Source organism: Salmo salar, chromosome ssa11 (assembly GCF_905237065.1).
Source record: "Salmo salar chromosome ssa11, Ssal_v3.1, whole genome shotgun sequence".
NCBI lineage: Eukaryota > Metazoa > Chordata > Actinopteri > Salmoniformes > Salmonidae > Salmo > Salmo salar.
Genome location: NC_059452.1, coordinates 65,396,702 through 65,468,790, shown reverse-complemented (window position 1 = coordinate 65,468,790; position 72,089 = coordinate 65,396,702). Strand labels below are relative to the sequence as shown.

The window sequence follows — 72,089 nt, the reverse complement described above, 5'->3', positions numbered from 1 at the left end:
TGAGAGAAATACACTTTTTGTGCATATGGAACATTTCTGGGATCTTTTATTTCAGCTCATGAAAAATGGGACCAACACTTTACATGTTGCGTTTATATTTTTGTTCAGTAATATATATTTTTGATATATATTTTCCTTCTTTATTATTTTCCCCTAACTCTACAATCCCTTCCTTAATTGGAGTAAACTAATGGACAACAATACATAGGCTTCTATTTCCAGCTTATACATACTATATACATTTTATGGACACAGTATATTTGACATTAGATATTTCGTTTTTTTTGTCATTTTTGTTATTTTTAGTCCCACCATTCAGCATCCCTCAACCCCTCCCATCTATCTCTGAACACCATCCAGTTTTGATATCTACTACCCATATATTTTTCAACTGTGCTGTGATGTTTCACAAAAGTCCTGAGCCTTTGTATTCTCATAGTTTCTACAGATTGTAAAGGATCGGTGTCCCGCTAACATTCAAATAAATGTTTAAAATCCATAATATTTATGATTATTTATGTACATATACGTGTCTTATATCGGCTGAAAGCTTAAATTAATCTAACTGCCCTGTCTGATTTACAGTAGCTATTATAGCGAAAACATGCCATGTGATTGTTTGAGGACGGCGCCGCACATCAAAATATTTTTCCACTGGCACAGGTTTCATACATTCACAAATAACGATTAAATATTCACTTACTTTTTGAAAATCTTCCTCTGATTTGTCATCCAAAGGGTCCCAGCTATAACATGTAGTGTCGTTTTGTTAAAGATAAAATCCTTCTTTATATCCCAAATAGTTGACGCCATCGATTTGAGTAATCCACTCGTTCAACATGCAGAGAAAGGAATCCAAAAATCTACCCCTAAACTTTGTTTCAACAAGTTAAAATATGTTTCTATTTACTCCTCGGATACCCTAAAATGTAATCAAACTATAATATTTAGTTCGGAAAGAAGTATGTTCAATAGGAAAGCGATTTTAGCAGTTGTGTAATGTCTTCATGCCGCGTGCAAACATGAATTTCAAAGACTGTGTCCCTCTACTAAAACAGATATTTCTTATTAGTTTTTGAAGTAATAAGCCTGAAATCTTGAACATATACTGCTGACACCCTGTGGAAGCCACAGGAATTGCATCCAGGGAGCTAATTGTTCGTTCTCTTGCAATTCTAAGAGGATGGTCCCTCAAAAGAAAAACAATTCTGGTTGGTTTTCTTTGGATTTTCTCCTACCATATCTATTGTGTTATATTCTCCTACATTTTTAAACATTTATACAAACTTCAAAGTGTTTTCTTTCCAATGGTACCAATTATATGCATATTCTGGCTTCAGGGCCTGAGCTACAGGCAGTTTACTTTGGGCACGTCATTCAGACAGGAAGTGGAGAAAAAAGGGGCCTAGCCCTAAGAAGTTAAAGATAAATGTTTTGCAAAGAGTATTATTATATTATTGATCGATTGACTATGACTTTTCAAATCACCTAGCAGTGCTATTTACAGAGTTAGCTCCAGGTAAATGTTATAATTCTTCAACCTGCGACCAAAAACAATCTACGTATATGCAGTACCAAAACAAGTGATCTAATACTTCTTTCCCTCCGCAGCAAAATACGCAGAGCTGGGATGGTTGTGTCCCCTTATATATATATAAAACATTCTATTGGTTGCAAGAATTTTGTATAATAATTTAAATTGAAAAACTCAAAGTTTTGATTCCGGCGTCGTTTTGTGCATCAGTTCATAAACCATGTGCCATGGAATCGGTACATCAAAAATATCTTCCCAACTATTTTACAACCTGTATGGCACAGCTGTCATTTTTTTTGTCCTTAAATTAAACTGGTATACTTAAGCAATAAGGCATGAGGGGGTGTGGTATATGGCCAATATACCACGGCTAAGGGCTGTTCTTATGCACGACACATCACTGAGTGCCTGGACACAGCCCTTAGCCATGGTATATTGGCCATACACCACAAATTCCTGAGGTGCCTTATTGCTATTATAAACTGGTTACCAGAGCAGTAAAAATAAATGTTTTGATGTACCCGTGGTATACCTACCCAGCTCTGATATACCACGGCTGTCAGCCAATCAGCATTCAGGGCTCGAACCACCCAGTTTATAATTTTGTGTTTATTACAATTTTCTTTAACCAATTTTGGTCTTTAATGCAAGGCTGACAGACAAGTTCTCCTTACCTTCAACTTGCCTCTTCCATTTTTGCGGTAATGCTGTAATTAGTTGTTTATAATTTTGAATAGAGCAGACATTTCTATATATTTTTGTTAGCTGCATGTGTAACATAACTCCACCAGTCCTACTTATGATATCATTTACAAAGATTATACCGTAATCAATTAATATATTTGCGTTTAACCATAATATTTGTTGTAATATTTGTTCTGTCTTTTCTGGTCGATTAAACTGAAATAGCAACCAACTTTCTATGGCTTGTTTTAAAAATAACGATATTTTGGAGATGATTTCATTTTCAAATAACCAAAAGTGAGAGGTTGTAATCTGAATAAAGGGGAAAAGGCCATTCTTGAACACGGGGTGAGCCATTCTTACTAATCTGATTGCGAACCAGTTTGGATTTAACTATAGTTTTGAATTTTTTATCATTTCTGCCCTCCGAATTCATATTCATTATATTAATAGGCCCGTTTCATTTTGTCTGGCTTAACGTTCCAAATAAAATGGCATATATTTTGCTCATATAATTTAAAAAAACACGTCATTAGGTGTAGGCAGGGCCATAAGCAAATAGGTAAACTGGGAAATGCGTAAAGAGTTAATCAGTGTGATTTTTCACAAATAGACGGGTATTTTCCTTTCCATGTTAGCAAGATCTTAACTGCTTTTGCTAACTTACTATTCAAATGTATTGTAGTGAGAATTTCTTTCTGTCAGAATATCTAGTATGTCCACTTCACTGTCAGATAATTTTATTGGTAAACTACACGATAATATAAAAGTTGTATTTTTTAACAATCCAATTTGTAATATGGTAGGTGCACTTATCATAATTCGATTGTATTCCAGAGAGGTTAGAAAAGTTATCTAGATCCTCTGAGGCTGTGAAGGGATCCAAATTGTTAAGTCATTTGTTTATACACATATTTCTATTGATAAGTAGCTGTCCCAAACCCTGACTCCTAAACTTCATGTTTGAAAATAAAGCAATTCATGATTTTTGTCATTTTTGTAACACTATTATTTCAATAGAACATCTTGAGTTGTTCTATTATTACATTCAAAGATACTGATATAATTAGTAGTTTTGTTTATTTTTAAACATCTTTCTCTAAAAAATGCTGTACAACCTTTTGATGTTACTACCAAAACACACACATTAAAGTCACATCCTTACAAATATCACCAGGTGATGGGATTGGACACCTCTCCGCATGGCCACATGGTGAGTAGTCTGTCTGCATGCACCATGATCTACCAACTAAAATACAGAGGACCACAGTGTGGGTAGTGGACAGGAACAAGTGTAGAGTATTGAGATTCATAGCCAGCAAGGGGGCTCCAACCCTCCAAGAGCCCAAACATTGAAATCTATTTGTCTAAAACATAGACGTCTTTAATGTGCTATACTGTATTGTAACGTGCCCTACTCTAATGTACTCTACTGTACTGTGCTCTACTCTAATGTACTCTACTGTACTGTACTTTACTCTAATGTACTCTACTGTACTGTACTTTACTCTACTGCTCTGTACTATGCGCTACTGTACTTTACTGTACCCTACTCTACTGTACTCTATTGTACTGTACTGTAGTTTACTCTACTTGAGTTTCTTACCATTGAAGAAAGGAAGCCCTCAATGGCAGTGTCTATACTAAAACCATTGATTAATCTATGCTACACAAAGATAAATAACAAAGAAAATCCAAACTAATCCAGTCAAATATTTAGATTTATTGCACCTGTTGCTGAAATGGTTGTTCCAGTCTCTGGGCTAGGCGGGACGAATTCGTCCCACCTACGTAACAGCCACTTTAAGCCTGTGGCGCGATTTTCAAAACCTTAAAAATCCTATTACTTCAATTTCTCAAACATATGACTATTTTACAGCTATTTAAAGACAAGACTCTCGTTAATCTAACCACACTGTCCGATTTCAAAAAGGCTTTACAACGAAAGCAAAACATTAGATTATGTCAGCAGAGTACCATGCCAGAAATAATCAGACACCCATTTTTCAAGCCAGCATATAATGTCACCAAAACCCAGAAGACAGCTAAATGCAGCACTCACCTTTGATGATCTTCATCAGATGACAACCCTAGGACATTATGTTATACAATACATGCATGTTATGTTCAATCAAGTTCATATTTTTATCAAAAACCAGCTTTTTACATTAGCATGTGACGTTCAGAACTAGCATACTTCCGGGGAATTCGCTAACATTTTACTAAATTACTCACGATAAACGTTCACAAAAAGCATAACAATTATTTTAAGAATTATAGATACAGACCTCCTCTATGCACTCGATATGTCCGATTTTAAAATAGCTTTTTGGTGAAAGCACATTTTGCAATATTCTAAGTACATAGCCCAGGCATCACGGGCTAGCTATTTAGACACCCGGCAAGTTTAGCACTCACCATAATCATATTTACTATTATAAAAGTTTGATTACCTTTTGTTGTCTTCGTCAGAATGCACTCCCAGGACTGCTACTTCAATAACAAATGTTGGTTTGGTCCAAAATAATCCATCGTTATATCCGAATAGCGGCGTTTTGTTCGTGCGTTCCAGACACTATCCGAAATGGTAAAGAAGGGTCGCGCAATTCGTGACAAAAAAAAATCTAAATATTCCATTACCGTACTTCAAAGCATGTCAACCGCTGTTTAAAATCAATTTTTACGCCATTTTTCTCGTAGAAAAGCGATAATATTCCGACAGGGAATCTCCTTTTCGGCAAACAGAGGAAAAAATCACAAAGGTGGGGGCGGTCGGGTCACGCGCCTAAGCCCAGTGTCCCTTGATCGGCCACTTGAGAAAGGCGATAATGTGTTTCAGCCTGGGGCTGGGATGACGACATTCTGTTTTTTCCCGGGCTCTGAGCGCCTATGGACGACGTAGGAAGTGTCACGTTAGAGCAGAGATCCTTAGTAAAAGATAGAGATGGAAAAGAAGTTCAAGAAATGGTCAGACAGGCCACTTCCTGTAAATGAATCTCTCAGGTTTTGACCTGCCATTTGAGTTCTGTTATACTCACAGACACCATTCAAACAGTTTTAGAAACTTTAGGGTGTTTTCTATCCATATGTAATAAGTATATGCATATTCTAGTTACTGGGTAGGAGTGGTAACCAGATTAAATCGGGTATGTTTTTTATCCAGCCGTGTCAATACTGCCCCCTAGCCCTAACAGGTTAAATGGTTTAGGCAGTCTTGTTGTCAATTTACCTGACCCTGACAGTCATTCTGAATGCAGATTAATAAAAATTCCAACTGTTGGATATCCTAACTTTGTCTGGATTCCAATAGCAATTACACATCACTTTGCAAGCCAGCACAATGTGACTTGCAAGCCTGATGTGGCCTGTAAACCAGGAGGGTAGGGTAAACCTAGGCCAACAAAGTAAGGCCTTACGATATACCGGTATATATTGTTTTTTCATAGAGTTTAATTTTAATGATGGCAATCACCTAGATACTCACTTGGTGAAAGTCACAGGCTTTACAAAATAAAGAATTTAAAATACTTTTGTCTGTCACTAACAAATACAATCATGGGTTGTAACGCTACAATTCCCTCGAAAAGAAAAGGCACCTTGGGAAATATGCAAATTAAGCTTTACAAACTACAGCGTTAAAACAAAAAACACCCCAATATTATTAACTGTAACAATACGGGCGTTCATTTCTTACACTGAGAAAGAGTAACAGTATCAGCACTAAGCAAAGTAGGCTTTAAGTCATTCATTATTAATGCATTTACATGCAAAGGAAAACCCTGACCTTTGACCCAGTTGGTGATTACGTTACATAAAGGCCAGAATAATAATATGAATTTTTGCCCTCTGTGATTCTGTGACTGCGTAAAGCCAGAATAGAAGAGACCTTCTGTTATCTTTCCTTAAACAGCTGATAGCGTTAAACAAGGCCAGTGCAGTGGTGATAGTAAAAGGCAAGGAGAATAATGTCTTTGCTCCAAATGGCACCCCGTTCCCTATTTAGCCCCGGGTCAAATGTACTGCAATATATGTAGGCAATAGGGTGCTATTTGGGATGTAGCCTATGGTTTGGTCTGAAAGTCTGGTATGAAAACTGTGAGCTAATGAGTATCAAGGTTGTTAGAGCATAGATATTATACACTGCTCAAAAAAATAAAGGGAACACTAAAATAACACATCCTAGATCTGAATGAATGAAATAATCTTATTAAATACTTTTTTCTTTACATAGTTGAATGTGCTGACAACAAAATCACACAAAAATAATCAATGGAAATCCAATTTATCAACCCATGGAGCTCTGGATTTGGAGTCACACTCAAAATTAAAGTGGAAAACCACACTACAGGCTGATCCAACTTTGATGTAATGTCCTTAAAACAAGTAAAAATGAGGCTCAGTAGTGTGTGTGGCCTCCACGTGCCTGTATGACCTCCCTACAACGCCTGGGCATGCTCCTGATGAGGTGGCGGATGGTCTCCTGAGGGACCTCCTCCCAGACCTGGACTAAAGCATCCGCCAACTCCTGGACAGTCTGTGGTGCAACGTGGCGTTGGTGGATGGAGCGAGACATGATGTCCCAGATGTGCTCAATTGGATTCAGGTCTGGGGAACAGGCGGGCCAGTCCATAGCATCAATGCCTTCCTCTTGCAGGAACTGCTGACACACTCCAGCCACATGAGGTCTAGCATTGTCTTGCATTAGGAGGAACCCAGGGCCAACCGCACCAGCATATGGTCTCACAAGGGGTCTGAGGATCTCATCTCGGTACCTAATGGCAGCCAGGCTACCTCTGGCGAGCACATGGAGGGCTGTGTGGCCCCCCAAAGAAATGCCACCCCACACCATGACTGACCCACCGCCAAACCGGTCATGCTGGAGGATGTTGCAGGCAGCAGAACGTTCTCCACGGGGTCTCCAGACTCTGTCACGTCTGTCACATGTGCTCAGTGTGAACCTGCTTTCATCTGTGAAGAGCACAGGGCGCCAGTGGCGAATTTGCCAATCTTGATGTTCTCTGGCAAATGCCAAACGTCTTGCACGGTGTTGGGCTGTAAGCACAACCCCCACCTGTGGACGTCGGGCCCTCATACCACCCTCATGGAGTCTGTTTCTGACCGTTTGAGCAGACACATGCACATTTGTGGCCTGCTGGAGGTCATTTTGCAGGGCTCTGGCAGTGCTCCTCCTGCTCCTCCTTGCACAAAGGCGGAGGTAGCGGTCCTGCTGCTGGGTTGTTGCCCTCCTACGGCCTCCTCCACATCTCCTGATGTACTGGCCTGTCTCCTGGTAGCGCCTCCATGCTCTGGACACTACGCTGACAGACACAGCAAACCTTCTTGCCACAGCTCGCATTGATGTGCCATCCTGGATGAGCTGCACTACCTGAGCCACTTGTGTGGGTTGTAGACTCCGTCTCATGCTACCACTAGAGTGAAAGCACCGCCAGCATTCAAAAGTGACCAAAACATCAGCCAGGAAGCATAGGAACTGAGAAGTGGTCTGTGGTCCCCACCTGCAGAACCACTCCTTTATTGGGGGTGTCTTGCTAATTGCATATAATTTCCACGTGTTGTCTATTCCATTTGCACAACAGCATGTGAAATGTATTGTCAATCAGTGTTGCTTCCTAAGTGGACAGTTTGATTTCACAGAAGTGTGAATGACTTGGAGTTACATTGTGTTGTTTAAGTGTTCCCTTTATTTTTTTGAGCAGTGTGTATATGTGCTATACCCACACATGCACGCACTTGCATACACACACACACACACACACACACACACACACACACACACACACACACACACACACACACACACACACACACACACACACACACACACACACACACACAGCACAAATACTACATAATCACATCTTTAATGTCTCATCTAATCCTCTGCAACCAGGCTTTACAGTAAAGAACACTGTAGTAATTGTAGAGACATACTGGTAGAGACATACTGTATGCTCAGGGTGACAGCATCAATAATATTTACTTCTTTAGTCAATGATGCAGGTAATTGAAACCTTGTCTGTATCATAGCCTAAGAGTCTATTGACACACCCGTTTGTCAATCTAAGTAATATAATAAAATAATCTACCAGTTTAAGATAGAGATATCAGGTTTTTTGCTCTACGACCCCCACAAGTGTCACGAGACTCATCTGAAGGTAACCCATACAAACTATTGGAAGTGTGGAGGTAGTTTTGTGCCAACAAGAATAAGGGGTTACATATGTGTCTAAAGAAGGACAAATATTTAGTGTTCTCATATCACCTAGAGATAGGACAGACACTTTAAAACCTTATTCCTTATGATTTATTTTTTGACTGTCTTTTTTGCCACTTATGAATGTGTTAGTATAGGCCAAATTCAATATTCTGTCAGTTCATTTCTAAATGTAAAATGTAAAATCAAATAGCTAAATGATCCATTGTATGACCATCTTAAAACAATTCCATATGTTAGCTTAGTACCCCCCACAACGGCTTTGACTTTTAGAGGCTAGAGCACATCACACCCTGCACACAGTGTTGGAGTGGTGCCTGGAGAAGTGGGTATACTCTAATACTGCCCAAAATTTTCCAAACGGCCCGCCCAACGAAAGAAAGGGACCCTGTCTGAAAAATGATATGAAAAAAAGTGACATGTCCCCACTACACCACTGACTGTCAGTGACTGGCATAACAAGAGAAAAACAGCTGATGCACAACCAAATTTCGAAATTGCACCTCATGTATTCTAATGTTCTAACTCTCAACAGTAACAGAGAGAGAGAAAGACAGCAGTGCAAATGAATATTATTTGAATTTATTTAACTTTTATTTAACTAACAAGTCAGTTAAGAACAAATTCTTATTTACAATCACGGCCTACATACTTAGACTTCAGTATTTCAACAACTCTTCTCTTCCAACTTGTTAGGCAATCATATGTACCTACGTGGGAAGGATGGCCAGCCACACAGGAGGGTGATTTTTACTAAGGAGGAGAAGGATGCTGGCCCTTTCATGGTGATGCGCATGATTGCCAAAATCAACCTACGCTTCTTCTGACAGGGAATTGTCTAGGAGGTGGACAGCTGGGCAAGTGAATTTTGTTTATCAATCACATTCTATTATATCTGAAATTATTATGGTTTCAGTGAATGTCATATCAGAGAGCACACAATGTTTCAATTTGTCACCTTTTGCTTTAAGGTCAGGAACCTGTCTAGCCTGCCAGAAGTTTGAGAGGGCGAAGACCGTGGCGCCGGAGTTGAAGCCCATCAAAGTTGTTTCACCATGGCACATGATCAGTAAGTGTCCCAATTCAAATTTTGCACTGATAAATTGTTTTGTAATGGTTACTTTATTTGACCACAGCAGAGTTCAAGGAGGTATGTGTGTGTTTCAGTATCCTTACAAATATGAAAATATGCATACTGTATGACACAGATATAGGTAAGAATAAAGTAATCTTCTCCCTAACACTTTAAATGTTAGGGATGGACCTCATCGGACCCTTCACGAAATCCAGAAATGTCAACAGCTGGTGTCTGACGGAGACCGATCACTGGGTGGAGGCAATACCCATTAAGGTCAGTAAAGAAAGAGTACGTGTTTAACTCTAAATTCCCTTCTTTAACCCATTAAAAAGCGTGCTAGGAACCAAAAAATGATTTTTGTTTTTGTATGATACCCATCAAGGACGAGACTGGCGAGGCCACTTCCAAGGCGATGGTGGACATCTTCAACACCCACAGTTCTCCTGAGGTCATCTTGAGTGACCGAAGTCATGAACGCTGGAACAATGTACTGATGTTATAGGTTATATTCTGTTACCAATGGTTTGTTTTATTTATTTTTTACAATTTGTTTTTGTTTTTCCATGGTACATAATCAGACAGATTTTAATATCTTACATTGTCAATAGATATCGCTTTCCTACCCCCTCCTCCAGGTTTGGTGAATGGACCAACAAGACTGCCATGGGCAAGTCCCTTGACTAGTACCAGGAATGGTGGGAGAACAAATTGAAAGGTAATTCTCTTTGCACACAACAGCAGCAAATCAGCTAATGTTCTCCCAATGCTAAAGGGTGGAGATCCCTCAGATGCTAATAACTATCGTCCTATCTCCAAACTCACTATCCTGGCCAAAGTCTATGAATCCCTAGTGAACTCACAGTTAAAACACTTCTTAATTGAAAAGAACATACTGAGCGGGGTTCAGTCTGGCTTTAGATCGGGGCACAGCACCACAACTGCAGCTATGGTAGTGGCAAATTACATCATAAATGCACTTGAATTGACCATGTTGCTAGCTAGACTAAGTAACATTGGTCTCAGTGAAGGGGCAGTAAATTGGTTTAGGAACTATTTTCCTGAAAGAATACAATGTGTATATACTGATAATCACAAGTCTAGCTTTGTTGAGGTTAATAGAGGTGTGCCCCAGGGTTCTATTTTAGCTCCTGTGTTGTTCTCCATTTGTATGGAAGATCTGGGAAATGGGATGCAGCCAGCAAAATTGCATCTATATGCAGATGATACAGTTATATATGAATGTGCTCCATCTCTGGTTCAGGCTGTTGAAGAGCTCCATACTGCTTTTCAGTCACTGCAGGCCTCCCTTTATGGCCTCAAACTGGTCTTGAATGTACAAAAATCATGACCTTTAGCAGAGCTTGCACTCAGCCAAGAAGGTTAGCATTGTCACATCTGGTGGCTTATCCATTGAAAAAGTGTCATGCAACAAATACCTACAGTTGAAGTCGGAGGTTTACAAACACCTTAGCCAAATAAATTTAAACTCAGTTTTTCACAATTCCTGATATTTAATCCAAGTACAAATTCCCTGTTTTACATCAGTTAGGATCACCACTTTATATTAAGAACGTGACATGTCAGAATAATAGTAGAGAGAATGATTTATTTCAGCTTATATTTATTTCATCACAGTCCCAGTGGGTCAGAAATGAACATACACTCAATTAGTATTTGGTAGCATTGCCTTTAAATTGTTTAACTTGGGTCAAATGTTTTGGGTAGCCTTCCACAAACTTCCCACAATAAGTTGGGTGAATTTTGGTCCATTCCTCCTGACAGAGCTAGTGTAACTGAGTCAGATTTGTAGGCCTCCTTGCTCGCACGCACCTTTTCAGTTCTGCCCACAAATTTTCTATGGGATTGAGGACAGGGCTTGGCCACTCCAATACCTTGACTTTGTTGTCCTTAAGCCATTTTGCCACAACTTTGGAAGTGTGCTTGGGGTCATTGTCCATTTGGAAGACCCATTTGCGACCAAGCTTTAACTTCCTGACTGATGTCTTGAGATGTTTTTTTAATATATCCACCTCATTTTCCTACCTCATGATGCCATCTATTTCGTGAAGTGCACCAGTCCCTCCTGCAGCAAAGCAACGCCACAACATGATGCTGCCACCCCTGTGCTTCACGGTTGGGATGGTGTTCTTCGGCTTGCAAGCATCCCCCTTTTTCCTCTAAACATAACGATGGTCATTATGGCCAAACAGTTCTATTTTTGTTTCGTCAAACCAGAGGACATTTCTCTAAAAAGTACGATTTTTGTCCCCATGTGCAGTTGAAAACCGTAGTCTGGATTTTTTAGGACGGTTTTAGAGCAGTGGCTTCTTCCTTGCTGAGCGGCCTTTCAGGTTTTGTCGATATAGGACTCGTTTTGTTGTGGATATAGATACTTTTGTACCCGTTTCCTCCAGCATCTTGACAAGGTCCTTTGCTGTTGTTCTTGGATTGATTTGCACTTTTTGCACCAAAGTACGTTCATCTCTAGGAGACAGAACGCGTCTTCTTGCTAAGCGGTATGATGGCTGTGTGGTCCCATGGTGTTTATACTTGCGTATTATTGTTTGTACAGATGAACGCGGTACCTTCAGGCGTTTGGAAATTTCTCCCAAGGATGAACCAGACTTGTGGAGGTCTACAATTGTTTTTCTGAAGTCTTGGCTGATTCCTTTTGATTTTCCCATGATGTCAAGCAATGAGGCACTGAGTTTGAAGGTAGGCCTTGACATACATCGGCAGGTACACCTCCAATTGACTCAAATGATGTCAATTAGACTATCAGAATCTTGTAAAGCCATGACATAATTTTCGGGAATTTTCCAAGCTGTTTAAAGGCACAGTCAACTTAGTGTATGTAAACTTCTGACCCACTGGAATTGTGATACAGTGAATTATAAGTGAAATAATCTGTCTGTAAACAATTGTTGGAAAAATGACTTGTGTCATGCATTAAGTAGATGTCCTAACCGACTTGCTAAAACTATAGTTTGTTAACAAGAAATTTGTGGACTGGTTGAAAAATGAGTTTAAATGACTCTAACCTAAGTGTATGTAAACTTCCGACTACAACTGTTCATGTATATTCAACCAAAAGAGCAATGAGAGATAGCATTTTTTTATCATAATAGAGTGAAAATAAGGGAAGGGCAGGTTAAAATGACAGCCAGACAAGCCAGTATATGAATCAAACGGATTTACATATGAATGGGGTGGAAATTAGCTGGCTGATTTGTAAGGTAAGTAACTTTAATGTGTCAAGCAGATTACACGTTTTATTTGCCATTTCCGAAAAGTAGTAACGTTTAAGACATGGATTTTGTGTTGTAATGTTAACAAGGTACCCAAAAGTAGTTTGAAGTAATGTTTTCATTTTATTAACTAAAAAGAACTTGTTTAAACAGCGAAACTGTCACGGAAATCAGGCTTGTTTGCATAGCGATGATGAAAATAACATAATTTAGGCTGTAATGATCTCAAAATTTCGAATCATTAGGTCATCACACCATTGATATAGCAACGGATGCTAATAGTTCATTGAATCCCATTGTAACGCAGGTGGACACTTTTTGGTCGGGGGACATTATTTGGGATGACAGGCCCCCTAATGGCTGGGGCGGTAAGTGACCACTTATGTCGCTTATGCTTGGAGCCGGCCTTGTCATACACGTTCAGTATGTTTGAGCTTGCCTTTCCTCCTCTCTCAATCATCAAACACACAGCAGGGCACAAATTGACTGTAGTTAATTATGGTAGTCTATTAAGCCATGGTTAGGGACCAAGGATGAAGCATTTGACATGGATTTATGTTCCAAGAACCACATGGTGCCATCTTCCTCTGTAATGTTCAGTAAAGACCTCCTGAATTAATGTACTGACCATGTAATGGCTTGCACTTCCATGTGCAGTCATCTTGGCTAGAGAACACAGCATACACCTGGGTTCAAATATTATTAACATCTTTGAAATACTTTGAGCGTTTGCTTTGTCAAAAGATTAGTATTTCGGCCCATAATCCTAGCACACAATGACTACATCGAGCTTGTGACTCTACAAACTTATTGGATGCATTTGCAGTTCGTTTTGGTTGTGTTTCAGATGATTTGGGGCCCAAAAGAAATGAATGGTAAATAATGTATTGTGTAATTTTGGAGACACGTTTATTGTGAATAAGAATAGAATATGTATCTAAACACTTCTACATTAATGCGGATGCTATAGGAGTGTGCCGATCTAGTAATCATATCCGTTTTATTACACTTGATACTCATAATCGGATTTACTGGTGAACGGCAAACCCGGAAGTGTGCTTTAAATGCCGGAAAGCCTAAACCTTAAATCTGCATTACTACGCTCAGAGTGCATCATTATGTTCCATCACTCATTCACAAACATTGTTCAAAGTTTAACGACCCCGACAGATGAAAATGCAAATTAGGGCCATTTACTTACTTAGTCCTATTCAATTATCAAAGAAATAGGCTAATAAATACCCTAATGCATGGCTGGTTACTACGGACTGAATTTATTACAGACATTAGATGAAGGTAGGCTAATTGGCTTGCCCCATATATTATTTCGCTTTTGAGAGGAGCAAAGCTTTTTCCTCCAGACTCGAATGTCACAACATTTGTACAATCAAAATAAACTATCTGCATTTATAATTAGATGTTCTAATGATGTGTTGCTCGTTAAACATGCTTGGGCTAGAATAAATAATACTAGCAAGATGCATGGGCTTGGATCACGACATAACGATAGACGTCATCAGCAATGGAGTATTTATAGGGACAGACATAGTAGGCCTACTAAACAATGCCAAGTAGACAGACAAAAACAACCATACGGCATCAGCAAGGTCTACTGAAAATAACTACATTGAACAACGACTAGCTACGGATTCATACATGATGTTTGGAGAAGGCGAGATTTATGCCCCGATTGACTCTGAGTGAGTGAAACAAAATGACCCAATACATTATTTACCATTCACAAAATAATCTGAAACACAACCAAAACGAACTGCAAATGCATCCAACAAATTTGGAGATTCACAAGCTTGATGTAGTCATTGCGTGCTAGGAATGTGGGACCAAGTACTAAACTTTTGACTACCTTATTTATAAGAATCTTTAGGGGTGTAAATGCTTTTGACACCTTCCTTCTTGAGAAAAAACAACATCTCTTTCTCTGAGCAATTGTAAAATAATATCATTCACCCCCCCCCAAAAAAAATGTGTATACAATATCGCTCAGTATTTTAATGATTTATTTTATACAGTCATTATTTCTCATCTTTAAGTCAATCTCGACAAACAGAAAATACATCCCTTCCTACCTTCTAGGCTTACCAAGTGTCAAAGGCCTGACTTGACAATCTCAGAATGTCATTAAACTTTTTGTTGTTTTGTAACAGATGTCTCTTTCCATTTATAAAATGGCCGCTGTACAGTTTGGATTGATTGATTTTATTTTACATTTTTGACACCCAACATTTTTGACACCCTGTTTATTGTGGTGTTGGAAAAGGCAAACCATGATATTGAAACACCCGAAGTCGGTATGCTTTGATTATTGGTTTTGTGGAGAGTTGGCACAGAAACCTGTTGGTGGAAAATTTGTTGCATATATATTATATAATTATAAATATGGCATCAAAATGTTGAAAATCTGATTTCCCCCTAGCTGATCATTGTCTGCAGCTGGCTTTGATCGTAGTTTAGGCATAATAAAACAATCAGGTAGACTTGTTTGTGGTGGTCAGCGAACCCTTAACCTTCTGGCCCGTAGCCTTGTGCGGCATTTACTGTGCCAGAAAAGCATGAATGTGCCAACGTCGACATCCATGTTTATTAACAGGGTCCTACAGTTATTGTTATTTGTGATCATAAACATTATTTTGAGTTAATTCTTTGAGGGGGGCATTTCATATTTTACAGTACAAAGAGCAGTGCTGCTAGCCACAACCGTATTAAGTCCCGTGTGGCTAGAGCATGGTGTTTGCAACACCAGGGTTGTGGGTTCGATTCCCACGGGGGACCAGTACGGAGAAAAAATGTATGAAATGTATGCATTCACTACTGTAAGTCGCTCTGGATAAGAGCGTCTGCTAAATGACTAATATGTAAAAAGTAAACAAACCATCAATCTCGACAAACCATCAGTATCATAACAGCGGCACGCACTTTACCTACCTGCCCTGCAATTCTGCGCTTCTTGTTATTGGATTTATTTGTGCCAAAGCGTGCGGAGCGACAACAGTCAGTCCGTGTCTCTCTTCTCGGTCGTTGCTATGTACAGATCTTCTTCATAGCAGTGCTCTCGTTCAGAAGTGAGCACATCTATCTCTTTGGACTTTTGACTCTTCCTCTTCTAGTTTTCTACATCACCTTTTGGAAGGAAATACTATCAGTTGGACATTTTATGAAGTTCTTAAGGTAAGGTAAGATCTTTATTTCATTTTTTTGGTAACACTTTAGTTGACACCTAGCGTTATAACACGTTATGACACGGTCATAACCATGTCATAATATGGTCATGACACATTTTTAGACCGGTTGTGACATATATTGCGTTATTTTATGGCTGATTATGACACCTACATAAGAGTGTCCAAACCCACAAAACCTACCACAGTAGTTATTGTAGGGCTGGTTATGAAACCTACATAAGAGGTTCAAGACCCACAAAACCTACCACACAAGGCAAGACATTCCATCACACCATAGCATACTTGTCAACAGTATTTTTATGTTATATCAAATTTTCTGAAATTGACGATATTAAATGGTAATTGTGTACACATTGATGTCAAACATGCACCTACAACAAAGCTCTGTTGCTGATGAATGCAAGAGCAGATTTCAGGAGCAGGGCAAGACATCCTCTTTTAACTGATGACTGACTGACATAAGGACATGTACTTTGGTAGGCCTATCTGGCTTACATGATTCTGATGTTTATAATGCTTATTGACAGTGTCCTAAAGTGCATTTTCTACAAGTTCTTTAAAATCTGATGAAAAAAACATGACCGTAAAAAATGTATACAAGTTACAATAAAGGATTTAAGGAACACACCTTCAAACAAAAGGAAACTTCTTGGCAGGGAAAAAATGTGAATAAATGTGGGTTTTGACACTTATGTAGTTGTCATAATTAGCCATAAAATAATGCAATATACAACATGTGTAAATATATGGGTCATGACGGTAATGACCATATTATGACAGGTTATGACCATGTCATAATGTGTTATGATGCTAGGTGTCAAGTATAGTGTTACCATTTTTTTTCTCTTCTTCTAAATGTTAGAAAGTAATGATGAATCATCAAAGCATTATGCCTATCCATTGAAAAATAATTTTGCCTTTATTACATTTCAAAACGCATACAAATGGTCACTTTTCAAAGCGAGATGACGACTGCCATCACATGGTCCATAATCAACCTAATTATATGACTGACCTTCGTTGATACTCTACAACTGCAGATTTAAGTTGTAGTGTCAGAGTTCAGTGGGTAGATGGCCTACAGTGTATACGACTGTCTTTCTGATCAATGGCAGGTGGTATAGCAGTCTACCCACTCCCATCCATCTAATTTCAGCTAGAGATTGGCACAATTAAGTTTATAGTTCAGGAACTGAAAAATAATTTTTGTGAATGTAATTAAAAATAGATATTTCATTACATATTGAATTCTAACATCTACATGAGTTAAATTTGAATTATTTCCATAACTGCCGTTGTCCACTGTCCTGTGGTGCTGAATGCTGGAACCTCGGAACGCCGCGATCGACGTTGTGCGAGGTTCTGAAATCTCTCTTGATTTCTTCACATCGGGCATTCTGTGTTATGTGCAGAGGGTGACTCACTGCTTCTCAGTCATTCTGCTTGCTGATCTTAATATCTTGGTTTTGATCTGGTCTTGGATCTGGTCATGTCCAGTTGTTGACTGGAGGTTGTAGAGGATTACAGATGAGTTTATCTGTGTTTAGCCTGGGTTCAATTAGTATTTGTGATCTTTCAGATAATTTAGCTGTACTTGATTGAGCTTGCCTGGTGCAATGCAACCAATTAAATAAACCCACTAGAGCAAACCCCACTTGGCACTCCAGGCAGTCAAAGTTTTAAAACTTAAAAAAAAAAACCCAGATCTGCCCAGGAGACAGCTCTAGAGAATATGCTGATTGAAATTCAGAATGAGATTGCTACGGTAAATTCCATCAGCGGGTCTGACCTGTGGCTTAAGTAATGAAGTGCTGCAGGTTAACTGACAGCATCTGGAAGTCAGTCTGATCTGATCATTTCTCATGTTGGTGGTGTTTTGTTCAAATCCAATTGAACTTCTTCACTTACCTTTCTTTAGAAGTAAAGAGCAAAGTAAGGATGAAAGTGCACACAGGTGGTATGTGAAGTCTTTTAGCTAGAAAGGAGGACTTCAAAACTATTTGTCAACTCTGTTAAAATTTCACATGTGAAAGTTAACAAAAGCCTAAAGGAGTGTACTATTTCAATCATTGGCAGTTTGGAACTTCAGAGAGAAAAGAGCTTGATATCATGGATAATTCTCTCCAGTCAAATATTTGAGAAATTTGCTAATTATTTGAAGTGATGTGATTGATCGCTTTGATGCCTTGGTGCACAGAGGGGTACCAGCATGTCAGCAGAATATCACCATAAAAAATACATAGACATTTTTCACTCGAGCTCGTGTGTGTGTGTGTGTGTGTGTGTGTGCCTGTGAGTGAAGTTGAGAGACAGCATACACTTGACGGAATCCTCACACAATCATCAAAGCAGAAAATTGTTCTAGTTGATTTCTGGAGACTAGGTTGTGTATGTAATGGTGACCAATCACTATCCAGTGTGATAGTGAGTGTGAGTGTGATATTGCCTTTTATTACCTGTAGATTGTGAAGGCTTTAACCTTTCTGAGTATGGGCTTTCTTGATTGGATGATTTTGTAAATAGGATGTTTGTCACGCCCTGACCTTAGAGAGACGTTTTATTTCTATTTGGTTAGGTCAGGGTGTGATGTGGGGTGGGCATTCTATGTTGTCTATTTCTTTGTTTTTGGCCGAGTATGGCTCGTAATCAGAGGCAGCTGTCTATCGTTGTCTCTGATTGGGAATCATACTTAGGCAGCCTTTTCCCACCTGTGTTTTGTGGTTAGTTGTTTTCTGTTTCGAATCTGTACCTGACAGAACTGTGCGCTTTTGTTTCATTTTTGTTTGAGTGTTTTTGGTGAAAATAAAACATCATGAACACTTTCCACGCTGCGCTTTGGTCTCATTCCGACGACAGCTGTTACAACGTTTCTAACAGTCTCAGCACATGGTCCTGGTAATTTAAATCTGAATGACTTGAATGGTTGAAATGGTTACACCCAGTGATGTAGTGGTAAAATAATAGGTGGGTGAATGCTGATAGCCATTCAGGATTGTTTAAAGAAGTAATGCTCCATATACTTTTAATGCATTTTCCCGCAAAAGGTGGGTAAACGCTTGAGCAAAATAAGAAAGGTTCCGTAAATGGCATTTACTTGCGTTTACCCTCCACTACAGCACTGTTTACGCCTCCCTCCACTTACTGCCACATACACACATCCATAGAGACCTACAGTACACACAATGTAAGATTTATCACATATGGTGTTCTGTATGTCAATGGTAAGCGCCTTCAGGTTCAACGCCACAATAGAAAGATGGCTTTTGACGGAGAAAAAAATGAAATATGAAAATAGCCAGACTGTTGCACATCATCTCTACCAGAACTTTTCTTTTGTCAACCACTACAGTATATTCACAAGGTGTCCAACATGACAAATCATTTCACTATCTGTACAGCACAAAGAAACCCACAATCTAAAACCACCATCTCGCTGTCATACTCTCCCTCCCATTTTCTCTTTCTCTCTCTTTCCCTCACCCCCTCAATCCCTCCTCAGATTCCACCATGACGCAGACCCTGGATCCCAACTGCTCCAACAGCTCAGAAGACTGGAACACCTTTTACTTCAACTCCTCAAGGGACCCCCAATACCTCCAATACCCACCCTACCACTACACCCAACAGAATATCACCTACGTGGACTTGTACCTCCACGAGCCCTTGGTGGCGGTAGTCTTCATCGTGTCCTATCTGCTGATCTTCCTGGTCTGTATGGTGGGGAATGGTGTGGTGTGTTTCATCGTGCTGCGGAGCAAGAATATGAGGACAGTCACCAACCTCTTCATACTCAATCTGGCTATTAGTGATTTGTTGGTTGGCATATTCTGTATGCCCACTACCCTGGTGGACAACATCATAACAGGTTAGTACTCAAAGGCCTCCGAACCCTTACCTTAACCCTGACCCTAACCCTCAACCACAACACTAACCATAGCTTCATGTCCAAACTTCGGCTCAACCTTAACCCTTCACAATTGCAGGATTTCCCACAGCTGTGGAGGGCACCTGGGCAGGCAATCAACAGGCAGTGGTTGGTAAGGACGTGGGCGCACTAGCTCTCTCTGTCCTTATAGGACACCTGGTAGAAGCGCTGCCTCCTGACCCAAAGGTCTTGAGTTTGGGCCTCGCTGCAGCCCATGTAATACGTGGGTGAAAAGTACATTATCAAACATCCACTTTGGTCACCCATCCATGGGACTCCACCTTGACTCTCTACAGCCAGACCTCCAGGGACATAGATCCACAATCTCTACCCACTCACATTCCCTCTCACTGGGCCTGAGAGTGCACCTGCGGTCAGGGCTCTAAAAAATAAACATTTTGGTCGCATACGCTCCTAAGTATTTTGTTGCGCTATTTTGGGAACCCCGTGCGCTTAGACCAGTGCTACCAATTAATTGTTTTAATTTAGAGCCCTGCCTGAGGTGCTGGTAACCCGGGACTTAGAGGCTGACTTGGGGGTCATCTGGAGGGAGTGAGAACCAGGCGTGGGAAACACCCAGCCCTTCCCCAATAGCTGCCTGCACCTTTACTAGGGCCAGGTAAAAAAGAAAACTCGACCCTCCACAGGGTTTCGCCGGAGGGCTTATTTTGTTGTCGAAAACCAGTACCTGTCTGGTCGACCCTTGAACTAAGTGGGGCTACTAAGGGAGAGGCCGCAAAGTCGACATAAGCCCTGGTACCCACAGAGGTTCAGTTTTGCCCCGTCAGTGGTGGTCAAACACCCAGGTTGAAACATAAGCGTTAATAAATCAAAATGAAAGTCTAGAAACATATTTCCCCATAATCAGATACATTTTTAGATAAAGTTAAATATAGGCTAACCATATTAGAAGGTGAGGACAGCAGGGGCTGGGAGAGTGCTTTTCGACCTGAAGGCCCGGCCCAGGAATAAGATTGGGGGCGAGAGGTTATTGTCACAGTGTCCCATGAGGGTCCCGGGTGAGACGGAAACCAATCAGATCAGTGTTTCAATTCCAGAGGGAGGCACTAGAGCTAGTCGGGCGCAACCCAGAAAAATGGGGGGGATATGGGGAGCCGGGGAGCAGAGTCAGAGCCAAAGCCGGTGGGAGTGAGCCACACTGCACTACACTGCCAACAACAGAGGTTTGAATTAGGCAGCGCTTAGCAGAGTACAACAGGGAACTAAGTGGGAATACCCGGTTCACCAGCAACCCCCAATCCCCTTCGAATGCAGCCTTGATGCCGTGCATAACGAGGAAAGGGGAGAGAGTCAGTCGGGGCGCAACCCAGGCTATGGGAACCAAAAGGTCTGTGTTGGGAGAGAGAGGTGGTTCACCAGCGACCCCCAATCCCCTTCGGAAGTGGCCGTGAGGCCGTGCGTAATGGGGAGATGGGGAGAGCCAGTTGGGCACAACCCAGGCAAAATGGTGAGATGCGGGGACCCGGGACGCAGAGTCAGGTGGGTGCCTCCCTCCGAGACGAGAAGAGAAAGGAGGAGTGCACGGGGGAGAAGGGAGAGAGCCGAGACCCCCTCTCTTTACCACCGAGCCGTCCTGGTCTACACTTAGGAGGACGAAGGCCACACGGAGGCGGCCTGCTACTGCCCCAACTGCAAAAATCCAGGGGTTCCGATTGATGGCAAAGCAACCCTCAGACAGGCATAGCCCCAGGAGGAACCTGGGGCAGCAAGGTGTTTTCACCATTTTGTTTTTACGCGTAGGCTAGTGGCTAGACGGAGAAAGGGGGAGAGCCAGTCTGGCACAATCAAATCAAACTTTATTTGTCACATGCGCCAAATACAACAATTGTAGACCTTACCGTGAAATGCTTACTTACAAGCCATTAACCAACAGTGCAGTTCAGGAAGAATTAAATATTTACCAAATAAACTAAAGTAAAAAATAATAAAAAGTAACGCAATAACATAACAATAAACGGGGTTATATAAAGGGGGTACATGTACCGAGTCAGTGTGCGGGGGTACAGGTTAGAGGTAATTTGTACATGTAGGTAGGGGTGAGGTGACTATGCATAGATAATAAACAGCGAGTAGCAGTAGTGTACAAAACAAATGGAGGGGCGTCAATGTAATAGTCCAGTGGCCATTTGATTAATTGTTCAGCAGCCTTATGGCTTGGGGGTAGAAGCTGTTAAGTAGCCCTTTGGTCCTAGACTTGGTGCTCCGGTACCGGTTGCCATGCGGTAGCAGAGAAAACAGTATGACTTATGTGACTGGAGTCTCTGACAATTTTATGGGCTTTCCTCTGACACCGCCTATTATATAGGTCCTGGACTGCAGGAAGCTTGGCCCCAGTGATGTACTGACCTGTACGCACTACCCTCTGTAGCGCCTTACGGTCAGACGCCGAGCAGTTGCCATACTGCTCGGTGATGCAACCAGTCAGGATGCTCTCGATGGTGCCACTGTATAACTTTTTGAGGATTTGGGGACCCATGCCTAATCTTTTCAGCCTCCTGAGTGGGAAAAGGTTTTGTCGTGCCCTCTTCACGACTGTCTTGGTGTGTTTTGACTATGGTAGATCATTGGTGATGTGGACACCAAGGAACTTGAAACTCTCGACCCGCTCCACTACAGCTCTGTTGATGTTAATGGGGGCCTGTTTGGCCCGCCTTTTCCTGTAGTCTACAATCAGCTCCTTTGTCTTGTACATTGAGGGAGAGGTTGCTGTCCTGGCACCACACTGCCAGTTCCCTGAACTCCTCCCTATAGGCCATTCCAGGTGATGGGAACCAACAGGTCCGTGTTGGGAGAGAAAGTTGGGAAGACCCGGTTCACCAGCGACCCCCAATCGACCCCCAACAAGTCCGTATTGGGAGAGATACAAGCATATAAATATCAGGGATTTACTTTAGTAGGAACCGCATACTGGATCCATGCACCTGGTATCCGAGCGGGATAGGGGGAAAGCTCCAGGGGCCCCCGAGTGTGTGCTGGGGTTCCATGGCTTTGTTGGGGGAGATCCCGACTGGGGAGACCAAGGCCCCTACCCGGGGTCAGTCACTGGGGGGAGACACTGGCCATTTTAGAGCAGTTTAACCGCGGGCACCCAATACCTGGTCACCCAATATAAATCAATAGGAGCACTCTGAAAAATGACAGTCCCACTTTTCAACCTTCTCCCTTGGCCCTCTATGGAGCTCTAGACAGGCTCCCACTGACATGGTGACTTCTGGCCCCCTTGAGGCACCCACTTTCTGTGTTTCACTCCTGCCTCACCCTCTGGAGCTCCATGCCTTACACTGGAGCTCCACAGCCTAAGCCCAGAGCTCTAGGCCTACACTCGAAGCCTGCCCTCCATGCCTGCCCTGCCTATCCACCTGCCTGCCCTCTTGCCTGACCTCTCCCTGGGCCTGAGACCATGGCCTACTCCCTAAGCCCACCCTATGGAGCTCCACACTGTTGTTCACAGTTCAGCCCTGCACATGGTAACCCACCCTTAAGAATGAATGAAAGATCCGGGGCCAGGGAGGGCTGGGGCAGACCAAATAAAGACCATCTGATTAAATCAAGGACACAAACTCAATAAAATGATGCACAATTATAATTTATTCTCAATTTATTTTGAATCAGCATTCTTGCTTTTCTGGGCAACCTGACAGAATTCTAATAACGATTCTGTGTATCCAAACTGCAATTCAAAGTGTGAATTCACCATTCCTCGATCTGTGAAGCTATCTTGGGTGAAATTTAATGTTGAAATTGAACGCCTTAGACTTCCAAAAGTCACATCACAGCCCATACTCTTCAAATATTTCCCCCACGCTTACGCCTTGCCCCGCCAGCTAAAGAAAAAGGTATTGGATCCCTAATAACCACTTAGAGAGGGGTGGATTCGGTGGAAGTGCTGTAGCCAGTCAAATCCCTCTTCCGACAAGACAATTTGAGATTCCCCGGAAGCATAATTGGTTTTGTGAGTAAAAACACAGAGTTGTTACCCCTGGTCCTCTGGAACCACTTCTGAAGAATGTTTTTCATTGAAAGACGAGAAGCCCCCTATGGGACCCTATCTGATTGCAAGGGCCAGTACTCAACCCTTGTTTGATCGAACCGCTGCTTTTTTGTAAGAACGTCTGCAGCTGTACGGGGATTAGCAGAAGGGGTTGAACATAACAATTGGAAATGATTTTTGTTCTGAACAGAACCACTATTTTTTTCATTCCGTTCCACTCTCCCGAGTAGCAAAATAAAGTACCGGTTTATATTGTTCCTTTCTGTTCCATTTTTAACCTTTAAAATCTAGTGTTTTTTTTACATTTAGCTCATTAAAATACTTCACCAATCAGTGCGGATAGAGCAGCTTGCTATGGAGCGAACAAGCTACCTAGTTATTTACAGACAAGTGTAGGGCGCGAGATGAGACTGAAATTTTGCACGTGGGGAGAGAGGAAGAGAGGGTGGAACAGGAGGCTTGGCTTGAATCCCTGGGCACCTTGTAATGACATTCTTATTTTATTATGCAAAAAAATTGAATCTGTGAGATAATCTGCTCCTACAATTCTGTGTTGATTTTCTTCATTTTAGGCTCAAAAGAAGCGTCATCCTCACATTCGGCTGGCCACTTTTATTCCTCTGTTCCCTGGTAGCGTAGAGATGTTAAAAGTCTGCTCAAAAGTCATGAACAGTCAAAATCATGTTTTCATGGAATTTGATGATATTTGGATGAAACCAGATCAAAGTATGATGACTAAAAGAAAAATGACTGTTGCTTATACATTAATTAAGTTTGATCATAAAGTTACTGGTCCCTTCCTCCATGTCAAACACTTGGATTCAGGAGGCGGGATTATTAAGGGGCTAGGGTGACATCACCCTAACTCTCATTTTAATACACCAATGGTAACATGATATTCTCTTACCTCATTTGAATAAGTACCACCTAGTAACCAGCATCGGAGAAGGTGTGTTTGTGGAGGGACGTGATTTATATAACTAGATAGCTACTCTACTGGTGCCAAAATTTGACTGTAGGGTGTCAGCAAATATAATTAAAAGTTTACACTATCCATCTATGGCAAAGATATTTAAATGTCTCCCCTTTCATCTGTATCTGATGTTAGCTAGTTACTGTCTAGCTAGGTCTTCAGCCAGCAGGGAACAAAAGGTGGGGAAGGGTCGTTAAAAACTCTACCAGTTGTCATTTCAACACATCAATCAGTGTTGCTGTGAACTGCGACACAAGAGACATGCCAAATGGGAGATATATAAATCATTTACATAATTGATGAAATTTCAATGTTGTCTGAGTTGTTTTGTACATCAGCAAATTTTCTTGAGATCATTTTTTTTTGCAATACTGCTCACTGCATCCAAGTTTCTTGACATAGGAGTTTCAAAGAGCTGTCAATAAAGGCGAGCTCATGAATACAAACTCTCCGCCCACTTAGCATGTCTTTTCTAACTTCCTGGTAGTTAGCCATGAGTGAATAAGTACATTTTCTCAAATTCTGAGCGTTTCTATCCCCCAAGAATAGTCACTCAAAAGCTATTTTACATGGGAATCAGAATAACTGTTCGGGACCTATAAAAAAAGATGGTCTTTAAACTAAAAGTTTTAGGCAGTATAGATCATATATAAGTAGATAATAGCCTAATACACATTCAATCACCAACAGTCAAGTCAGATGCATGGCACCATTATAGTTTAGTTTGCGCTAATTTGCAGCACATATGCCTACAATCATTTCTTGATCCAACGGTTGGATATCAACCATTAGAAATGGCAAATCAGTCATTCTAAAGCATTTGCTATAGCTATAACATTGTACAACATTGACAGACAACTAAGGAAGAGAATAGACACGGGAAAATAAATTGATAATCTATATTATAACACAGTAAGCCATTTTAAGACCAGAAGAAGAGCGTTGTCCTCTGACATACCTGTCAGGGTTTTTGCTGCTGGTCATTCGAGTCAAGTGCAGGAGAGCAGAGAATAGGTGATCAGGCGACTTTATTAGCCAAGAGCAACAAACAGACGGGCGCAAACAGCTCCAACTCAAGCCAACCGGCAAAAGTGACAAGCGCAAAATACTGTCAATAATAGAACAATAAGGTTCACCAATAATTCCCCAAATAGGGTACAGGCAATGCCCAGGGTGAAAAACCAGACTAGCGTGATACAACAAACACAAAACAAAAACAATTCCGCACAAAGACATGGGGGAACAGAGGAATATATATATATGCAAGGAATGTAAACCAGGTGTGTGGGGAACAAGACAAAACAAATGTAACAATGAAAAATGGAGCGGCGATGGCTAGAAGGCCGGTGACGTCGACCGCCGAACGCCGCCCGAACAAGGAGGGGAGCCGACTTCGGCGGAAGTCGTGACGATACCACTGGCCACTATACCACTGGCCACTATGGGAGATTTAGCTGTCATAATGCAAAGGAGCGTTTGTAGGCCAATTTTGAATCGGTAGACTGACTGCATTAATCATTATACTAATTTACTGGACAGTGAGCAATTGACAGTGAGCAAAATAACCATAGACAGGAAGTTGACAATGGCATATTAATAGGCATAAAGAAATTGTATTTCTACGGTTGCAGTCCTCAAAGATGAAATTGCATTGAATCAAATGAATCAGATGAAATGATTTACCACCCATAGGGCTAGGGTACTTCTAGTGCAGGGGTCGGCAACCTTTTTTTGTGTGGAGTGCCATTTTACAATTTATCCTACCATTTCTAACGATCTGCATGCCAGTTATGATGTTATATGTGCATTATAACTAATTGTGTTTGTTGAATGTCTGATTGCGGACACATGGATGCATTCCATAGCTCGCTAAACGGAGGTGCTGTCCATTTGCACAACCGAGCTCCACTAAAGGCCTACCTGCATCAGATGAGCAATGCCGCGCCAAGGCGCTGTCCAAGGTGTTGAATCCGGCGCCGTCTTCGCTCCTTTTCAAACGCATCTATAGATGTTTTTATTGTACTTTCTGATTTTCGCCATTGTTTGGTCGATATTGTTTGGCAAGCGTTCTTGATGATTGTAAGTCATTCCTTTGATGTTATGCCTAATTTCATTGCATTATGTGTATTTGTCTGACATGCAGTTGTGGTCAGCCGTTTTAATGCTATGGTCATTTTAATTTTGATGTATTCATTTGAATTCGGTCTTATTGTGACTTGATAAGATTGGCTTTATGTATGTTTTGTTTCGTAAAGCGGTCTAAGTAGTAGTTTTATGGTTTTGATTTATGGACAATATTCCTTTGATGTGTTTTATCTAGATAGAATCAAGATTTCAATTCAAGTGTCTTCTGCTGTTTTCAATTGCATTTATCAGACATTTCAATTGTTTATATGTGAACATTTCGTTGGAACACTTGGAAATATGATTTATGCAACTTTGTTTCTAACAATAATAATAATAATAATGTGTATAAATTGCTCCTCTTTCATGTGTTTTTGTGGAACAGTCCATTTCAATATAAGCTACAGAACTACAAAGGACTAATAATACATGTGACTAAAAAATACGATAATTTATTGAAAAATACAAGGTTCAATAAAAATAAACAACTAAGATGACTGTTAAGCCTACCAACAGCCCTGAACATAACTGAATGTAAAAAAAACCTCTTATTTCCATATTATCATCTCCGTATCTGTTGCTGAGAATCATAGCCTACTCCGTCTTCCATCCCCCCGTCTTATTCCAAATCCCCTGCAACACAAATACACGCACGTTCACATTAGTACTTGCTGAAATTTTCTGGCGTGAACATTACAAGGTTATATAATTTGGTGTTGAAAATCACATCTTACCAATTTAGTGTGATTCTTGTCCCTGCTTTCCATATCTGAGCTGCGTAATATCTATGCTATATTTGGAGACTTTGAGCTGCACACGGGACTCCGAGTGGTCCGTTGCCAGCCGGCGGCGTGAGGGGCTCAGGGTTGACTTCATGTGTGAAAAGATCTGTTCACATAGATACGTGGATCCAAATGCTGAAAGCATTGCACATATAACATTCTTCAGACTGTCAAATTTCACTGGCAGGCGCTTCCAACAGTGGATAATGTAGGCCCCCTGATCTCTATCAGTCCCTTCCGTTTTTTTGCGCAGCTCCGTCAATTTTGATGACCAAGGGAGGATGCCGTGAGCTCGATCAGCTGCATTTCAGAGTCCTCGATACCCATCCACTGAAACACAGACAGATCCAAGTCGCTCTCCTCAAAGTTGTCTGACTTGATCAAAAAAGAAAACATTGGGCCATGTTACGTGAAGTCTTGAAATCTTTCAGGGAACTCAGACTTCAGCTGCCCCATGTATGCTCCGATAACGTCAGCACTGACAGGGTGTGGTATTGACAGCCCTTTGAGTTGCTTGAAGTGCCGGAAAGTTCCACTTTGGATATCCCGCGAGTAGACTTCTATCTTGGCAACGAATACCTTCCATGCATTGATCAGATCTGGCACTGTTTAGCCTGCACCCTGCAGGCGCAGGTTGAGCTCAGTGAGGTGACCTGTTATATCAGTGAGAAACATCAATTTTACAAGCCAATCCTCATCCTCAAGCTTTGGGTAGTTTCGGACCTTTTCAGACAAAAACCTTTAACCGTATCCAAACACTTCACAAACCGTTCCAGAAACTTCCCTCCACTTAACCACCTGACACTGCAGTGAAGAGGCAATCCTTTGAGGATTTGTTCCATCTCTTCCAGCAGTGTCAAATTGTCTGTGTCAAAGATGAGCGAGCAACAAAGGAATTCACGATTTTAACTACAGTAGCCATCACAGTACCTAAATCGGAATTTGAAATATTGTAACATATTCTCTTGGTGAATGATACAGTGAAATTTAACCACAGGGTTGGCCAATCTTAACTTCAATCAGCGTTGCGAATCCTTTATGTTTCCCCACCATAGCGGGGGCACAGTCAGTTGTAATAGAGAATATGTTTTTAATATCGGCACCTCTCTCCTTTAAATGATCAGTGAAGGTTTTTGCTACATCTTCCCCTTCAGTAGTACCATGCAGGGGTTTTAGACAAAGGAGCTTGTCGCATACCTGCTCTGAGTCACAGTATCTTGCAACAACTGACAGACGTGGAATGCCATTCATATCCACACTCTCATCAAGAGCCACACTAAACGCAAGTGCATCTTTTAACACTACACTTTGCTGCTCCTTTATATTTTCAACCATCTCGGTAATGCCCCTTTCAACAATTCTGCCAGACACAGGCATGTATTTTATCTTTGAGATGACTGTGTCTTTGATAGGCAATCCATCAAATAAAGCCTGCGAAGTACTGAGGAAAGACTCCTTGATGTATTTCCCTTCAGTAAATGGTTTTCCATGTTTAGCAATGCACTGTGCAACTTCATAGCTCCCCCCTGTTGCTTGATTTTGACTGCATGTTGATTTTTTTAAACACACTTCTTTGCTTTTCATACCTGGACACGGCCATCTTGATTCATTCAGCCTTGCCCGCCTCATCCTTGAAGTTTTTCTCATGTCTCGTTTCAAAATAGACGCTGTGCACTTGACTTGACGTCCAACAAACAACAGTTTTACAACAGGGAATCCATATTCCGTTGTCCAAGAGGCAATACATGAGCGGAAATCTGCCTTATTTTTCATTGCTGATGAGATTTTGCGGCCTGAACTTTTTTAAATAACAAAAGAAAGCTTGCTAGCTCATAGCCATGTGAAAACGAATCTCTCATCTTCAGTGCTGCCTTGGTTTTGAATTTGGAGGGAGAGGCGAGGCGGGTCATCTTGCGCTGAACTAATAATATTAATCTCCTGCAAAATCATGAAAAGCCATTGGCCAGTCAGGATTGACATACCTTGGTAACTATAACATTGCGGTGAATATCAATGCAATTTCAAAACCAATGCATGCAATTTCAATCATTTTCTCCAGTTCATAAAAAAAAATTACCTGGTGAAAATAAGTGAGATAATAAACATCAAGCCAAGGCTTGGCAAGCCACACAAATAAATAATAATTTTTAAAAAGCCTTGGCGTGCTAAGGCAAATACCCTTGCATGCCAAGGCTGGCACCCTTGTTCTAGTGCATTATGTTATGACATGCATTATCTGACTTATACCTACAGAATTATATCTCAGGAGGAGCGGCTTCTGTGGAGGAACTTTGAATTTCTCTGAACTTCCGATTGGCTTAATGCTGGACCAGAGCTAGCTAACAAGCTTGTGTGTGCAGATCGGCACCAACATTTAAAATGACCTTTTTGTAGTTAATAAATCCAATGTGAAACAATAGTATCTTTAACTAGCATTGAAAAAGTTAATCCATTCTTCTCTAATAAAAAATAAATATTCAGAGGGGGAAGGTAGGCTACACACGCACCCGCTGGCAGATTTTCAGCTGGCAGGCAGACACTGGAAGAAGTTTCTGAGTGACAGGCGCTTTGTTGTTTTTTTGTGGAACATAAAATAATGTTATTAACCGGTTCCCATGCTTTAAAAATAATGATTCAGGAACAGTATAGATCACTTAATTCCCGGTTCTGTTTCTGTTCCTTGAAAATGTTTGTTATTTTCCAGTTTTCAATTCTGCTCTCTGAACCGGTTCCAACCCCTGGTTACATTGACATTTACATTTAAGTCATTTAGCAGACGCTCTTATCCAGAGCGACTTACAAATTGGTGCATTCACCTTATGATATCCAGTGGAACAACCACTTTACAATAGTACATCTATATCTTTTTTTTTTGTTGGGGGGGGGTTAGAAGGGTTACTATATCCTATCCTAGGTATTCCTTAAAGAGGTGGGGTTTCAGGTGTCTCCGGAAGGTGGTGATTGACCCCGCTGTCCTGGCGTCGTGAGGGAGCTTGTTCCACCATAGGGGTGCCAGAGCAGCGAACAGTTTTGACTGGGCTGAGCGGGAACTGTGCTTCCTCAGAGGTAGGGGGGCCAGCAGGCCAGAGGTGGATGAACGCAGTGCCCTTGTTTGGGTGTAGGGCCTGATCAGAGCCTGAAGGTACGGAGGTGCCGTTCCCCTCACAGCTCCGTAGGCAAGCACCATGGTCTTTTAGCGGATGCGAGCTTCAACTGGAAGCCAGTGGAGAGAGCGGAGGAGCGGGGTGACGTGAGAGAACTTGGGAAGGTTGAACACCAGACGAGCTGCGGCGTTCTGGATGAGTTGTAGGGGTTTAATGGCACAGGCAGGGAGCCCAGCCAACAGCGAGTTGCAGTAATCCAGACGGGAGATGACAAGTGCCTGGATTAGGACCTGCGCCGCTTCCTGTGTGAGGCAGGGTCGTACTCTGCGAATGTTGTAGAGCATGAACCTACAGGATCGGGTCACCGCCTTGATGTTAGTGGAGAACGACATGGTGTTGTCCAGGGTCACGCCAAGGTTCTTAGCACTCTTGGAGGAGGACACAATGGAGTTGTCAACCGTGATGGCGAGATCATGGAATGGGCAATCCTTCCCCGGGAGGAAGAGCAGCTCCGTCTTGCCAAGGTTCAGCTTGAGGTGGTGATCCGTCATCCACACTGATATGTCTGCCAGACATGCAGAGATGCGATTTGCCACCTGGTTATCAGAAGGGGGAAAGGAGAAGATGAATTGTGTGTCGTCTGCATAGCAATGATAGGAGAGGCCATGTGAGGATATGACAGAGCCAAGTGACTTGGTGTATAGCGAGAATAGGAGAGGGCCTAGAACAGAGCCCTGGGGGACACCAGTGGTGAGAGCACGTGGTGCGGAGACATATTCTCGCCACGCCACCTGGTAGGAGCGACCTGTCAGGTAGGACGCAATCCAAGCGTGGGCCGCGCCGGAGATGCCCAACTCGGAGAGGGTGGAGAGGAGGATCTGATGGTTCACAGTATCAAAGGCAGCAGATAGGTCTAGAAGGATGAGAGCAGAAGAGAGAGAGTTAGCTTTAGCAGTGCGGAGAGCCTCCGTGACACAGAGAAGAGCAGTCTCAGTTGAATGACCAGTCTTGAAACCTGACTGATTTGGATCAAGAAGGTCATTCTGAGAGAGATAGCAGGAGAGCTCGCCAAGGACGGCACGTTCAAGAGTTTTGGAGAGAAAAGAAAGAAGGGATACTGGTCTGTAGATGTTGACATCGGAGGGATCGAGTGTAGGTTTTTTCAGAAGGGGTGCAACTCTCGCTCTCTTGAAGACGGAAGGGACGTAGCCAGCGGTCAAGGATGAGTTGATGAGCGAGGTGAGGTAAGGGAGAAGGTCTCCGGAAATGGTCTGGAGAAGAGAGGAGGGGATAGGGTCAAGCGGGCAGGTTGTTGGGCGGCCGGCCGTCACAAGACGCGAGATTTCATCTGGAGAGAGAGGGGAGAAAGAGGTCAGAGCACAGGGTAGGGCGGTGTGAGCAGGACTAGCGGTGTCGTTTGACTTAGCAAACGAGGATCGGATGTCGTCGACCTTCTTTTCAAAATGGTTGACGAAGTCATCCGCAGAGAGGGAGGAGGGGGGAGGGGGAGGAGGATTCAGGAGGGAGGAGAAGGTGGCAAAGAGCTTCCTAGGGTTAGAGGCAGATGCTTGGAATTTAGAGTGGTAGAAAGTGGCTTTAGCAGCAGAGACAGAAGAGGAAAATGTAGAGAGGAGAGAGTGAAAGGATGCCAGGTCCGCAGAGAGGCGAGTTTTCCTCCATTTCCGCTCGGCTGCCCGGAGCCCTGTTCTGTGAACTCGCAATGAGTCGTCGAGCCACGGAGCAGGAGGGGAGGACCGAGCCGGCCTGGAGGATAGGGGACATAGAGAGTCAAAGGATGCAGAAAGGGAGGAGAGGAGGGTTGAGGAGGCAGAATCAGGAGATAGGTTGGAGAAGGTTTGAGCAGAGGGAAGAGATGATAGGATGGAAGAGGAGAGAGTAGCGGGAGAGAGAGAGCGAAGGTTGCGACGGCGCAATACCATCCGAGTAGGAGCAGAGTGAGAAGTGTTGGATGAGAGCGAGAGGGAAAAGGATACAAGGTAGTGGTCGGAGACTTGGAGGGGAGTTGCAATGAGATTAGTGGAAGAACAGCATCTAGTAAAGATGAGGTCAAGCGTATTGCCTGCCTTGTGAGTGGGGGGGAAGGTGAGAGGGTGAGGTCAAAAGAGGAGAGGAGTGGAAAGAAGGAGGCAGAGAGGAATGAGTCAAAGGTAGACGTGGGGAGGTTAAAGTCACCCAGAACTGTGAGAGGTGAGCCATCCTCAGGAAAGGAACTTATCAAGGCGTCAAGCTCATTGATGAACTCTCCAAGGGAACCTGGAGGGTGATAAATGATAAGGATGTTAAGCTTGAAAGGGCTGGTAACTGTGACAGCATGGAATTCAAAGGAGGCGATAGACAGATGGGTCAGGGGAGAAAGAGAGAATGTCCGCTTGGGAGAGATGAGGATTCCAGTGCCTCCACCCCGCTGGCCAGATGCTCTCGGGGTATGCGAGAACACGTGGGTAGACGAGGAGAGAGCAGTAGGAGTAGCAGTGTTATCTGTGGTAATCCATGTTTCCGTCAGCGCCAAGAAGTCGAGGGACTGGAGGGTAGCATAGGCTGAGATGAACTCTGCCTTGTTGGCCACAGACCGGCAGTTCCAGAGGCTGCCGGAGACCTGGAACTCCACGTAGGTTGTGCGCGCTGGGACCACCAGGTTAGAGTGGCAGCGGCCACGCGGTGTGAAGCGTTTGTATGGCCTGTGCAGAGGGGAGAGAACAGGGATAGACAGACACATAGTTGACAGGAAACAGAAGAGGCTTGCTAATGCAAAGGAGATTGGAATGACAAGTGGACTACACATCTCGAATGTTCAGAAAGTTAAGCTTACGTTGCAAAAATCTTATTCACTAAAATGACTAAAATGATACAGTACTGCTGGCTGGTGAAGTAGGCTAGCTAGCAGTGGCTGCGTTGTTGACTTTGAAAGTGTAGCTGGCTAGGTAACCTCGATAGTTGCAGTACTACACCTTATCATGATACAAAGGCAACTATGTAGCTAGCTAACATAACACTAATCAAGACGTTCCTTTGTAATGTATTTAGTTTCTACAATGCTGCTCGTCGGTAATAGTTGGCTAGGTTTGGAAAAATGGCGTCGCGGGGGACAAGAATAGCTGGCTAGCTAACCTCGATAATTACTCTAAACTACACAATTATCAAACTATGACAAAGACAACTATGTAGCTAGCTAACACTACACTACTCAAATCGTTCCGTTGTAATGTATTAGTTTCTACAGTGCTGCTAGTCGGTAAAGGTTGGCTAGCTAGCAGAGTGTTTGATGTTGACAAGGTGTGTTGACTAAGTCTGGGGAATGGCGTCGCGGCGGACGAAAATAGCTAGCTAGCTAACCTTGATAATTATTCTAAACTACACAATTATCTTAGATACAAAGACAGCAAAGACAACTATGTAGCTAGCTAACACTACACTATTAGTTTCTACAGTGCTGCTAGTCGGTAGAAGTTGGCTAGCTAGCAGTGTTGACTAAGTTCGGTGAGCGGCGTTGCGTTAGGTGAACGGCGGTGCGGCGCGGCGGACGAAAATAGCTGGCTAGCTAACCTCGATAATTACTCTAAACTACACACTTATCTTTGATACAAAGACAGCTATGTAGCTAGCTAAAAAATGTCTCAGATCAAACAAATCAAACCGTTGTAATGTAATGAAATATAATATTACCTGCGGTCGTATGGTTAGCACCCGGCTACCTCTGAGATGTTGTTGGTGGTACTGGGGTTGTTTTCCTGAATGTTTGTGTTTACTGTAATGGTCATATTCTGACACCTGATAGGTCTAATGGACAAAATCAGTCTAAGACTGTCAACTGTGGCTGCTTCTATACAGAACTTACTGTAAGTGGCACAGTCATGAGCTTAGAGTGCTTAGTGCTATCTACTTTGACCCAATGTCTATTACACAGTTTCCAATCACTCTATCACGTCTTTGTCTTATTTGACAGGCTGGCCTTTTGGAAGTTTAGTGTGTAAGCTGAGTGGGATGGTTCAAGGCATATCAGTGTCAGCTTCAGTCTTTACTCTGGTGGCAATAGCTGTGGACAGGTGAGGTTTCTTTCAACTGATGAAATCATGAATTAAGCTGTGTGTGTGTGTGTGAAAAGCAAAGTGTGTGTGTGTGTGTGTGTTGAAAATGTTCAGTAAGGACGATCCATTCTCTCCTCTCCCTATGACAGGTTCCGCTGCATCGTATACCCCTTCAAGCAGAAGCTGACCATCTCCACCTCCACGCTGATCATTGTCATCATCTGGGTCCTGGCTATCTCCATCATGTGTCCTTCAGGGGTCATGCTCCAGGTACTGTCTAATGCTGGTACATCTCAGGTTTTATTATTCAAATGATTTGAGAGGGACACATTGATCAAAATGTCAGGTTCAACATCAACGTGAGGATGACAACAACCAGTGAGATAGCACGGCGCGATATTCAAAACAAAATAATCTCAAAATTAAAATTCAAGTATTATACGGCATTTTAAAGATACTCTACTCGTTAATCCAATCACATTGTCTTATTTCAAAAAGGCTTTACGGTGAAAGAAAAACATTAGATTATTTTAGCATAGCATCTCAGCAAAAAAATAAAAAATATCAATTTTCCAAGCACGATAGCCATCACAAAACCAGATATACAGCTGAAATTAAGCACTAACCTTTGACAATCTTCATCAGATGACACTCCTAGGACATCATGTTAGACAATACATGCATTTTTTGTTCGATCAAGTTTATATTTATATCCAAAAACCCAATTTTTACATTGGCGCGTGTCGTTCAGAAAACGTTTTCTCCCCATAACTTCCGGTGAATAGGCACATTTCATTTACGAAAGAACTCATAAACGTTGAAAAATGTTATAACAATTATTTAAAGAATTAGAGGTAATCTACTCCTTTATGCAACCACTTTGTCAGATTTCAAAATAACGTTACGGAAAAAGCACATTGTTCAAAAACAAAGTGCCCCAAACACAGGCGAAAACACAGTCGGCGCAAAAACCACACACTAGCGCAAAAACACAATCAGCGTGTACACAAGCAAACAGAGAAACAATCCCGCACAAAGAGCAGGCGGGCCAGCTAGCTCATATAGCCCCGCTAATCAACCGAACTAAGGACAGGTGCAAACAATAACAGAAAGGGGGAAAACAAAAAAGGAATCAGTGGCAGCTAGTAGGCCGGTGACGACGACCGCCGAGCGCCACCCGAGCAGGAGGGGGCGCCACATTCGGTGGGAGTCGTGACACAATCTGATATCACTGCATGAAAAGACACGTTTCTGGGTTGAAAATTTGAGCATACGTTTCCGCAAACGGACAGTTCTTGGGAGTTTTTGACGCCGTGTCACACATATATGGCTTTGGCACACCCCACGGATATGATGGATATGATGGGAAACAGACAGGTTGGTGTTCAAGCCACGTTTATAGGTCTGTTCACGTGGCATGATCATGTTGAGTACTCCAGTGAACTTACCCGATAACATACAGTGTCGCTGAAGTTTCCTGGCTATACACATCACAAAATCTAAGTCATATTTGTCATATGCATAGAATACATTGCCCAGATAATAAAAGTTGCCACATTGATTATTGCGATCCTAATGAATATAAAATCATGTATAATTTTTAAGCACGTGGATAATTGCGTCGTCTGTGGGCCTATTGGGGCGGTAAGCAAATTGGAGTGGGTCTAGGGTGTCAGGTAGGGTGGAGGTGATATGGTCCTTGACTTGTCTCTCAAAGCACTTCATGATGACGGAAGTCAGTGCTACGGGGCGATAGTCATTTAGCTCAGTTACCTTCGCTTTCTTGGGAACAGGAACAATGTTGGCCCTCTTGAAGCATGTGGGAACAGCAGACTGGGATAAGGATTGATTGAATATGTTTGTAAACACACCAGCCAGCTGGTCTGCGCATGCTTTGAGGACGCGGCTCGGGATGCCGTCTGGGCCGGCAGCCTTGCGAGGGTTAACACATTTAAATGTTTTACTCACATTGGCTACAGTGAAGGAGAGCCCGCAGGTTTTGCTTTGTCATTACACACTTTGCTTTGTCATACACACTATATATATATACTTTGCTATGAGATTCAAAATTGAGCTCAGGTGCATCCTGTTTCCATTGATCATCCTTGAGATGTTTCTATAACATGATTGGAGTCCAACTGTGGTAAATTCAATTGATTAGACATGATTATATAAGGTCCCAAAGTTGACAGTGCATGTCAGAGCAAAAACCAAGCCCTGAGGTGAAAGGAATTCTCCGTGGAGCTCCGACACAGGATTGTGTCGAGGCACAGTTCTGGAGAATTGTACCAAAATATTTATGCAGCATTGAAGGTCCCCAAGGCCCAATAACAGTCAACCTCATCCTCTGTCTAAGACATTCTTCTGAGCTGAGAACCCAACATACAGAACTCAACATCAAACTACAGTAGATGGCATTAACTCTTAGCTCAGTGCGATAGGGGGCAAGGTGACAACACTGGAAAATGCCTTGCCTGACATCAACAACAACATGGGGTGCCCGGATGAGGCAGAGGGGCGAATCCTATCCATGGAAATCTCACTGGTAGATGCCATGAAAACAATAGCATCTGCTAAAAAGAAAATAGAGCATCTGGAAGAGAAAACAGAGGATCTGGAAATTAGGGGGCGAAGGAATAACTGTGTCCTATTAAACCTGGCCGAAAAAGAAGAGGGAAACATGCCACTCAAAGTCTCGAGTGGTTTCACCTGTCCACCGACAGGCCCATAATACTCGAGAGAGCTCACAGAACACTCAGAAACCCACCAGTAGCCAGATAACCACTGCGCCCAATCACCGTACGTTTCCCGAGATTCACCGACGAGGAATGAGTCCTACAGGCAGCAAAAATCAACACCATTAGAGTGGGTAATGCCAAACTCACCTTACACCAGGATCAGTCAGTTGGAATACGCCGAAAGTGCAGAGAGTTTGACGAGGTGAAGAAACACTTCATTGACCGAGGCATCTTGAGGGGATTCAAATACCCAAACGAGCTCAGGATTATTCACCAAGGAACCATGCAACACTTCAAAACTCCCAAAGAGGAAAAACATTTTTGAAGGACAATCCTGGCCACTGAGAAATGGACTAATAACTAAAAGAGTTTACTGTTATTACTAATGGAGGTAAGACAACATATTGCCGCCCTCCAATGACCCACCCGCCCTGCTAAATGTCATTATAGCCGTCTATTTTTTATACATTTTATTTTAGCTGAGAGAGGGATGTGCCCTATAGCCTAACCCAGGCCTACTAACGTTTTAGCCTACTTTTATTTATGTCAGGTGAGAAAATGAACAATTTACAGCCTGTTATCTTGTTTGTAGAACATATACTGTAGGCTTCTTGGCAGACAAAGTGATCAGATTCTGTCAATTTATATTAGGCCTATAACCTACTTTTTATTTGTAATTTATCATTTTTACATAGGCCTTTACCACTGATAGCCTGTCAATTACGACATATCTACAGACCTAACGAGAGGCTCAGTGTGTACATTTTATGCCTACGTATGTAACTATTATCCACCTATACCCAGAGATGACTGCACTGGAGTTTGATTACTGTTCAATGACGTTGACTAGCACCTTAAATCTACTGACATGGAACTACCATGGCCTAGGTCATGCAATAAAACTGAAAAAAATACTATGTGCTCTAAAAAAGGAAAAAGCAGACATTGAGCTATTACAAGAGACGCACCTCTGTGATGCTGAACATGCCAAACTCCGCAGAGCCTGGGTGGGACTGGTGTATTTCTCATCTTTCAAATCTAACAGTAGAGGCACAGCCATACTTATCCATAAGCATGTTCCATTCATAATTGACAAAAACATATGTGATCCAGAGGGGAGATTATTTCTGATAACTGGGTCACTGTATGGGCAAATAATTACTATCGTAAATATATATGCTTCTAAAACATATACTCCTGCTTTCATGTCGAAAATGATAACCCTGTTCAACGAGCATTGTGTTTCCTTTGGAGTGCTGGCTGGAGATTTTAATTGTACCCTCAACTCAACTCAGGACAAATCATCTCAAGTCCCCACCACAAACCCTAGATCGGTAAAGATGTGGAACTCTCTTACTAAAGACATGGGACTGATAGATATCTGGAGAGAGACATATAGCTCATCTATACATACTACTCCAATGTCCATAACACCTACTCTCGTATAGATTACATTTTTATCCCAAAGATTTTCATAAATTCTGCCACTTGTACAATCGGACCCATAGCACTTTCAGATCACGCCTTTGTCCGCCTCCACTTTGACCTCTGTAAAAATGCACTGAGCTGGAAATTCAACACCTCCATGTTATCAAACGAATCATTCCATACATTGGTTACTACATGGATAGACAACTACACACAAGACAACAAAGACTCCTGTTTCTCCGGCCACAATGTGGGATGCTGTCAAAGCCACACTAAGAGGTCAACTAACTGACCTCTTAGTGTGGCAGCAGGTAGCCTAGTGGTTAGAGCGTTGGGCCAGTAACCGAAAGGTTGCTGGATTGACTCCCTGTAAAAATCTGTCGTTCTGAACAAGGCAGTTAACTCGCTGTTCCCCGGTACGCCGCCATTGTAAATAAGAATTTGTTCATAAACTGACTTGCCTGGTAAAATAAGAAAATAATTGCATCTGCTTTCTCTATAGAAAAAAGCAATGGAAGCACACAGGTTAGATCTTGAGAGGGAGCTGGAATGCTGTGAAAAAGTACATAAACAATCCCCAGACAGCACCTCCCGGAGTCAGCTTAAAAAAGCAATACTACTTGGGAGATAAAAAAAAGTTTTCTTTACTTAACAGAAATACCATGAGTATAACAATAGGCCTAGCAGATTGCATGCATACCAATTAAAAAAAGATCAGTCATGGCCATCCGAACAGCAGATGATGAGGTCACACATGATCCAAATAAGATTCATTAATCTTTTCATGATGTTTACTGCAAATTATATACTTCTGAGAGAAAACATACGTATGCAGAACTCCATTCCTTCTTAGAGGGAATCTCGCTACCAAAACTATCTTGCTACCAAAACTATGATCTCAAATCCCCCTTCCCTCCTGAGGAGGTCCTAGAGGCAATTATTTCCCAGAGTTCTACAAAGCTTTTTTGCCCCAGCTTAGCCCTATTTTCATGCCAATGCTGGATGATTTTTTGCAAAAGCGGAGCTCTCCCAGACTCTATGTGCTCAAAAAAGACAAGGACCCTCTATCCAGCTCGTCCTTCCGGCCCATAAGCTTGTTGGATTTCGACTACAAAATAATTACCAAATTGCTCGCCAAAAGACTAAACTTCACAAAATAATAAGTGGACCAAACTGGATTTATTAGAGACAGGTACTCTTCTGATAACATTCACTGTCTTTTTGATATTATAGATCAAGTAAACGCACCAAAGACCCCTGTCCTGCTGGCTTCACTAGAAACTGGCATTTGACAGGATGGAGCTGTGCACATTTTGGAGAGATGTCTGGCCACTTGGAGACACCAGTTAGTCCAGCATTTCCCAAACTTGTATTTTGCCCTAGTACTACACAGCTGATTCTAATAATAAAAGCTTGACGATTAGTTTATTTGAGTCAGCTGTGTAGTGCTAGGGCAAAAAAAAACGAGTTTGGGAAACGCTGGACTAACTGGTGTCTCCAAGGGGCCACACATCTCTCCAAAATGTGCACAGCTCCTAAGCAATTTCAATGCACTTTTATGACTCAAAGAAGAGTCTTCAACTATAAGGTCATTTTTTTTAGCTCTTCTAGCGGTGCCCTTGAGAAACAAGAGCAAGTACACCTGTAGTTGTTTCATTTGGAACACAAGCCTGCATCCCCGCCATCACATATTATAAATCGCAATCTGGGTAAGGTGGGCATGATTTGAATGCTTGTTCAATTTCCAACATGACTAGCTAAGTTATAAAATACGATCTTGCTGTGTTAGGCTTCCACAGGACAATTTAGATTGTTATTTTGGTGCGCATAGAAAGGAGTCTTGAGTGCATTCAAGTGCTTGTGCCCTGGCAAATTTTCTTCACAATAAACAGACATAGGCTCATGCTGTTCAGAACAACCCAGGGTATGACACCATGTCATTTTGTAACTGTACATCAAACATAGTAATCATAATGTTGACACTGTATATGACATGAGTTTTATGATTTGGAAATGTGAACTGCACATTTGGACTCCAGGGTGTTTGGCTTGCTTTTACGACTTCAAAGTGGTATTTGTTATAATCCTCAATGTCTGATCTTTAAAAACACACAGAGTCATCTTTATTTACAGCATTTCCTGCACTCGGACAACAAATCATTTGCAAAATTTGCTCAATTGCCGGGAGTGATGGGTGCCAAATCTTGTCGCGCACCCATACAGCAATGTGAAGCGCAGAGCCAGAGCTTGGACATCATGTATATAGCATGTTACTGTACAACCAAATTTAGGCACTTATTAGTGCCCAAATCTGCCATTTTTAACCTTTATATGGATACAGTGTAAAGGGCTAGCCGAACCGAAGCCAAAGTGACCTCAAAAAGCTGCTCCTGATACAGGAGATGGTATCAGTGTGTTAAATGTAACTTTGTTTGAGTTTGCAAACTCCCAGTGTCAATGGGTAAAGAGGGTTCTTTCTTACCTCTGATTGTGTAGGGCGCATGCCATGGCATAGACAGTTTTGGCCTCTCTAGTAGAGCAGGTACGATGGTAAGGATAGGAGGATGGGGGACAGCTAAGAACAGACATGTTCACACATGAAGAACGTGAACACAACGATCACCACTGACATTACTAACATACCTACAGTGATGGAAAAAAGGATTTGATCCCCTGCTGATTTTGTACGTTTGCCCACTGACAAAGAAATTATCAGTCTATAATTTTAATGGTAGGTTTATTTGAACAGTGAGAGACAGAATAACAACAAAAAAATCCAGAAAAACGCATGTCAAAAATGGTATAAAATGATTTGCATTTTAATGAGGGAAATAAGCATTTGAACCCTCTGCAAAACATGACTTAGTACTTGGTGTTAAAACCCTTGTTGGCAATCACAGAGGTCAGACGTTTCTTGTAGTTGGCCACCAGGTTTGCACACATCTCAGGGGGGATTTTGTCCCACTCCACTTTAAAGATCTTCTCCAAGTCATTAAGGTTTTGAGGCTGATGTTTGGCAACTCGAACCTTCAGCTCCCTCCACAGATTTTCTATGGGATTAAGGTCTGGAGACTGGCTAGGCCACTCCAGGACCTTAATGTGCTTCTTCTTGAGCCACTCCTTTGTTGCCTTGGCCGTGTGTTTTGGGTCATTGTCATGCTGGAATACCCATCCACGACCCATTTTCAATGCCCTGGCTGAGGGAAGGAGGTTCTCACCCAAGATTTTACGGTACGTGGCCCCATCCATCGTCCCTTTGATGCGGTGAAGTTGTCCTGTCCCCTTAGCAGAAAAACACCCCCAAAGCATAATGTTTCCACCTCCACGTTTGACGGTGGGGATGGTGTCTTGGGGTCATAGGCAGCATTCCTCCTCCTCCAAACACGGCGAGTTGAGTTGATGCCAAAGAACTCCATTTTGGTCTCATCTGACCACAACACTTTAACCCAGTTGTCCTCTGAATCATTCAGATGTTCATTGGCAAACTTCAGACGGGCATGTATATGTGCGTTCTTGAGCAGGGGGACCTTGCGGGCGTTGCAGGATTTCAGTCCTTCACGGCGTAGTGTGTTACCAATTGTTTTCTTGGTGACTATGGTCCCAGCTGCCCTGAGATCATTGACAAGATCATCCCGTGTAGTTCTGGGCTGATTCCTCACCGTTCTCATGATCATTGCAACTCCACGAGGTGAGATCTTGCATGGAGCCCCAGGCCGAGGGAGATTGACAGTTCTTTTGTGTTTCTTCCATTTGCGAATAATCGCACCAACTGTTGTCACCTTCTCACCAAGCTGCTTGGCGATGGTCTTGTAGCCCATTCCAGCCTTGTGTAGGTCTACAATCTTGTCCCTGACATCCTTGGAGAGCTCTTTGGTCTTGGCCATGGTGGAGGATTTGGAATCTGATTGATTGATTGCTTCTGTGGATAGGTGTCTTTTATACAGGTAACAAGCTGAGATTAGGAGCACTCCCTTTAAGAGTGTGCTCCTAATCTCAGCTCGTTACCTGTATAAAAGATACCTGGGAGCCAGAAATCTTTCTGATTGAGAGGGGGTCAAATACTTATTTCCATTATTAAAATGCAAATCAATTTATAACATTTTTGACATGCGTTTTTATGGATTTTTGTTGTTGTTATTCTGTCTCTCACTGTTCAAATAAACCTACCATTACAATTATAGACTGATCATTTCTTTGTCAGTGGACAAACGTACAAAATCAGCAGGGGATCAAATACTTTTTTCCCTCACTGTATGTTTACATATTTTTGCCTACCACAGTCCTTCATTCATCAAACAACAAGGCATGATTCAATCAGGCTGTTATGATCAAGTCCATCATAAGATCACAACAGGGCAATTCCACGATAACGGAATTACGTTGAGACTTAAAATGTATGCCAAACAAAAACCATGCATTTCAAAGCTGAACAAACTGCACAACTCTTTGCACAAGGACTACTTTGAAAAATGTTCATGGAAGATTTCACAAAAACACATTTACTGGAAGAACTGTGCAGATGCAAAGTTTGGTAACAGTATTAAAATCTCTTAAATGTCCCTCTGTTTTTTATGTGTCCACTTTTTCCAAAATTCTGATGAATATCTGCTCTGAATTAAAATTCAAAGATGTCGGCAGGAAGAATGGGGTGTCAGCTATGACATGACACCTTGAGTTAGACAAAAACATTTTTTTGTTATTGAATTACAGTAAGTGAAGTGGATTTACACCCGGTATCAGAATTACGTTAACGGAATTACATCATGGGTCTCTGATCTGTACTACACAGAAATGCATAATTATGGATATTAATGTCATTCTCTTCATGGTTATGTATCCTAAATAGGTACACAAAGGTAGAAATATGCAATATTATCCATTGCATATATTGGTATTATTCTACACACTGGCTATTATTCTAATGAGCTCTGACCCCAAACAAGACCCAATTTGGTTGGTCCGGACTGTGAAAATATGTCAGTGCTTGCGTCCGTATCAGTTCGTATGAATTTGAGTGGTTACATACAATACATGTTGACAGAATGGCTGTGACAGAGAAACTGTTGTTGTACTCCTAGGTAAAGCCCTTGCTTCCGGTACCACTGAAGTTGTGATGTGCAGTTCGTTTTTTTTTTAACAACTCTTTTTACTGACTTGAGAGTCATGATTCGTTTTTCTGAGTGACTCGTTCATTTTAGTTGTTCGTTTGACCCACTGAATTCTAGGTCCGTGCTATCCGGGGTGCAATTAACCTTTTACTGCAGTGGGCTAAATCAGGGTGTCACATGCGTCGAAATGAGTAGACCACGGCGCAGCGTGTAAAGTGCTCATATTTCTTTTAATGACGACACTTCAACAAAAATAACAAAACGACAGCCAACAGTTCCGTCAGGTACATGAACAACTAAACGGAAAACAACTACCCAGAAAACCCAAAGGAAAAACAGGCTGCCTAAGTATGGTTCCTAATCAGAGACAACGATAGACAGCTGCCTCTGGTTAGGAACCATACTCGGCCCAACACAAAGAAATACAAAAACATAGAATACAAAAACATAGGTGGGTGGGCATTCTATCACACCCTGGCCTAGCTAAACAGAGAAAACACAGCTCTCCTAGGTCAGAGCGTGACACAGGGTCACACAGGGTGTTTATTGGTTGTCTTAAACAAATCTACTTTGAAACAAAAGTACACACCTCACACACATGGCTATGGGCTTAAAAAAAGAAGACACCTGTACCATGTCAGATATAGCGTTTGCATCCCAATATATACACTGAATATACAAAACATAAAAAATACCTGCTCTTTCCATGACAGACTGACCAGGTGAATCCAGGTGAAAGCTATGATCCCTTATTGATGTCACTTGTTAAATCCACTTCAATCAGTCCACTTCAATCCACTTCAAATCCACTTCAATCCACTGCATTCGGAAAGTATTCTGAGCCTTTGACTTTTTCCACATTGTGTTACATTACAGCCTTATTCTAAAATTGCTTAAAGTCCCCCCCCCCTAAAACTGGCTTTCCTCTACAGAAATGTTTCCCAATTAAGTTGCCCCAGTCAGCTCCAGAGCCTTCACCTGGTGTAACGTCCCAGGCAAAATGACAGGCTCTATCATGCACTTGAGGAGGGGCGTTGCTTACTAGCTCACATTTGTTTCTCTAGCAGCCCGGGGGGAATTGTTTTACCTTTTTTGGAAGTATTGCCATCTATTATATTTTATTGGCAAATTTAAACCAATTATTGGCAAATTTAAACTTGCAACATGGTCTTTAAGGTGCTTGAGTAGACATTAGAGCCATTTATTTTTTGTGTGACTGTCTGTCACTTTGTATGTATTATAGTGTTTTGTATGCTGCAAAATTACTGGCCAAATTGCCTTATTGAGGACATTAAAGTCAATTTAAATAACAATTTAATGAATCAATTTTTTTTTTTTTTTTAATCTAATCTTATCCAAGGTGACCAAAGAGCAGCGTGTCCTGATCCTACTGGGGGACGGCTACAACAACACACGCCCAATCTACTGGTGCCGTGAGAACTGGCCCAATCAGGAAATGAGGAAGATCTACACCACCGTCCTATTTGCTAACATCTACCTAGCCCCACTTTCACTCATCGTCATCATGTACGTCCGCATTGGATTAACCCTCTTCAAGATGGCTGTACCCGCCTCAGGCCGGGGAATCAGTAGTGGCAGCAGCGGTGGGACGAAGCCCGGCCTGGACAACCACCGTCAGACAGTGTCGAAGAAGAAGAAGAGAGTGATCAAGATGCTGCTGATGGTGGCGTTGCTTTTCATCCTGTCGTGGCTGCCGCTCTGGACGTTGATGATGCTGAGTGACTACGCCAGCCTGACAGCGAGCCAGCACCGTGTCATCAACATCTACGTGTACCCGCTGGCCCACTGGCTGGCCTTCTTCAACTCCTCCGTCAACCCCATCATCTATGGCTTCTTCAACGAGAACTTCCGCCGGGGGTTCGAGGCCGCGTTTAAGTTCCAGCTGTGCGTCGCCTACATGGAGCGCCAGATGATCTACTCGCGTCGTATCCAAGGCAACGCAGTGTTACCTGAGAACCTGCATCTGCCCACCAGGCCCGGCTCGGGGTCAGGATTGGCTTTGGTGAACGGGAAGGGGCTGGGCCGGGAGGAAGTTGTAGGGCGGACGTCAGGTGAGAGGTCGTCGGGGAGCAACGTGAGGGAGCATGATCTGATCATGGAGGATCTGGAGAAGGTATCCCAGATTTAAACATGTCATACATACTGTATGTGCCATTGGGACATGACATTTAAACCATGTGTACTGTAACACACATACTGTATTGTACATGCCATGGAGATACATTCAGATAACCTGATTGTATCCCATATTTAAAAATGACAGTTAAACATTTGTACTGTTGCATGAACTGTAATACACATACCTGTAATATACCTATATTGTGCAATAGACATTCACGACACAGGCGGTGGGTGTTCCAAATGGCACCATGTTCCCTATACTGCACTTCTTTTTACCAGGGCCCATTTGGGATGCAGACGCTGTGAAGGTATTCTATCAGAGAGTTAAACCAACCACATAGAGAGAGGCCCTTGAGGGTAAACTTGACTCTCTAGGATAAAACTGAAATATGATTCTTTCCCCACAGCACAATATCATGATGTGTTGGTTTATTATGTGATTAGTTGCCCATTCACATCTTGGTATAGCATAAGCATGTACAATCCCAGTAACAAAATTACATCGAAAACACATCGAAAATACGTTTTTTTCCAGACGTTGAAGTTACGTTAATTTTAGGTTCTGAATGAAAGATGAAAATACGTATTTTCTGTGTGTTAAAAATACGTATGTTTCAAGCATTGAAAATACGTATTTTTTGGACATTGAAAACATGTATTTTCTGGACTTTGAAATCATTCTAATTTTCTATTATGAAGGAAAGCAGAAAAGACGTATTTTCCAGACGTTGAAATCAGGTACATTTTTGGTTCTGAATGAAAGTTGAAAATACTTAAATTATGGACGTTGAAAGTACATATTTTTTGGCCATTGAGAGACACTGATTGTGGAGTACAGGGAAGATGATTACTAGGGAATTATTTTCTTGCTTTCCTGATTTTTACATTTACAAGAATTAATTTGCCTTCTGCAAAATAAATGACTAATGCATAGTTATCAGGGGTTGGAATCGGTTCAGGGAACAGAGAAGAAAACTGAAAAATAACGTCATTTTCGAAGAACAGAAACGGAACCAGTTACGAAAGTGATCTATAGTGTTCTGGAACATGACCATTATTTAAAATCACTGGGAACTGGTTATTAACGTTATTTTACATTCCGAGCATTTTTTCTTCAGTCCCACAAAAAATGACATCAAAGCACCTATGCAAAGCACTCACTCTGTCACTCAGAAACTTCTCCTTACAGTGTCTGTCTGCCTGCCAGCTAGTTTTCTAGGGTAGTTAATGATACTCTAGTTATCACGTTTCACATTGGATTTATTATCAACAAAAAGTTTAGACGTGTTTTGAATTCTGGTGTTGCTGCACACACATACTTGTTAGCTAGCTCTGGTCCAGGGCGTTGAGCTAGCCTTGCTGTTGAGCCAAGTCTCGGATGTTCACAGTTCCTCTATATTAACTCTTAAAACCTCCATGTCAACCTCTCTCTCTCCACACCCTGCAAAAATTTGAGTCGCATCTTGCGCCCTACACTTGTCTGTCCATTAAACCGGGCCAGCCTTAGGCATAAGCCACATAAGCGAACACTTAGGGTCCCGTGAACTTGGTAAGTTTGTCTAACCAGCTTTCGAAACTTGTAGTCAAATTACCGACCGGTCACGGAGGACATGTGCCCAGGGGCTCTGACCTCCAGGGGGCCCCATTGATTTTATTAGTCACTCAGATATCATATTTCAGTGAATATGACCTATAATTACTTACAATATGAGTGAAATAGTTTTACTTCCCAAAACATTTTAAAGAAGTATGTTAAAAAGCAGCTTTTCTGTGTTGGAATGGTGTGAGCATACATCAACATCAGTATGGAGTGGATGTATACAGGTCATTAATAATATTCATGCGAGTAGACCACTGATTGGCCAGCTCATCCTAATCAGGAGTATGACATCATATAGCAAGCATTTTAAAAAGTTTTGAGGTGGGGTTTTTGAAGTGTTTTTCTCCAATTTATGCTTTGGCCACAAATATAGGACAAGTCATCAACATTTCCTGGGTATGAGTTAACAGAATATGAACTTATAAAAGTGAGATTTTCACTGGACAATTACTTTAACATGACATAAGTCATGGCAAAATGTGTAGAATGTCAGAAAATGTGCTTTAAAATTGCAAAAATGTATCACCACCCGATTGCAAAATGAGTAGAATTGCAGTATATTAGTTATAACATTTCTAAATCTTCTCTCCACCCCATGGCAAAATTTGTAGAATTGCGGCAAGCTTGCTTTAAAACGGAAACATTTTCTCTACACCCAATGGAAAAATGTGTAGAATTGCAGGATATTAACTCCACAAAATATATACTCTCCACTGTCAAGATGGGGGCCCTCGAGGTGTGAGATGAGGTGGGGGGTGGGGGTTAAATGTCACAAGTTAAAAAAGGAACATAAAGGGGCGATATAAACCGGTACTTTATTCTGGTTCAAACCGGTTCAGAACTTTATTATGCTGGTCGGGACAGTGGAAAGGTAGAAAAAAATGTTTGGTTCTGTTCAGAACGAAACGATTGGAAAATAACTTAGGTTCCAACCCCTGATAGATACACAATTCTTTATTATGTTATATTATATGCCAATCTGTATGTGGGGAGAAGTCTGATTGGAAACTACAACATTAACTATAGAATCAATTCTGATTTCAGCATCATCTTGTATTATACTGCACTTTGATAGTCTTATCTTACAGAAAAAAAGACATGATTTAATGTGTGGAAAATCACATGATATTTATTTATACAGTAATTATTATTCAACATGTCCTCACCTGAGATTTGAACACATCTGCCACGCTGATCCTCGACACTGGGGCCCCTCAAGGGCCCGTGCTTAGTCCCCTCCTGCTGTCCTCCCTGACTGCGTGGCCAAGCACCATCATTAAGTTTGCTGACGACACAACAGTGGTAGGCCTGATCACCAACAACGATGAGACAGCCTATAGGGAGGAGGCCAGAGACACTGCCAGGACAACGACCTCTCCCTCAATGTGAGCAAGTTTAAGGAGATAATCGTGGACAATAGGAAAAGGTGGGCCGAACAGACCCCCATTAACATCAACGGGGCTGAAGTGGAGTGGGTTGAGAGTTTCAAGTTCCTTGGTGTCCTCATCACCAAGGAACTGTCATGGTCCAATCACACCAAGACAGTTGTGAAGAGACCTTTTCCCCCTCAGGAGACTGAAAGATTTGGCATGGGTCCCCAGATCCTTAAAAAGTCATACAGCTGCACCATCGAGAGCATCCTGACCGGTTGCATCACCGCCTGGTATGGCAACTGCTCTGTATCTGACCATAAGGCCCTACAGAGGGTAGTGTGTTCGACCCAGTACATCATTGGGGCCAAGCTTCCTGACATCCAGGACCTATATACTAAGCGGTGTCAGAGGAAGGCCCAAAAAATTGTCAAAGACTCCAGTCACCCAAGTCATAGACTGTTCTCTCTGCTACCGCATGGCAAGTGGTACCGGAATGCCAAGTCTAGGACCAAAAGGCTCCTTAACAGCTTCTACCCCCAAGCCATAAGACTGCTGAACAATTCATAAAATGGCCACCCGGACTATATACATTGACCCCCCCCCCAAGTGTTTTTACACTGCTACTCGCTGTTTATTATCAATGCATATTTACTTTACAAATTACCTTGACCAACCTGTACCCACACACATTGACTCGGTACCTGTACCCCCTGTATATAGCCTCGTTATTGTTATGTAATTTTCTTGTGTTACTTTTTGATTTTATTACATTCTTTTACTTTAGTGTATTTAGTCAATATTTTCTTATCTCTACTCCAATCTTTCTGCTACGCCACCACATCTTTGTCAATAACTGGTTTCTCCTGTATTCACACACTTTAGCCTTCAAAGTAAATCTCAGTTTTGTTAAAAATACACAAAAAAAAACTATTATATTTATCATAGTAATTCAGGAATAACATTGAAACTGAATAATATGCCCCATTGTCATGCCCTGGCCATAGAGAGGGTTTTGTTCTCTATTTTGGTTAGGCCAGGGTGTGACTAGGGTGGGTGTTCTATGTTCCTTTTTCTATGTTTTTGTATTTCTTTGTTTTGGGCCGAGTATGGTTCCTAATCAGAGGCAGCTGTCTATCGTTGTCTCTGATTAGGAATCATACTTAGGCAGCCTTTTCACACCTGTGCTTTGTGGGAGCTTGTGTTTGTGTAGCTGCCTGTGAGCAGCACAGAACGTCACGCTTCGTTTTCGGCTGTATTGTTTTGCTGAGTTTCATATTTATTAAACATTTGGAACTCTAAGTACGCTGCGCCTTGGTCTACTCCTTTAGACGATCGTGACACCCATCAACATTAGACAACTATACAGAAAACCCTGAAATTGCAAAAATAAGTAAATTAAATCAGTGATAAGAGAATAGTCATATTAATTAACTAAAATAGGAGTGCAGAAGTCACTATTTTGCTGAGTGCAGAGATGTATAGGTAGTTAAGGTGTAACATACTGAAACAGACTTTGTGGCGCAGCAGAAAGATCAGAATACCTCAAATCCAGCGGATGTGAGATCAAATCCCAGGTGGGGTGATATTTTAGCTGAACTGCATACAACTTACTTTAAAACCACCATACCACCATAGATTTCAGTACTTTACTTATAATGGTTTAGGATGATTTGAGACCATCTGGGGCCATCATGTGAATTCCTGGCGACTGATAACACAAACATCATGAGAACATCTTACAAACATCCCAACGGGGTCCTCAACCTTCCGGAAAAACCACATGAATTTCACGTAATCACGTGTTTCATGTAATCTTATGTGAAGTTAATGGGCGCGTTCCTCTGCCCAGGCATGTCTGATGCATGCCAGATCTTACAATGCCTGGATAGGTATTTTATCAGCTAACCACATCATATGCTATGTGGTACCCAGTGGCACAGTCGATGACGTGGCATGAAACCATTGGTTGATGCATGCAACGTCTGAGCAAGGGAATGCAACCAATGTGACATGTAAAGCATAGTGATAACATGAAACTACACGTGACAAGATGTGAGAATGTGACAACATGTAAGCACATCTGGAAACGTGATCTCATGTGAAGTGTTCCAAAAACAATTTTGCAAATGATTTCATATGTGAAATTTCACTTGCACATGATTTCACATGTGAAATGTCACGTGAATTTTTCCAAAAACATGTTTTCACATGTAAAACGGCAAATGTGAAGAGTTCCAAAAACATATGATTTCACATGTGAAAAAACCCCACAGATAATATGCTCTTAAAACATTTACAGAACAGACAATGGCAAAGGTGGTAATCACCTTGCATTGGCATGACCATCAAACACTGATACAACACTTCCACTGATGGTTGGCAAAAATACACTTATATGTGACTGCACCCCCAAATATGCTAATGAGCCCCACCAGTACATTTTCCCCCACCTATCAAAGCTAAGTGATGATTGTACCTTTATTAAAAAATATTGGGTCTCAAACTGTCCCATTATGACTACAAGGTACCGAATTGTTCATATGTATACCCCGGGGAACAACCCTGTACCCTATTTTTGGGGTGTTAATGCATGTTCCAAGGCAAGCAATAAGTATGAACCTGGTGGCACTGCAGAAACATTAATGCAACCAACCAAGAGGTTGCAAGTTCAAATCCCCAAAGCATTCATGTATAGTCTATGTCAAGTATCCTTGAGCACGTTTAAGTTGATGGTATGTTGGTGGTGATAATTTTACAATTATTTACTTGATTCGGGGCACAAAGACCAAAGATATAATCTTTCAATTCCGTACCTGTTCTGTATTGAAAACCATGTCTAGAACATCTTGTTCTTCAACTTTCTCTTCCTTCCGCAGATTATATATGACCTATGAGACACTTAGTGTCACAAAGGAAGGTGCACTCGTTCTTCATTTAGCCGTGCACGTAGACATCCATTTCCACATGGCTATTTAGGGTCATGACTTACAGGTAGGGTTGCAAAGTGAGGGTATATTACTTGAAACATTCAAGGTTTAGCCGTAAATTATCCGAATTTTGGTAACTTAAAGGTTTATTTGTAATTTTATCAGGTGACATCTAGTGGCCTTTTTGGATATTTCAGATTATCACAGGGATCTGTAATTATCTCTGTCCCTCTGTGTGGCCTTATCACATAAAATACATGACATTTTATTTTAATTTTAATCAAATGACAAATCTGTATAAACCATCAACTTAGTGAACAATATTGGTGTTTAATATGAGGGTTTCAGCATTAAATATCCTTTATCTTTTTTTACTATGTCTATGCCTTTGCTGTAAATGTTTTGCTAATAGAAAAATGTAATTGTTGATTAGATGCCTTTTTCATTAATTAGGTTATTTTCTCTTGAACTATATGGTCTATCCACTAGAAATGAATGTACACTATGGACACAGATATAGGAAATTAATAATATGAAGTTATTCAAGTATAAATTATCAAAGTTACCATAGATTGCCATAGATTACCTGTTAATTACCAAAATTACAGAAGATTCCAGTAACTTTAGTAAATTACTGGTAGCTTTGCAACCCTACTGACGGGTAACATTTAAGGAGGACATCTCACACTAAAGGAGTATTGAATGTCACAGATATGCGTGGGTTCAGCCTTACAGATGGACAATAGAGTACTAAGCCAAAAATGGGAGTGAGAGGATGCTGGAGGCTTCTTAATACTGGCCGGGGGTGTAATTACAATATGACAGTCTTTCTTCCAGTCAAATGGGATGTCACTCAGAGCTGAGGCTGAGTCTATTCAATTGCCTTGGGACTGACACTAGATCAGAACATGGCAAGAGACCACGCGGGGCTGGGTGATGCCTCCTGCTACTGCACACTTAAAGGTCCAATGCAGCCACTTCTATCTCAATATCAAAATCATGTCCAGGTAACAATTACAGTGCCTGCAGAAAGTATTCACACCCCTTGACTTTTTCCACATTTTGTTGTGTTACAGCCTGAATTCAAATGGATTAAATTCTGATTTTGTGTCAGTTGCTTATACACAATACCCCATAATGTCAAAGTGGAATTATGTTTTTAGAAATGTTTGCAAATTAATAAAAAATTAAAAGCTGATATGTCTTGAGTAAATAAGTAGTCAACCCCTTTGTTATGGCAAGTAAAATGTGCTTTAACAAGTCACATATTAAGTTGCATGGATAAGTTGCAATAACAATGGTTAACATGATTTTTTTAATGACTACCTCAGCTCTGTACCCCACTCATACAATTATCTGTAAGGTCCCTCAATTGAGCAGTAAATTTCAAACACAGATTCAACCACAAAGACCAGGGAGGTTTTCCAATGCCTCGCAAAGAAGGGCACCTATTGGTAGATGGGTAAAAATAAAAAAGCAGACATTGGATCTCCCTTTGAGCATGGTGAGGTTACAGTGGGGGGGAAAAGTATTTGATCCCCTGCTGATTTTGTACGTTTGCCCACTGACAAAGAAAGGATCAGTCTATAATTTTAATGGTAGGTTTATTTGAACAGTGAGAGACAGAATAACAACAAAAATATCCAGAAAAACGCATGTCAGAAATGTTATAAATTGATTTGCATTTTAATGAGAGAAATAAGTATTTGACCCCCTCTCAATCAGAAAGATTTCTGGCTTCCAGGTGTCTTTTATACAGGTAACGAGCTGAGATTAGGAGCACACTCTTAAAGGGAGTGCTCCTAACCGCAGCTTGTTACCTGTAAAAAAGACACCTGTCCACAGAAGCAATCAATCAGATTCCAAACTCTCCACCATGGCCAAGACCAAAGAGCTCTCCAAGGATGTCAGGGACAAGATTGTAGACCTACACAAGGCTGGAATGGGCTACAAGACCATCGCCAAGCAGTGTGATTATTCGCAAATGGAAGAAACACAAAATAACTGTCAATCTCCCTTGGCCTGGGGCTCCATGCAATATCTCACCTCATGGAGTTGCAGTGATCATGAGAACGGTGAGGAATCAGCCCAGAACTACACGGGAGGATCTTGTCAATGATCTCAAGGCAGCTGGGACCATAGTCACCAACAAAACAATTGGTAACACACTACGCCGTGAAGGACTGAAATCCTGCAGCAAGGTCCCCCTGCTCAAGAAAGCACATATACATGCCCACCTGAAGTTTGCCAATGAACATCTGAATAATTCAGAGGACAACTCGGTAAAAGTGTTGTGGTAAGATGAGACCAAAATGGACATCTTTGGCATCAACTGAACTCACCGTGTTTGGAGGAGGAGGAATGCTGCCTATGACCCCAAGAACACCATCCCCACTGTCAAACATGAAGGTGGAAACATTATGCTTTGGGGGTGTTTTTCTGCTAAGTGGACAGGACAACTTCACCGCATCAAAGGGACGATGGACGGGGCCATGTACCATCAAATCTTGGGTGAGAACCTCCTTCCCTCAGCCAGGGTATTGAAAATGGGTCGTGGATGGGTATTCCAGCATGACAATGACCCAAAACACACGGCCAAGGCAACAAAGGAGTGGCTCAAGAAGAAGCACATTAAGGTCCTGGAGTGGCCTAGCCAGTCTCCAGACCTTAATCCCATAGAAAATCTGTGGAGGGAGCTCAAGGTTCGAGTTGCCAAACGTCAGCCTCAAAACCTTAATGACTTAGAAGATCTGCAAAGAGGAGTAGGACAAAATCCCTCCTGAGATGTGTGCAAACCTGGTGGCCAACTACAAGAAACGTCTGACCTCTGTGATTGCCAACAAGGATTTTGCCACCAAGTACTAAGTCATGTTTTGCAGAGGGGTCAAATACTTATTTCCCTCATTAAAATGCAAATCATTTTATAACATTTTTGACATGCGTTATTCTGTCTCTCACTGTTCAAATAAACCTACCATTAAAATTATAGACTGATCATTTCTTTGTAAGTGGACAAACGTACAAAATCAGTAGGGGATCAAATACTTTTTCCCCCCAATGTATTAATTACACTTTGGATGGTGTGTCAATACACCCAGTCACTACAAAGATACAGGCATCCTCCCTAACCAGTTTCTGCTCAGGGATTTAACCATGAGGCCAATTGTGACTTTTAAACAGTTACAGAGTTTAATGGCTGTGATAGGAGAAAACTGAGTATGAATCAACAACATTGTAGTTACTCTATAATGCTAACCTAAATGACAGAGTGAAAAGAAGGAAGCCTGTACAGAATAAACATTTTCCAAAACATGCATCCTTTTTGCAATGAGGTTCTTAATAAAGTTAAACTGCAAAAAAGTTTGCAAAGAAATTCACTTTTTGTCCTGAATACAAGGCATTATGTTGGGGGCAAATACAACACAACACATCACTGAGTACCACTCTTCATATTTTCAAGCATGGTGGTGGCTGCATCATGTTATGGGTATGCTTGTCATCGGCAAGGACTAGGGAGTTTTTGGGGGGGATAAAAATAAATGGAATAGAGCTAAGCACAGGCAAAATCCTAGAGGAAAACTTGGTTCATTCTGCTTTCCAACAGACACTGGGCGACAAATACACCTTTCAGCAGGACAATAACCTAAAACACAAAGCCAAATATACACTGGAGTTGAATGTTCCTGATTGGTCTAGTTACAGTCTATGGCAATCTTGAAAATGGCTGCCTAGCAATGATCAACAACCAACATGAAAGAGCTTGAAGATTTAAAAAAAAATTATGTGCACATTTTGTATAATCCAGGTGTGCAAAGCTATTAGAGCAGGGGTGTCCCAACTCGGCAGCACACTGAGAAACTGAATTAATTGATCATTTTGGTGATTGCCTAAATTCAAAACACCTGGTCTTCTAGGTCGGGTAAATCAAAAACATTAAGAACAGTACCCACGGCACTCCAGGACCATGGTTGTCTATCCCTGTCTTATAGACTTACCCAGATAGACTTACAGCTGTAATCGATGCCAAAGTTAATTTTAACATGTATTGACTCAGTGGTGTGAATACTTATGTAAATTAGATATTTTTGTATTTCATTTTCAGTACATTTGCACACATTTCTAAAAACGTGTTTTCACTTTGTATTGGGTATTGTGTGTAGATGGGAGAGAAAAAATACATGTAATCAGTTTTGATTCAGGTTGTAACACAACAAAATCAATGGGTATGAATACTTTCTGAAGGAATCTTACTGTGATTGTTTTCAAACAAAAATACCTTCTTACAAAGCGCAATTTCTCAAGCAAGAATTTTGCTAGGAATGGTCTGAGTGGGGAGGAGAAAACTGAAAACCTGGTGAAGTCACCAGGCAGGCCACAGCTCCATCTCATCAAAACAGGGTGAAATTTCAAATGGCCTTTTCAATCAGCTCATAAACTAAAAGGGCATTATCATTATTTTCACAACTTCATAGTATTATTCCAACCACATAGTGTGGAAATATATATACAAATCAGAAAAATCCTGTTTTTGTCTGCACTGGAACCTTTAAACAGACAGGATGACTGGGTGTAAAGGGAACATAACCAACCAACCGGCAACCAACCCTTATTGGATACAGTGAAGGATCTTATTTTCTGTTGTCTTTTGTTTTTGTTGTATTTTAAAAGATATTGTGAATATTATTTTCAACGTGTGTCTTTTGCCTGCATTTTATGGCGCTTTTTCTGTGCCAAAATATTGTGTGCTCTTCTGCAAAACAGGAATAATTGGTCCTCTGACTCTAATTTATTCTTGTTTACAAAGACAATGTTACTTCATGAGTGACATCCTATTTAATTTGGAGGGTAATGAATCTGTCACATCAATACAGTGGTGGTTGAATGTTGTAACTGTATTCATGCATGTTTTACTCTCTTTGAAAATCTTTATCCTGTTGGAAAATAAGTGGTAGTCTAATATTTCACTTCCAGGCGCCTGTCATGGTTTCCAGTTCCCACAAAACACTATGGCTTAACAAATCAAATCAAATCAAATGTATTTGTCACATTCACATGGTTAGCAGGTGTTAATGCAAGTGTAGCGAAATGCTTGTGCTTCTAGTTCCGACCATGCAGTAATATCTAACAAGTAATATAACCTAACAATTTCACAACAACTACCTTAACAACTACACAAGTGTAAAGGAATGAATACGAATATGTACATAAAAATATATAAATGAGTGATGGCCGAACGGCATAGGCAAGATGCAGTAGATGGTATAGAGTACAGTATATACATATGAGATGAGTAATGCAGGGTATGAGAACATTATATAAAGTGGCATTGCTAAATGTGGCTAGTGATACATTACATCAAGATGGCAAGATGCAGTAGATGGTATAGCGTACAGTATATACATATGAGATGAGCAATGTAGGGTATGAGAACAGTATATAAAGTGGCATTGTTTAAAGTGGCTAGTGATACATTTAATTACATCAGATGGCAAGATGCAGTAGATGGTATAGCGTACAGTATATACATATGAGATGAGTAATGTAGGTTATGTAAACATTATATAATATAAAGTGGCTAGTGATAAATTGATTACATCAATTTTCCCATTATTAAAGTGGGTGGAGTTGAGTCAGTATGTTGGCAGCAGCCACTCAATGTTAGTGATGGCTGTTTAGCAGTCTGATAACAGAGTAGCAGAAAATCACAGTTATGACAGCTGACACACTGGCCGTGTCTAAATACTCATACTTCAGTCTTAAATAGTAGACCTTTGAGTATGCATAAAAATCAAGTTTAATAGTGACATTTAAGTGACATTTAGAAAATGTAGTATACCTTAAATGCCTGCATGTCATGCTCATTTTGGCTTTGACAACAGCTGCTCAATTAGATATGGGGATGCGCTACCGAAATCAACGAATAGCGGGAAACAACGCAATCTCAGTATGCAAATATATGTTTTATAGTACAGTTGAAGTCGGAAGTTTACATATACCTTAGCCAAATACATTTAAACTCATTTTTTCACAATTCCTGACATTTAATTCTAAAAAAAAATCCCTGTCTTAGGTCAGTTAGCATCACCACTTTATTTTAAGAATGTGAAATGTCAGAATAATAGTAGAGAGAATGATTTATTTCAGCTTTTATTTCTTTCATCACATTCCCAGTTTGTTAGAAATTCACATACACTCAATTAGTATTTGGTAGCATTGCCTTTAAATTGTTAAACTTGGGTCAAACTTTTCAGATAGCCTTCCACAAGCTTACCCACAAAAAGTTGGGGGAGTTTTGTCCCATTCCTCCTGACAGAGCTGGTGTAACTGAGTCAGGTTTGTAGGCCTCTTTGCTCACACACGCTTTTTCAATTCTGCCCACAAATGTTCTATAGGATTGAGGTCAGAGCTTTGTGATGGCCACTCCAAAACCTTGACTTTGTTTTCCTTAAGCCATTTTGCCACAACTTTGGAAGTATGCTTGGGGTCATTGTCCATTTGGAAGACCCATTTGCAACCAAGCTTTAACTTCGTGACTGATGTCTTGAGATGTTGTTTTAATATATCCACATAATTTTCCTACCTCATAATGCCATCTATTTTGTGAAGTGCACAAGTCCCTCCTGCAGCAAAGCACCCCACAACATGATACTGCCACCCCCGTGCTTCACGGTTGGGATGGTGTTCATCGGCTTGCAAACATCCCTCTTTTTCCTCCAAACATAACGATGGTCATTATGGCCAAACAGTTCTATTTTTGTTTCATCAGACCAGAGGACATTTCTCCAAATACAACGACCTTTGTCCCCATGTGCAGTTGTAAACCGTAGTCTGTTTTTTTTTATGCCGGTTTTGGAGCAGTGGCTTCTTCTTTGCTGAGCAGCCGTTCATGTTATGTCGATATAGGACTCGTTTTACTGTGGATATAGATACTTTTGTACCTGTTTCCTCCAGCATCTTCACAAGGTCCTTTGCTGTTGTTCTGGGATTGATTTGTACTTTTCGCACCAAAGTACGTTCATCTCTAGGAGACAGAACGCGTCTCCTTCCTGAGCAGTATGACGGCTGCGTGGTCCCATGGTGTTTATACTTGCGTACTATTGTTTGTACAGATGAACGTGGTAACTTCAGGCATTTGGAAATTGATCCCAAGGACAAACCAGACTTCTGGAGGTCTACAATTGTTTTCTGAGGTCTTGGCTGATTTCTTCTGATTTTCCCATGATGTCAAGCAAAGAGGCACTGAGTTTGAAGGTAGGCCTTGAAATACATCCACAGGTACACCTCCAATTGACTCAAATAATGTCAATTAGCCTATCAGAAGCTTCTAAAGCCATGACATAATTTTCTGGAATTTTCCAAGTTCTTTAAAAGCACAGTCAACTTAGTGTATGTAAACTTCTGACCCATTGGAATTGTGATACAGTGAATTATAAGTGAAATAATCTGTCTGTAAACAATTGTTGGAAAAATGTATTGTGTCATGCACAAAGTAGATGTCCTAATCGACTTGCTAAAACTATAGTTTGTTAACAAGAAATGTGTGGACTGGTTGAAAAACGAGGTTTAATGTCTCCAACCTAAGTGTATGTCAACTTCCGACTTCAACTGTATGAGTTACAATCCACCAATACAGAGGAAGTGTGATGTAAACACGGAGCAGATTGGGCACGTGCTGTTATGCACCATGCTCTTCACAGCCTTTGTGGCTGTATTATCTAGAGGAAACCCATTAGCACGGGAGGCTCTGGTGCATTTGTGCCGTGGGCTAAAAACTAAAGAGAAAATCATACCTACTTTCTCTAATATGTGTAGTATCTCATCTGTTCTCCTTTTTGTTTTGTCAACTTTTCGGCATTTTCTCTGTGAAGTAGGCTTTTTCCACCTTGGCTTAGTGCTAGCGCGCTGGAATCGATCTATTTTGGATTTCTTTGACTCTCCCTCGGCCCGGCGAAGCGCCTGCCTTCCCCACACTTTGGTAGCTAACTCAGCCTGCACACTTTTAAAAGTTTTACCATTAGATGGGCCCCAGCCATCAATCTGTAAGTCTGCTCTTTCTTTGCTTTTAATCTGCATTTATCTGGTCTCCAGTAGTTGGGCTCTTGCTTGCAGACCATAACCCTGGTGGTTAGCTAGGCCGGCTAGGCTAATAGCTAGTTGCCTAAATAGCTAACGTTAGCTGGCTGGCTAGCTTATTGGCTAAGATAACTCTGTGTAACTCTGTTGTTTTTGTCGCACTGCTTTGCTTTATCTTGGCCAGGTTGCAGTTGTAAATGAGAACTTGTTCTCAACTGGCCTACCTTGTTAAATAAAAGGTGAAATAAAAAATAAAAATAAAATAAATAAATAAGATAACTGCACATAGCAAACTGCAAACATTTGTTAATAATTGGTTAAATGGCATTATGTATTTCCAACACTTTGGTTTACATTAATGTAGCTAGCTGTAAGCTAGGTGTTGATAGCAACTGGCTGACTCATGCACGAGTGGTAGGGCTAGTTCTAGCAGCCTAGTTGGCTTGCAACCTTGCAAGTTGATTTGTAACAATACATTCACAAAGTATTTGCTTGCAAGTTGGTTGAAAATGTAATTGTAAACAATAGTCAGTGCAAAAGATTTGGATTAATTTTAAGTTATTTCTGTTGTAGTTATAGGTAATAGACTGGCTTGCTGGGTCCTCCATATTACATCACTTCCTGGAAAAACATTTATCAACATGACTACGGCATTCTTCGGAATTCTGATCGGTTTTATGTAACAACTCAAAAAATAGAAACATGAGGTTTAACTTTGCATTGGGACTATTGATGTGTATACTAATGCAAATCCATGTGTTACATGTGGTTACTTTTATGCTACTTACTACTTTAATTGGGATGATTACGATTCACAAAGCTTCTGCAGTGGTTTTTGTTCTCCGTAAAATTGACACAAGTATTGCATTGTAGGCTACATCTTTGAAAACATTTCTGGATGTGGATTTCTGTTTTCTCAGAGAAAGGGTTTGTTGTTCTCTTGGCCGTTGTCAGAGCTTTTAAACTAAATACTAAACCATCTTTTGATTTCTGAATGTGTCGGCACCTGGGAGTCGGGATGTGGCTGGTTATTGATGCCATGTTAATCAGGCCTTTTGATTTGAACATATGGATTGTTTTAGTTCTGTAGGCTATGCTGCCTTTTTAATTATTTAATTTATATATACTGAACAAAAATATATACACAACATGCAACAACTTCAATGATTTTACTGAGTTACAGTTCATAAGAAAATCAGTCAATTGAAATAAATTAATTTGGCCCTAATCTATGAATTTCACATAACTGGGTAAGGGCGCAGCAAACCATTTCCTGGAGAGCTACCGTCCTGTACGTTTTTGCTCCAACCCTAATTTAGCGCACCTGATTCAAAACATTTGCTGGTTGATAAACTGAATCAGGTTAGGGCATAGGCCCACCCACTTGGGAGCAAGGTCCACCCAACGCTGGAGCAAGGCCCAGCCAATCAGAATACATTTTTCACAATTTTTTTTAAATTACAGACAGAAATACTCCTCAGTTTCATCAGCTGTCCGGGTGGCTGGTCTCAGATTATCCCACAGGAGAATAAGGTCCTGGGCTGGCGTGGTTAAACATGGTCTGTGGTTGTAAGGCCAGTTGGTCGTACTGCCAAATTCTCTAAAACAACATTGGAGACAGTTTATTGTAGAGAAATTAACATTAAATTCTCTGTCAACAGCTATGGTAGATATTCCTGCAGTCAGCATGCCATTTCCATGCTCCCTCAAAACATAATAATTAAAACCAGCACAAGGTGCACCTGTGTAATGATCACACTGTTCAATCAGCTTCTTGACCTGTAAGGTGGATGGATTATCTTGGTAATGTCACGTCCTGGCCAGTATAAGGGTTAATGGTTATTGTAGTTTGGTCAGGACGTGGCAGAGGGTATTTGTTGTATGTGGTTCGGGGTGGTGTGTTTGTTGTAGGGGATTTGATTTATGTATTCCGGGGGTTTTTGGGCACTGTTCCTTGTTTATGTATTTCTATGTTGATCTAGTTGGTTGTATGTCTATGTTTGGTTAATTGGGTTTGGGACTCTCAATTGAAGGCAGGTGTTGTCTATTTGCCTTTGAGAGTCCCATATATTAGGGTGTGTCTGTGTTTGTGGGAGATTGTTTTTGCACTGCGTATTTGGATAGCCTGCAAAACTGTTGCACTGTCGTTGTTTATTGGTTTGTATAGTGTTCACGTTAGCGATTAATTAAATTCAAAGATGAACACGACATCCGCTGCGTATTGGTCTACTTTGTCAGATGAGGATTTTTCTATTTCTTCTGAAGACGAAGACAACTGTGACAGGTAAAGGAGAAATGCTCCCTAAAAGGGATGTAACAAATTTGTGCACAAAACTTGAGAGAAATAAGCTTTTTGTGCATATGGAACATTTCTGTGATCTTTTATTTCAGCTCATGAAACATGGGACCAACACTTTACATGTTGCGTTTATATTTCTGTTCAGTACAGCGCTTTGGTTTCACTAATAAATATCTTGAAATGGAACCAAATGATCTGTTTCTGTCTTCAGTCCTTTTTAAATAGAACAGATGGGCTACAGTATAGGTTATTAAAGGTGTCTGCATATAACCAGCATGAGTAGGACTATAACACCATTCCTATTCTAATCCGAGTTTAGAGAAATGAATCTAATTGGAAATAAATTTGTGGAATTTGGAAAAATCCACTCGCACTCAGCCCTGCCCCACCTACTCAGCCAGTCAGGATCTGCTACTGCGTTGCGGCAGAGACATACTGCTTACTTTTTACTAAACGGTATGTATGCGACGATGAGTACAGTAAGCAGTTTAAGTATGAACAGTATTACACTAGTATGGGTATTCGGCTACGACCTCTGACACTGTTGACAGGGAATTATGGATCTGTTCCTGGAGAGTTACACTGCTGTAGGTTTTCGCTCCAACCCCAGTTGTAGCTAACCTGATTCAGTTTATCAACCAGCAAATGTTTTGAATCCGGTGCGCTAAATTAGGGTTGGAGCAAAAACGTACAGGACGGTAGCTCTCCAGGAAACGGTTTGCTGTGTAAATATATTATGAACTCTATCATGTCTGTTAAAGTCATGAAACGTCATGAAATTGTCTGTCATTAAAATAAAAAGCATGAGCTGGTGCACACCCAGAGAAAATGATTTTGTATTGAGGTGCTGACTAATGGCGAAAATCTGTAAGCTATTAAAAAAATAAATAGAGTCGCACACTCTATGCCTATAAACTCTGAGTAATTTATTGCCTACCCATATATATATATATATGAGAGAGTGCGACTCTATTTATTTTTATAGGTTGTCTGTCCTTGTTATGAAATGGACAAGGCTGTGATTTGTCATGAAGTGCTGCCACAATGGCGGTGTTGTGATTGTCTCGTTCAAGAAATGTGCGCCATAAAAAATGCATACCTCAGCTTGTCGGTTGAAGATGAGTCCACCCACCCTCTGAGATTGGACAATCCTTTGAACTGTTACAGACAGGCAGATAAGACCACATTTCTTCTGCGTAGTAAACCTAATACATAATGAGTTAAGAGGATGTCAAAGGCTGTACTATGTTACGTTGTGTTACTGGGCTTCCGTGCAATCAATTTAAATGCTGTGTGAGCTTGTCATTTCTGATGGAGGACAACAGTGGGGCTTCAAAATAAACGTGTTAAAAAAATCTACATGGAAGCTCAGTTGTTGAGTCAGTGAGTTCGTGAATGCATATATGCTTTGATGGACTTGCAAATCAACATGAATTTAGACTTCAGTTTGATACATTTTTTTCAATATATCAATGTTCTGTTCACGGACAAAATCGAGACACCTAATGTAGGTTATGTCTGAAAATGAAAACTAGAAAAAGATTTGGTGAGAAGTATAACAAGTCTGCAGTGAGATTTGGACTGTGCTTTAAACTTCAAAAAGAGGAGTATAGAGTCCCATTGGTTTCTAGAGAGCCATGGTTGTCAGTTTGCTCAAATAGAGTTTCAGACTGTTGGCTAGTAGTCATTTAGCAAGTACAGAAGTACTTCAAAAGTAAGTCCATCTTAATGCCCTCTTGGGGATCAATAAAGTTATATTATATTAGACAAGGACTCCACCATATTTAGACATGGACTTCACCAGATTGTCCTTGTTGTTGGCAACACATTTCACAGGCATTATTATTGGGCACAGAGAATTAGCCTTACTGTATAAACTGTTGTATCCCTTACCATTTTGGGTATGTGCGGTTAAGTAGCCTTGCATGAGCCTTGGCTTGTACAAGCCGGAATGGCTCATAGTAGAAGCAGCATCTCTTTTCTCTGTAGCCTATGGCAGCTTGATGTACAAGTAAACAAGTAGAGAGAGCAGAATGGTGCTGCAATGGATACCTGCCGTTTTATGGTCTCCTTACCAATTCTTATATTTTTAATTTATTTTTGCTTTGATCTTCATTTGGTTTTGTACATAATGTTTCCGGCATTTCCTATGACCGAAAAAAACTTCTGGACATTAGAACAGTGATCTCTAATCCCCTAGATTTCTATTTCAGCGAGTCAGCGGTGCAGGACATACTGCTCACCCCGGACCAAGCCCTAATCCCAGAGACTCGGAAAAGAAGAGGTATTGAGGTCGACATGCGGGCATCCTGACGAAACTACGTCAGCGAGTAAGAAAAACGCCTCTACCCCAGGAGGTTGGTGAAACCTTCATTTGGAAGGACCGCTCATGGTAATGGCTGGAGTGGAATTTGTGGAACGGTATTAAATACATCAAACACATGGTTTCCATGTTCACCGAGTTTGTAATACCTAAATGTTTCAAGCAAACCAACATAGTCCCTGTGCCCAAGAACACCAAGGTAACCTCTCCAAATGACTATTGCCCTGTAGCACTCACATCTGCTGACATGAAATGCTTTGAAAGGCTGGTCATGATTCACATCAACATTATCATCCCAGAAACCTTAGAAACTTCAATTTGAATACCGCCCCAACGGATCCACAGATGAAGCAATCTATGTTGCACTCAACACTGCCCTCTCCCACCTGGACAAGAGGAACACCTATGTGAGAATGCTGTTCATTGACTACAGCTCAGCATTCAACACTATAGTGCCCTCCAAGCTCATCACTAAACTAAGGCCCCTGGGACTGAACACTTCCCTCTGCAACTGGATCCTGGACTTTATAACGGGCCACCTGCAGGTGGTGATGGTAGGCAACAACACATCCGCCTTGCTGACCCTCAATACGGGGGCCCCTCAGGTGTGCGTGATTAATACCCTCCTGTACTCCCTGTTCTCCCATGACTGTGTGTCCACACACAACTCCAACACCACAATTAAGTTTGCTGATGACACGATGGTGGTAGGCCTGGTCACCGAAGATGATGAGACAGCCTATAGGGAGATGGTCTGCGACCTGACAGTGTGGTGCCAGGACAACTACCTCTCCATTCATGTCTGCAAGACAAAGGAGCTGATCATGGACTACAGGAAACAGAGGGCCGAGCACGTCTCCATTCACTTCGACTAGGCTGTAGTGGAGAGGGCCGAGAGATTCAAGTTCCTCTGTGTCCACATCACTAAGGATCTATCATGGTCCTCATACACCAACAGAGGGCACGACAACGCCTTTTCCGCCTCATGAGGCTGAAAAGATTTGGCATGCGTCCTCAGATTCTACAGCTGCACCATTGAAGTATCTTGACTGGATGCATTACCGGTGGGTATGGCAACTGCTTGGCGTCTGACCACAAGGCTCTACAGAGGGTAGTGCGTATGGCCCAGTACATCAGTGGGGCTGAACTCCCTGACATCTAGGACCTCTATATGAGGCGGTGTCAGAGGAAAGCCCTAAGAATTGTCAAAGACTCCAGCCTCCCAAGTCATGGACTGTTCTCTCTGATACCGCACAGCAAGTGATACCAATACACCAGGTCTGGAACCAACAGAACAGCTTCTAACCCCAAGCAATAAGACCGCTAAATAGTTTGTTAAATAGTTAACCAAATAGCTACCTGGAGTATCTCCATTGACCCTTTTTGCATAAACTTTTTTGACTCATCACATACGCTGACGCTACTGTTTATTATCTATTCTGTTTCTTAGTCACTTTATTCCTAATTATATGTACATATCTACCTCAGTTACCCCATGTTAGTCTACGCCATTTGTTTTTACAAAGTATGTGACAAATAACATTTGATTTGACTTGAGATCACAGTTGGTTCACTTTATTCCTAATTATATGTGCATATCTACCTCAATTACCTCGTATCCTTGCACATCGACTCGGCACTGGTACCCTGTGTATATAGCGAAATTATCCTTACTCATTACTTGTCCGTTACTTCTCTGTTTTCGTCCTTTCTGTATTGTTGGGACAGGCACGTAAGCATTTCCCTGTTAGTCTACACCTGTTGTTTTTACGAAGTATGTGACAAATAACATTTGATTTGAGATCACAACTGGTAACAGTCGTGATTTTCCTGCTATTCATACAACATACCTGGAGTCTGTTCTCATTGGAGCAGGAGCACCAGCAACAGCACTAACCCTGGAAGAACTCTACGGGGATGTATTGGTCTACGAGTGAAATGATCTCCTACAACTCTGTATGTTTTCTAACCAAGATGTGGTTTGTTGGATCTTCCCAATGGAGTGCATCAGGAGAATGAGATGTTGATGGGGTAAGAAAGGAGGGTTACGGCAGCGCATCCATGAGAGGAGGAACCGGCCACCTCTACCTACAATCTTGCAAGCGAACATGCACTCATTACCAAAGCAACTCCAGTCATGTGTAAAATATCTATATGAATAAAGAGACAGCTGCCTGCTATACTTTACCGAGACCTGGCTTAAAGATTCTGTGGACAACAATCTCACGCCAGGGTTTTGGATGTTCAGTAAGAACAGATAGGGATCAGCAAACCGCGGGGAAACCACTAGGAAGGGGCTTGTGTTACATCAATGAGGGCTGGTGCAACAACTACAGTGAGGGAGAAAAGTTTTTGATCCCCTGATGATTTTGTACGTTTGCCCACTGACAAAGAAATTATCAGTCTATAATTTTAATGGTAGGTTTATTTGAATAGTGAGAGACAGAATAACATCAAAAGAATCCAGAAAAAACACGTCAAAAATGTTATAAATTGATTTGCATTTTAATGAGGGAAACAAGTATTTGACCCTGCAACGGTTGTCGTCTGGAATGGAGGACCAAAACGCAGCAGGAATGTGGATGCTCATCTTGATTTATTTTAAATAACAAGAACACCAAAAAACAATAAAGACCGCACGATCAACAAAACAATCTCCCACAAACACTAAACCAAACACATACCCATATATAGGACTCTCAATCAGAGGCAACGAGAAAGCACCTGCCTCCAATTGAGAGTCCAACCCCCATTAACCTAAACATAGAAATACAACTAACTAGACTAAACATAGAAATACATTAACATAGAACAGTGCCCAAAAACCCGGAATACATAAATCAAATACCCTTCTACAAAACCACCACCCCGAACCACATAAAACAAATACCCTCTGCCACGTCCTGACCAAACTACAATAACAAATAACCCTTATACTGGTCAGGACGTGACAGTACCCCCCCCTAAAGGTGGAGACCGCGGATGCACCTCATAAATAAACAAACCCAAAACAACAACAAAAAAATCCCCCTAAACTAAAGGGAGGGAAGGGAGGGTGGCTGCCGTCACCGACGGCACTTGTGCTACACCCCCCCTCCCCAACCCACCTATACAGGTGGTGGTTCAGGCTCCGGCCTACTGTCCTCCAGAATGCAGACAGACTTAATCAGTTTCGGGCCGTAGGCAGACTCCCCTCGTTCCGGATCGTAGGCAGACCTCTTCCATTCCACACTGTAGGCAGACTCATTTGAAACACAGTTACTTATATTTAGTTCTGGATCATCAATAGACTTACTCAGTTCCGGGTTGCTGATAGACTCCCTTGGTTCCGGGTCATAGGCAGACTCACCCGGTTCTGGGTCGCACCCCGACCCCCTCGGTCCCGGGTCACAGGTAGATTCCCTCGGTCCCGGGTCGCACGCCGACCCCCTCGGTTCCGGGTCGCAGGCAGACTCCCTCGGTTCCGGGTCGCAGGCAGACTCCCTCGGTTCCGGGTCGCAGGCAGACTCCCTCGGTTCCGGGTCGCAGGCAGACTCCCTCGGTTCCGGGTCGCAGGCAGACTCCCTCGGTTCCGGGTCGCAGGCAGACTCCCTCGGTTCCGGGTCGCAGGCAGTCTCCCTCGGTTCCGGATTGCAGGCAGTCTCCCTCGGTTCCAGACTAAACACTGCTGCCGGATACTCTGGACTGCACACTGTTGCCGGATACTCTGGACCGCACACTGTTGCCGGATACTCTGGACCGCACACTGTTGCCGGATACTCTGGACCGCACACTGTTGCCGGATACTCTGGACCGCACACTGTTGCCGGATACTCTGGACCGCACACTGTTGCCGGATACTCTGGACCGCACACTGTTGCCGGATACTCTGGACCGCACACTGTTGCCGGATACTCTGGACCGCACACTGTTGCCGGATACTCTGGACCGCACACTGTTGCCGGATACACTGGACCGCACACTGTTGCCGGATACTCTGGACCGCACACTGTTGCCGGATACACTGGACTGCATACTGTTGCCGGATACTCTGGACTGCACACTATTGCCGAACTCTCGAGGCTGGGCTGACGCACTGGAAGCCTGATGCGTGGAACTGGTACTGGATGTGCCAGTCTGGGGACACGCACCTCAGGGCTAGTGCGGGAACAGGCCGAGTCGGACTGGGTTGACGCACTGGAAGCCTGGTGCGTGGTGCTGGTACTGGACGTGCCAGACTGGGGTTTCGCACTTCCGGGTCCGCACAAGAGACAGGAACTGGAAACACCGGGCCATGGAGGCGCACAGGCGGTCTTGATCTCACCTCCTGCACAACCTGTCCTGGCTGGATGGAACTAGTAGCCCTGTACGAGCGGGGTGCTAGCACAGGGCGAACTGGGCTGTGCAGGGGCCTGCTGGTTGCCGTGCGTAGAGTAGCCTGGTCCTAGGAGGCGCACCGGTGACCAGATGCGCTGCGCAGGCATCCTCCTACCAGGCTGGATGCCCACTCTAGCATGGCATCTGCGAGGGGCTGGAATAACTCGCACTGGACTGTGCGTGCGTCTGGGCGAGATTGTGTGCACTTCAGCAAAACACGGCGCCCTCCACTCCATACGGTCCTCCATATAAACACGGGTAGCTGGCTTATGGCTCATCCTTGGCCCAGCCAAACTACCTGTGTGCCCCCCCCAAAAAAATATTGGGGGTGCCTCTCGTGCTTCTCCCTCAGCGCGTACAAGGCCTCGTACCTCCGCCTCTCTGCCTTTGCTGTCTCGATTTCCTCCTTTGGGCGACGGTATTCCCCAGCCTGGTGCCAAGGTCCAGCCCCGTCCAGAATTTCTTCCCAGGTCCATCTCTCCCGCCAGTCCATCTCGAAATCCCTTTGCTCCTTACTCTGCTGCTTGGTCCATTTGTGGTGGGAGATTCTGTCACGGTTGTCGTCTGGAATGGAGGACAGAAACGCAGCAGGAATGTGGATGCTCATCTTGATTTATTTTCAAAATAAAGTGAACACCAAAATAACAAACAACGAAGAACTAACGATCAACACAACAGTCTTGTCAGGCTTACACACGCAAAACAAGAAACAATCTCCCACAAACACTAAACCAAACACATACCCATATATAGGACTCTCAATCAGAGGCAACGAGAAAGCACCTGCCTCCAATTGAGAGTCCAACCCCCCATTAACCTAAACATAGAAATACAACTAACTAGACTAAACATAGAAATACATTAACATAGAACAGTGCCCAAAAACCCCGGAATACATAAATCAAATACCCTTCTACAAAACCACCACCCCGAACCACATAAAACAAATACCCTCTGCCACGTCCTGACCCAACTACAATAACAAATAACCCCTATTACTGGTCAGGACGTGACAGACCCCCTCTCAATCAGAAAGATTTCTGGCTCCCAGGTGTCTTTTATACAGGTAACGAGCTGAGATTAGGAGCACACTCTTAAAGGGAGTGCTCCTAATCTCAGCTTGTTACCTGTATAAAAGACACCTGTCCACAGAAGCAATCAATCAATCAGATTCCAAACTCTCCACCATGGCCAAGACCAAAGAGCTCTCCAAGGATGTCAGGGACAAGATTGTAGACCTACACAAGGCTGGAATGGGCTACAAGACCATCGCCAAGCAGCTTGGTGAGAAGGTGACAACAGTTGGTGCGATTATTCGCAAATGGAAGAAACACAAAAGAACTGTCAATCTCCCTCAGCCTGGGGCTCCATGCAAGATCTCACCTCGTGGAGTTGCAATGATCATGAGAACGGTGAGGAATCAGCCCAGAACTACACAGGAGGATCTTGTCAATGATCTCAAGGCAGCTGGGACCATAGTCACCAAGAAAACAATTGGTAACCCACTACGCCGTGAAGGACTGAAATCCTGCAGCGCCCGCAAGGTCCCCCTGCTCAAGAAAGCACATATACATGCCCATCTGAAGTTTGCCAATGAACATCTGAATAATTCAGAGGACAACTGGGTGAAAGTGTTGTGGTCAGATGAGACCAAAATAGAGCTCTTTGGCATCAACTCAACTCGCCGTGTTTGGAGGAGGAGGAATGCTGCCTATGACCCCAAGACACCATCCCCACCGTCAAACGTGGAGGTGGAAACATTATGCTTTGGGGGTGTTTTTCTGCTAAGGGGACAGGACAACTTCACCGCATCAAAGGGACGATGGATGGGGCCACGTACCGTAAAATCTTGGGTGAGAACCTCCTTGCCTCAGCCAGGGCATTGAAAATGGGTCGTGGATGGGTATTCCAGCATGACAATGACCCAAAACACACGGCCAAGGCAACAAAGGAGTGGCTGAAGAAGAAGGACATTAAGGTCCTGGAGTGGCCTAGCCAGTCTCCAGACCTTAATCCCATAGAAAAGCTGTGGAGGGAGCTGAAGGTTCGAGTTGCCAAACGTCAGCCTCAAAACCTTAATGACTTGGAGAAGATCAGCAAAGAGGAGTAGGACAAAATCCCTCCTGAGATGTGTGCAAACCTGGTGGCCAACTACAAGAAACGTCTGACCTCTGATTGCCAACAAGCGTTTTGCCACCAAGTACTAAGTCATGTTTTGCAGAGGGGTCAAATACTTATTTCCCTCATTAAAATGCAATTCATTTTATAACATTGTTATACTGTCTCTCACTGTTCAAATACACCTACCATTAAAATTATAGACTGATAATTTCTTTGTCAGTGGGCAAACGTACAAAATCAGCAAGGGATCAAATACTTTTTTCCCTCACTGTAGGGGAGGAAACAACAGGTGATAAGTGAGTCCAGGTGAGTCCAATAACGCTGATGCGAGTGACGAGGGAAGGCAGGTGTGTGTGATGGATGGCAGGAGCATGTGATGCAGGGTAATCTGGTGCCCTCAAGTGCCGGAAGAGCGGGAGCAGACGTGACAACTACGTCGTTAGAGACTCTCTTTTCGTAGACAACATAGAACTACTGACCTTGTCGCTTTGGCCATTCAATATTCGCAGAGAGTTTGGTAAAATCTTCATCATAGTGGTGTACATCCATCCTAATGCTCATTTTTATAAAGTTGTTAAACTGACAAGTTTGGCAACACTGGACAGTGTATCACTTGACATTCCTAAATTTATACTGGGCGAATAATTTCCACCAAT

The 72,089-nt window shown here is 42.1% G+C and overlaps 1 protein-coding gene across 1 annotated transcript; it reads left to right on the top strand.

Moving 5' to 3' along the window:
- The first annotated feature begins 19,484 nt into the window (after positions 1-19,484).
- Positions 19,485-49,147, top strand: LOC106563009 (neuropeptide FF receptor 2). Its single transcript, XM_014128182.2, has 4 exons — positions 19,485-19,844; positions 34,864-34,963; positions 35,095-35,215; positions 45,580-49,147. The coding sequence occupies exons 1-4, from the start codon at positions 19,487-19,489 to the stop codon at positions 46,366-46,368; spliced, it is 1,368 nt and encodes a 455-aa protein (XP_013983657.2). The 5' UTR covers positions 19,485-19,486; the 3' UTR covers positions 46,369-49,147.
- The last annotated feature ends 22,942 nt before the right edge of the window (positions 49,148-72,089 follow it).

Excerpts from the sequence above, each read along its gene's own strand:
- LOC106563009 (XM_014128182.2), top strand. The coding sequence starts at position 19,487 with ATGACGCAGACCCTGGATCCCAACTGCTCCAACAGCTCAGAAGACTGG. Across the intron at positions 34,964-35,094 it reads GTGGCAATAGCTGTGGACAG|GTTCCGCTGCATCGTATACC; the intron begins GTGAGGTTTCTT and ends TCCCTATGACAG. Across the intron at positions 35,216-45,579 it reads CTTCAGGGGTCATGCTCCAG|GTGACCAAAGAGCAGCGTGT; the intron begins GTACTGTCTAAT and ends ATCTTATCCAAG.